Here is a 72,089-nt window from a genome sequence, read left to right as displayed (position 1 = left end):
TTTTTTACACAAAATTATGATTATTCCTCTTAACATCAGCTGTTTAGGATCTCTAGAAAGGAAGTAAGCATGGGATGGAGGGATGTACAGACAAAAGGAAGGAGGGAGGGAGGGACAGAAGTAGGGACAGAAGGACAGATGGACAAAATGGAATTTGGAGTGTCTGCTAGATAAAATGTTAGTACTTACTCAAAAGACAGATATAATAGAAAGGTTCAGTTCAAATATAATTCAGGTTGGGGATAGGTCCTTAGATCTTTTGAACTGTATTTTGTAGAAAACAAATAATTTCTTTCTTTCATCCTTTAAGCATTGAAACTCATCTCAGAAACTTCAGAAAGGAGAACAAGTTCCCATAAGATTTTGTATAAGACATAGAATCAAACCCAACTTTCCCAGTATCGAAATAGAAATGGAACAATAATGCAGAATACCAAGAAGAATTTGCAAACCTTGAAGATGTGCAATTAATTCCAATCTTAAGTGTTTTTGCATGTATGAGGCATTTTCAGGGAATGAAAATCACACTTTTTAATGCAAGTTTTCAGAAAATGCTGAACAGAGATTTGTAGATTAAAAAAAATACTTAAACTCTGGAAGACATAAACAGGAAAACTAAAATTATATTTAGACAATGTGGCTTTTTTGTCTCATGTACATGCAGAAGATTAATTCTGATAGTATTTTGCAAAGATGACGTGTGTGTGTCAGAAATTTGAAGGACAAATTTCACGTATTGTAGTTGAGCAGATAGCCAAAGAGTATAGCTGCTGGAAATTGTTTTAAGAATGAGACTGAAAAAAAACCCAAAACCTAAAAAATCTTTTGAACATGCCTATGCTTTTTCTAGAGATCATGTCACTCAATGTGCCAATCTTTCAGTCAGAATTAGGACATTCTTGAACAAAAATCTTGGGTATAATAATATTTTCTCTATTTTTGCCCTATATGAAGGAAGTAAGTTCTAAGCCATTACCATTTAGAGAAGTCTCCTGAAACTCTCTTGGTGTAAAACTTAAAATTTCATAGCTTTTGCTTTCATCACCTCAGTTGGACTCCTAGCCTGTTCAGCAAGTATTCTCCTCTGATACTCTGCAGAAGTCTTCAGATCGTATTAATGCCTGCGATATTTCCAGTTCCTGACCTGTACATTTTTTCTTGAACATAAAAACATAAGGTCAAAAGTACTGGGTTAGATCAACATCTTCTCTCTGAAGGCAGCCAAATGTCAATCTATCAGAAAGAGCATGAAGAAAAGGAAAAACACATGATGCTCCCCCCTCATAATCTTCAGCTTCCAAGCACTTATAACTCAGCTAATTAAGTGACTATGTAACCCATAATAGTTTTCTTTTCCACGAGCTAATACAGCAGTCCTTTGAATTATATAAACTTTTGTAAAAGAGTTCCCCAGCCTAACTACACATTGTGTGTGTGTGTGAAAAATAATAAAAAAAAAGACTATTGTTTTTCCATCCTCTGTTGTCTTCTGATCTTCCCTGACTATTGTGTTTAAACACAGTGAACAATTCCTGTGAACAAACAATTCCTGTCCACCTTGTTCATTCTGCTGATATGGCCATGAATTGTTTCCTGTGGTCATCTCCAAAAGAGCAAGAGTGTTCATTTCTTGTGGTTTGGTAATAGTCAGAATATGTTAAGGTTAGACCCTCAAAAATCTGTTAGGTGTTTAAGTTCCATTTGAATTGATAAGCCTGACATATGCAAAGACATTTTAGAACAATGAATGTTGTCTACAGATTCATCACAGGACGGATTATCAATTACACTAAAATACTACTATAGAAGCAGAAGAAAATTATGGGGGGGTAAAAGTCTTTATGTCTCAGAGATCCTCTGGCAGACAAGTTTGAAGAAATACCACTAAAAATGGGAATAACATTCTATAACTCTTTACATGCTAGCATTTTTAAGGTTACGCAGGTTATAGTATGTTTCATAGATTCTATACCCATATTATATGATGTGCATTATCAAAGGAGAAAAAGAAAGGAAAGACATTCAATAAGAGCATATGTAAGTGTGCCAAATAACTATACAAATTCAGGTGCCTTTTTTGTTCGGACATCTCTTTAAGAACTGATTTAATCTAATGACAGTGGAATGGCAATGACAACTACTTAGGAGAATACTAAGATAATTTCTTTTTATCGAAACTATTTTTGGTTTGTGCAAAGTTATTAATTGGTGTTTAGCTGTGTGTGAAATAGGGGTAATATAACCTAAAATCTAGTGTTTTACAAAATATGTTGTCAAATAAAAAGATTAAAGGTAATTTTTTCCCACTTCTTTTATTTGATAGTGTTGTACATGAATGGGTTTCAAACCTTTTCTTAGTCACTTAAAATCTTTTTTTTAAAGCAAGAATTTTCTTCAGCAGAAACATTAACTGCCTTTAATTCTTTAGTATTTTTGTTATCACTGTTTTTCTAAAAGCAAGTGGTTTTGGAATGTGAAGGTATAACAGTAGAATGATTCAAAAGTGTTTTGCCATGTGAATGTAGTTTTTGTGATTAAAGTCCAGTATGATACATATATTTATAGAGAATGATCTGATTTTTAAGAAGAATTTAAATGCAACTTTAGGGAGACAGTATTCTCAACTGGTAAGGTAGACAGCATAGGAGTTTGAGGGTTGTTTTGCAACTTCATGTCTGTCCTTATGTAGTAGAAGCACTGTACCACAGCTATCAAGAGGGAGCCCTATACTGCAGTGAAGTCAGGGACTTGGTGATCTGTTATGCTTCTTCGAATTTCTGCATATTAAATCCTCAGTTCTTTACCACTTTTACATACCTTAAGTTAGTAAGCCTTATACAGATTATTTATGTGGACATAAATGGAGTATCATTTGTCTGCCTAACGAAGCCATTAGAGATAAAATTTATCTCAGCTAACTTGTTACCTGCATAAAACTAAATTATGTATGTTCTCTTTTAAACTGTAGAAACAAAATAGATACTTGAAAAATTCATCTAACTCATCTTTAGGAAGAGTTGAACTGTACATTCTAAGGCGCTGCTATTTGCATGAAATACAAAGTGAGATGGAGGTGACCAGTTGAAATGGAAAAAACATAGGCTCTTGATATTAAAATTATGTGAGAATTCTCACCCTAAGAGCCTCTAAATTGCTATAAATGGGTATTGGGTGAAGTATCCTTCATTTAACCTTAAATAAGCTCAATTTTACTGATCCAAATCCCTGGCTCAGACTGAACATAACACAGTCCCAACCAACACCCCAAAACCAACATGTCGCTTTGAATATGTCAGACGTAAGACTGATATATTTGACTCTTCCCTGCCTTTTCTTTTCCCTGTCTACACCTGCATCTCATACAAATATAATACACTGCACCGTGTCCTCTTGCTTTTTGGTCCTCTGAATTAGATGTAGCAGTTTAGGATGACCTACTTTTCTGCTAATCAGGTATGCCTGGAGGTATGGATTCTGCATAAGAGGCTGAAAATGCCATGCTTCTGGTTTGTGGCATCTCTCACAACAAGGGAACTTACAACCAAAGAAGTCCCTGTTCTTTCCTGGAATCTTATTTAGCAATGAGCTGAGTACCCACTGTTTGACCAGTCGAATACTAGAACTCCAGAAAAAATGTGAATTCTGAAAAGTATATTTAAGATTCTAATTCCTTGTCTTTAACGGGTATTCAAAGCACACGTATGTTAAACAGCCCAAATGCTTTTTTTTTAGAATTCACTACTGTTGAGGTCTTTACATGCTCTGAAAACTTATTGAATCTGTGCCAGTCTTTCATTCATCAGTAGCAGATAATTTTGATGAGATTTTTGAAGTCCAAAATAAGCAAATGCAATATACTTCTTTGAAAATTCACCCTAAAATGTTATATTTTATTTTTGTCATTATTGCAGTGAGCTGCTTACCTGGCTTACTTTTTATGCATTTAAACAGTCTTGAACATAACACATAATTGTTCAGAAAATTATCCAGCTATAATGTTCTACAAATGTTATGCATAACATACTGCTGGATTAACAGTTCCTATTCAAATGAAAGAGATCTGCACTTTACAATTCATTTTGATAGAAATAGAAGTACCAGTGCTAAGCATTTGAAGATTCAGAAATCAATAAACTATTACATTTGGCTGTAGGTGTATATGGTTGTAATACCTTGTGACTACCTGTTGAACTGCCGTTCTGATGTGGCATTAAAGTTGGATATAGACAATCCACATTCTGTAAGTCTGTGTCTAACCATATAGATACATATATTTGTATGTATATATATATATAAACAGAGGGTCCTATGGTTGTCTTCAGTAAGGATTAGTTTATTTTTGTATTAAAATTTCAGATGAAATAATCAACAGATATCAAGTTATTTGTGAAAGAAAGTTTTACATAGTGATTGAAAATGAGAGAAAATTGCTTTTGCATTTTTTGCGATTAAAAAAAGTCTGATCTTAAATGAAGAAAAGAAAATTACAAGAAGAAATTCTTCTCCCCCAAGGTATGTAGGAACAAGAGAAGATAACAAAAGTCCTTGTTTCACCTCAGTTTGATAATAATATATCAAATATTTCTAAAGCATTTAAGTAGATACTGCATGACATTTTGATAAAGAAACTGGAATAATGTAAATGTGAATTAAGAACTGATCAAAAGACAGAAAGTATTGTTAATAGAAGAAAAAACAAACAAACCAACCCACAAACAAACAAAAAAACCCCAACCAAACAAAACCTTTACTGAACAGATGTATTTCTAATTTGGTCACTAAGGATCAGGATTTTTCCCTATGTTACATTAGCATGGAATGGAATATTGAAGAGGAGAGGAGAGGAGAGGAGAGGAGAGGAGAGGAGAGGAGAGGAGAGGAGAGGAGAGGAAGAGAAGAGAGAGAAGAGAAGAGAAGAGAAGAGAAGAGAAGAGAAGAGAAGAGAAGAGAAGAGAAGAGAAGAGAAAGAAGAGAAGAGAAGAGAAGAGAAGAGAAGAGAAGAGAAGAGAAGAGAAGAGAAGAGAGAGAAGAGAAGAGAAGAGAAGAGAGAGAAGAGAGAGAAGAGAAGAGAAGAGAGAGAGAGAAGAGAAGAGAAGAGAAGAGGAGAGAAGAGGAGAGGAGAGGAGAGGAGAAGAGAAAAGATTCCTGTTTGAGCTAATTAAGTGTCATTCATCTGCAAACCAAGAAGACAGAACATATTATAAAACAAAAATTTAAGAAAAGATCCAAACACAGAATTAATCCTTTTCCAAGCAAAAAATTCATTGAGTTAAAAAAAAAGCAAAATGAGTCAAACATTCTAGTGGACCATATCCACTAGAATATTATAGTACTATAAAAAGATGACTGAGAAGCTAAATAATCAGCAGAAGCAATGCGTGGAGTTCCATAACTGACAGCTGAGATGAGCTGATATAATGCTGGTCACATAAGATAAAAGAAACAAACTGAAATGGACTCCATCACCTTGTGAGAATCTGAATGTGGACCATAGACATTCTGCAGATTATGGACACCTATTTTAGATTTACAGTATCAACAAATAGGTATACAGTAGAATATAAATGATATATAGGACCTTAAGAAAATGCTAAAACACTTGAGGAAATGGTGATGGTAAATTTTTTTCTATTCATAATGTATCAGCAAAATCCTAGAGAATGGAGCAAAATCTTATGCCAATGTAATATCCCTTGCTGCTTTTGTCCAGCACCTCAATTTAAAAAAAACCAAACAAAACAACCTTAGCTTTGGTACACAGGATATTAAGAGGATACTTGGACTGGGAAAAACAGTAGAAGGCCATTGCCAGCCTCTTTAAGTAGTTTTGGAAAGAACCAGAGCTGCTGAGGTAGAATGAAAACATAAGTATCTATAATTCTGAGTAAAAGTATACAATTCAGAGAAAATATAATATAGCAAGGTACGATGCAGATCATGCGACAGCTGAAGCCATACTTTCATGACAAAAGTACAATTGTGTAAGTACGACACACTCCTGTCATATTGAAACCCTCTGTGGCAGAATGAGTCATATCTTCTCTAAGGAATAGGAGAGAGGAAAGAAGTGCAGAGAACCTGATTTGGAGGTGCAATAAGTAGACAAGCAGAATTTGCTGTTTCTTCAGAACAGAAATGATATTTTTGCAGATAAGCCTATAATTGCACAGACTTCAGGGTATTTCACAGGTTAACTAAACAAAATATAAAAATTAAGTTCTGTTTTAATTTTGCACTATATTTCTATATAAATATAAACATATATGTGGGAAGTATTGCTGTGTTTTAGCTTAGGAGGGATTGTGTGTAGATGGGAGGAGGAAGAAGAGGAAAGTAGGGTTAGAAAACAACTGAGCTTTCCCAATCAGAGTTTAAGCAAAAAAATCTGTGAAGCTCTTGTTTATGTCATGCACAATCAGTTAGAACCAGCAGCAAAGCAAAGCTTGTCTCTTGCATAGATGTTAAGCAAGAATGACCGCTGAACAATATGTTCTTACTGGAAGAAGCAAACTGGTTGAGAGTTCTCGGCAGAGAGTTTAGACACTGAAGAAGAAAATAAAATGAAAATGAGGGAAATTTCTTTTTGTTTTTCAAGTGAGAATGATTGGCCATATAAAGAATCCACCAAGGTCTATAATGCATCTGACATCATGGCCATTTAAAAAAAAAAAAAGTATTTTTTTCCTAAAATATAATGCTCTAGTATGAACAGGTATCAACGGAATACACTGAGTTGTGCTGCATTGTGGGTCCAACTAGATGATTGCCACAGTGTCCTCTTGCTTCATTGCTTGCGAATCTAAGTAACCTTTATTTTGTGATGTTGTGTAAATGAGAGTAAGAATTTCTTTGAAAGATGATGTGAAAAATGTTCTGATATTAATGAATTAATTGTTAAATCACAAAAAATGTGTCTAAGGTGGCTGGGGGCTGCAAGCTAACAAGTAACAACTCAGAATCAAATTTAGTAGCTATAAAATCCTCTTGGTTCATTTAATGATATAACTATTCTGTCAAACCAAAATAAAAGTCTAGCAGCTTCTTTAAAGAGCTCCAATTCACTTTATAATACAAAAAGAACATTTAGTGCCATGCTGAAATTTAAATGTCCAGACATGAAGGAAGGGTTGAAACCTTTTAAAAAAAAGCAAATTTAATTTGGTACATTACTCTAATCCCTGAAGACTTGACTGACTGAGTGATTTTTTATAGACAGAGGATTCTTAAACTTTTGTAGAGCCAGATCACAGTTATGGTCTGGCTGCAATTCTTCCCACTTCCCAGTCTTTCTGATTATACTCCTCAAATGTCAGTCTTTTTGCCTTTATCTCTTCTCAGGATGAATTGTACAATTCTCCCACTGTTAGACTGAACTCTTAATAGTGCCCTGTATATCAGCTGCACTAGCAAGCTACGTCCTGAGGGCTTTATTACCTGTGGGATTTGACTTCTGGGCACTATGGACAATGATGAATATGCTCAAATACTTTTCTTATTTTTAAAAAGTAAAAAAGCATCTTTTATGAAAAGATTTTAAAAATTTTAAAGTCTATACATTTCTCACCTAAACCTTTCTGTCCTTCATAATAAGTTATGTGAAGTTAATATTCTAATGGCAATCTTGATAAAAGAAGCCCAGACACTGTCACCCACTAAATCAGATTTTTTTTTTCCCATTTATTAGTAAAGGCTACAGGCTTTACACTACAGGGTCCCAGGAAATGTCTGGGCTTTCACAGTTTAACCGGGAACCACAGAGAGGTGAGCAGACTGTGATAACTGTGTATAAAAACAAGCCCACATGTATCTAAGAGTAAGGGACGGGGACCTTCACCTGCACTACACTTGCCCCGTCAAGCAAACCAGGATGCTGAGGACTCACTGTGACACCCACCAGCTCCCTTCCCTGCTTGACAAAGACTGTCACCATTAGATTTAGCACTCAGAATGACCCTGGAAGGAGAAGCATAACACAAAATAAATGGGGTAGATACTTACAAGACTTCTAGTACAACAATTTTGACTGTGATACTAATGAGACTTTTCTCCATTAATCTGTACAGTGAATGTCAGTACCACTGTAACAGGAAAAATGACAACTGTAGAATTTTAGTGAGACTAGTTTACTTAGATTTTACTCAGACTAACAGTAAGTGCTTGTTTCTAGGTATATAGTCTCTTCCCTTTTGCCTGTAACAGAGTTTATATTCTTTCCACTTCCCTGACTTTGACATAATTGTCAACAGTATGCTGACAAAGCTAAGAATACCATTGCTTGTTAATGATTTTGGTAAGCCTTTATTTTTTCAGAGGATGGTTCATATTGTTGTTTCTAATCCAAGTGCTTTTTTGTAGTACATTAAATAAATAACTTCAAAAGACAACCTTCTTAATAACCAGACTGATGTATGATATTTATAAATTGTTGCATAGTAGCTTCATTTCCTTTGCAAACTGCATCAGGTTCTGGCAGTAAGACTGTACCTAATACATTTGTGCCATTTTTTACAATTTCATAGACCTATTCTCATCACAGAGCTGACTTCCTAACTCCTTGCCTGACTAAGCCTCACACTTTATCACCACGGTCTAACTTAGTTTCATACTAAATCCTAATTCTGACTATCATCTAAAGGCATGACCTCTCCATTTTGAGCCTGCGCATGTAAGCTGCTAGTGAATTCACAGTCAGACTAGCTGACAAGTAGGACAAGATGCTCGAGTGTGGCCAAGGAGCTTGAAGGTTTGCGTGCCAGCTACTGGAGGAGAGTGAGTGTCTAGATCTAGCTACTGGAAAGAATGAATGACAGGGGCCAGCTACAGCAAGGGCTGTAGTTCATGTGTGCATGTAACCATTAGTGAACTTCAAGCTGCATTACCTGGTGAGAAATCCAGCACCTGGAAAACCCAGGCTGGAGCTGGTGTTTGGATCCAGGCATGAATATTAGATGAAGTTAAAGTCCACACTAATATTTTTTTCTTAAAGAAGAAAGTATCTCTCTTTTTCAAAGGTAAATCGAGGCCTGCAGAACCATAAGTATAATGTGTTGTAGTTTTAGGAAAAAACTTGGTTACTGGGGTTCTTATAAGACTCACAGTCTCTGGATGCAGGAAACAATACACTAGAAGTCTACTTTCTTTGAGCAGACAAAAGATAGCTGCTTAAGAATTTCTAAGGCTTATTATCCTAAGTCTTTAATAGTTCAAGTTAATAAGCTCCTGTCTGCCTTTTATACCCTATGCACAACAAGCACTTTCATTTTAATTAACAGCAGTTACTGAATTGGAAACCATGTGCATAAAAAAATAGATCTTGTACTGTAGTTGGGGCTAATATTGATTTTATTCTTAGAATAAAGAACAGAAGATAAACCTGCAGCCACCTATATTCTCTTCACTAAGTTTCAAGCTATATCTACTTTGCAGTTCTAAAAATGCAGTCTTATTTTAAGAAAATCTTGAACACCAGCATTAGGACACAGAATTAGGTACATTATGATAGCTCAGTGATTTTCAACCATTTCAGGTAGTTTGGTCTGCATGGCTAATCTAGTAACAGATGTAGTAGAGTATGTCTATGAAAGCAATATCATAAAATCAATTACATCTCATGACTAAGAACAGTATTCCACAGTTTTGTTTAAAAAAAAAAAGGAAAAGAAAAAAAAGATAAAAGTAGGAAAGTAATAATTTCTATCTTTCTCCAGGGAAAGGTAATGGAGTCATAAAACTCCTTTACTACATTGTATAAATCAGTGATGATTATCGGATGACTTGTTAACAGATACTACGGGAAATCCTAAAATAAGCATCATAGTTACCATACCAATAAAATTTTCATAATTAACTTCTGTGGACATAAAAGAACCAGAAAAAGATGTGTTTTATTGCTCATCTGCCAAGATGAGGAGGAATCTGTCTATAATGATGAAAAAAACCTATTTAAGAAGCCTTAAATTAATGCCATAAAAATGTATTAGACTAGGCAACAAAATATTGACTCATTCAGTCCTTAATGATATAATGAAATAGCTAATAACATACCTATCAATAATGTTACATTTATTGCTATGGAGTAAGTGAATATGGAGAAAAGTAGAAAGAAGAAGTAACACCTGTATAGTCAACATTAATATACTACTACTTCATGCAAATATTGCTTAAGCTATTGAAATATTACCTTAAATTTATGTTTTTGGAGCTAATCCAAAATATACAGTACAAGAACTATCTGAAAGAAACAGATGAGAACCATATGTTAGAGTCCAACAGATTAAGGATGCAATTCATCTTCATCTCTTTCAGGCATACAAATGCAACCATTTAGTCACAACTAGACCCACTCTCCAGTCAGGGGAGAGAGTTGTACCTGCAGAAGGTATTTTATCCTATTCTAAGATGGCTGAATAAAAACATTAGTGAGAAGCATCCTTTTAAGGACCTAATTCTTCACTGCCTATGGAAGAAGTCTAGATTTTTATTTTAGCCTACATGCCTAAATATTTAGATAGCTAAATTAGTAAAGATGAAATGTGACTGAAATCAGCATTTATCTTCCACACATTAAGAGAAGAAAAAGTCTGAAAACATTCCATACCCTACTTATAGATTCCATGTCTCACTCTATACCCAAATCCCATTTGTAGGTGATTTGGAACTATTGTAAAGGAATGAAAAGAAGTGGATACTCTGATATGAGATAGAATACTTAATCTTGAAAAACTTGTATTCTGGAGGATATACCTAAATAGCCAAAGTTAGTGACATATTCTGGTTCATAAGGAATAAATGCTAGGGACCATGAAACTATGTCAGCACTTCAGAGTACTTATTCATACTTATCAGCCAAAGTCATTTGATATCTTATTGGCTTAATTTTTCTTTTATTAGAAACTGAACAGAAGTATTAATATCTATAAACTGCATACTTCTTTTTGCATTGTACAGTTCATATACTGTACTTGATAAAGCTCATGTCTTTTAAATCATATCAACACTGTCCTGATTACATGAGGCTAAGAACATAACTTCCTAAAAAAACAGTAACAACAACAATAAAAAAAATCTTTGGACTTCCTCTTTTTCTTCTATTACTTCTATTTCTTCTAACTACTTTCTATAAGCTGATTAAATTAAGAAAAAATAGAATTAAAGACAGAAGTTAAGAATATCATATCCCATAGCTCGCTTCCTTATATTGAAATTCTAATGAAGAAAAGCTATAGCTGAAGAATCTGATATTATATTCCACAGATACTTGACATAAGTACTTATTCCAAAACAGTGAGTTAAAGCTATTAATCTATTTTTTAATATTCTCTTCAGTAATTCCAAATGTGCAAATACTCAGCTAAACAATCCACATAGCTTTAAGGGTTTTCACTTTGTTCAGGAACCCTTCTCACAAGTCTGTCCCCCTGTCCCCTTCCTCAAGAACAAAAGATGTCAAAATGAAGTAGTGCTTTATTTTCATGATATGTAACAACGGGGAAGAGAGAGATTTAGAATGTTACTTTTTTGGAAGTTATTTTACACGTATTTCTTGCTCCTTGAGTATTACATATTTCTAAAGCAGTCTCCTGTAGAGATAATTTAATATTTCCCAACCAAATCTTATTTTCATAGCATTTATAATTTCCTGCTTTATTTTATTCTTTGAGATATAGCAGTGTATCAGTTGTAAATGTATATCTATGTATATACATCTATATCCGTATACACAAAGACATATTTATGCTTCTGTTACATACCAAAATATTTCATTTTTGTAGATGTTCCTTAAGAGATAACTTAAAGTTTTGAGCTTATTTGTATTTCATTGAAGGCCATATTTTTCATTTGGGGCTTAGTGTTTTTTCTTCTCCAAATTCCTTGGTGAATAATTCCTTCATAATCTAATATAATTTTAAAAGATCAAAGTTTTTCTTTACAGAACAGTGGGACAAAGTGTTATGTGCCCAGTGATGTCCACTGTCACTCATGAGATGGGCCAGGTGATTGAGGGAATACCCTGTCTGCTTATCAAATGGTATTTACAGGATTTGAGTAAGGTGACCAACACAGTGAAGGGAAACTCTTATGCCAGCCCACCATGATTCCAAAAAACTCAATTAGAGTGCACTTACCTACAGTATGTCTTTATTATCAACCTCTTTATTATCTTTATTATTCAACATCTACAGCAAATAAAAAAAGTCACAGTGAAGTAAGACTTGATCAGATCTTACTTTTCACCATGAAGAAGTCCATGTCCATGTGTTGTTCTGTGATGTTATAAGCCCTGTCCATCAACCTCTCTGCAGACTCCCAGCTGATATGCAGAGCTAATTTCTTCCATCCATCTTCCATACCTGACATTCCCAGTCAACACTCAATATTTCTTCCTATTGGCTGCAAACTTAAAACTGCCTGAATAATTTGTATTAACAAGCAGTTAGATTAAACACAAGTAACACATTCTTTATTAAAAAGTCACCTTTTTGCTAGTTCCATGCCTGGCAATTATCTAACCAGGTGTTTAGGTCTACAGTATGGTTACAGTTGTCCTGGTTTCAGCTAGGACAGAGTTAATTTTCTTCCTAGTAGCTGGTATAGTGCTGTGGTTTGGATTTAGTGTGAGAATACTGTTGATAACACACTGATGTTTTTAGTTGTTGCTAAGTGGTGTTTATACTAAGTCAAGGATTTTTCAGCTTCTCATGCCCAGCCAGCAAGAAGGCTGGAGGGGCACAAGAAGCTGGGAGGGGACACCACCAGGACAGCTGACCCAAACTGGCCAAAGAGCTATTCCATACCATATGACATCATGCCCAGCATATAAACTGGGGGAGTTGGCTGGGAGGGGCAGATCACGGCTCGGGAACTAACTGGGCATCGGTCAGTGAGTGGTGAGCAATTGCATTGTGCACCACTCGCTTTGTATAGTTTAATTCTTTTAGTATTACTATTGTCATATTATTATTATCATTATCATTGTTTTTCATTCCTTTCTGCCCTATTAAACTGTCTTTATCTCAACTCATGAGGGTTTTTTTTGTGATTCTCTCCCCCATCCCGGGGATGGGGGGGGAGTGAGCGAGCGGCTGCGTGGTGCTTAGTTGCTGGCGGGGGTTAAACCACGACAACAGTTTATTCAGTATTTGTATAATCGTGTCTTCCACTGGTTATGTAAAGCACATCATTGTAAATTATGTTCTGCTGCAAAGACATTTAGGAATCTCTGACTACACAGGAACTGGTGTTACTCTCTTTACAAGAATCCCTTACTGCTGGAGCATTTTCCTAGGAAATGGGAGGCTGGTAATCAGTACCTACTTCTTGTTCAGAGAGAAAGGTCTAAAGGCATTTGATGTGCCTAACTTTAAATAACTTGCCCATCAATAACATAGACATACACAAGACAGAAGTCATAGCTGGGAAGCCTATATTACCTTAATCTGTTGTATCTAGAGCTCTAGTTATATGACAAGATAAAGGCATCGGAGTGGAGCACCAAATGCATCCATACTACTTCCCAGGGTGATTTAAAGAATTTATTAACTGATTGTTTCAAGTAGCTCATGAAAAGTGTGCATGAATCAGTAAAGGTCAAGCTGTATTTGACTCTTCTGCCCATCTCCCAGGAACAGTTTTAAGATAACAGTAGTGTTGCATATCCCAAAAGTAGAACAATGCAATATATGTCACTGGAAATAGAGCATCTCATATAAATATGATCTCTGTTTTTACCCCTTTGAGATAATTTTTTTAGTAACACAGCCATTGCATCTGTTTTTCACAGTAATCTAGGCAATCTTAGATTCACCTTTTTCAAAAAGCAGCAAAGGACTCATGAAAGACTGCCAAGGAAAACTAATTAGGATTTGATCACAGGTGCTGCCACAAGTTTCATTAACAGACCTTTGGAATACTTAAGATTGATTATTGGGGCTTATCACTAGATGCACTTCTGAATTTGTTAAGTTAACTTGATTTTGTGTTAGCATCATATATTAATCTATATTTTTTCTTTTTAATCCCTCATAGAATATATATTGTATTCATTATAAAGCATTTAATTAAATGAATAATTTCAACATACTGATTTCAATTTATCTCAATGAATCTCAGAAAGCATTTTTTGAGAAGAGTAACAGTGGGCAAGGAAAGATTTGCTGAATATGGGTAACAAACTAGTTATGACAGCTAAAGCATGGTTACACTCAGTGCAAATTTAAATAGATGTTACTTTAATGCAGGAACAATTCATCAACTTTTTATTGTTATCAACATTAATAAGGAGGTTTTCTAGACTTCATGATTTCACAAAACATAAAATATTCAGTTTTTACAACTCTGCAATATTATTATGAAACAATATGCAAAATAAATTACTGCTACTATTTAAAAGATGTTAACAATTGCCTGACTATAAAAACCCATGCTGAATATTGTTGTGCACAAAAAGGGTATTCCAAGTAATGGGAATGTCTGTGACTTTAATATAATATTTGCATTCTAATCCTATTTTTCTTTTGTAGTACCATTCACTCCTGAATTTCTGAAAAGGTATTTCAAGTAATTGTTTGCAAGTTTATTACAAATATGCCCTATTCCAGCAAACTACTGATTAACACAATACATAAGAAGTACTCTAGAGAAATATGAATTTACATTTTCCTATTTGTAAGAAGTTAGCATCTGAGTGAACAGACTTCCACAATGATTGACTAAGGAAATTATTTTATATAATATTTTAATGATCTTGGCACAAAAAAAGTGTTCCTGTGAAATGAGCTGTTGACAAGACAGGAAAAAGTTTGGACAGGGGTCTCAAAGAAGTAAACTGCATAGCTGTGAGCACTGAAGTAACACATACAGATATTTAATTCAACAATACAAAAGTCATAGAATCATAGAATCATAGAATATCTCAAGCTGGAAGGGACCCATAAGGATCATCAAGTCCAACACCCTGCTCCTTGCAGGACTACCAAAAATTAAACCATATGACTAAGAGCATTGTCCAGATGCTCTTTGAACTCTAACAGCCTTGGTGCCATGACCATTTCCCTGGGGAGCCTGTTCCAGTGACCAACCACCCTCTCTGTGAAGAACCTTTTCCTAATGTCCAATCTGAACTTCCCCTGATGCAGCTTCATTCTGTTTCCTTGTGTCCTATTGCTGGTCAACGGAGAGAGGAGAACAGCACCCCCTCCTCCACTTGAGGAAGCTGTAGACCGCAATGAGGTCACTTTTATTCTCCAAGTTGAACAAGCCTTCTCTTCTCCAAGCTGAACAAACCAAGTGACCTCAGCTGCTCCTCGTAAGTCTTGCCCTTGAGACTTTTCACCATCTTGGTCGCCCTCTTCTGGACACACTCTAATTGTTTGATGTTCTTATATTGAGGTACCCAAAACTGCACACAGTACTCGAGGTGGGGCCACACCAGTGCAGTGCAGAGTGGGACAATCGCCTCCCTCGACCGGCTAGCTGTGCTGTGCTTGATGCGCCCCAGGACACAGTTGGCCCTTTTGGCTTCCGGGGCACACTGTTGACTCATATTCAACTTGCTGCCAACACAGACCACCAGATCTCTTTCCATGGGGCTGCTCTCCAGCAATTGTACGTATTGTATTGTACCCCCAATTTGTATGTGTAACCAGGATTACCCTGTGCCAGGTGCAGAATCCAGCACTTGCTCTTGTTAAATTTCATATGGTTGGTGATTGCCCAGTTCTCTAGTCTATACAGATCTCTCTGTAAGGTCTCTCTGCCCTCAAGGGAGTCCACAGCTCCTCCTAGTTTAGCATTGTCAGCAAAATTCCTTAATGTACACTCAATTCCTGTGTCCAGGTCATTTATAAAAACATTGAAGAGCACTGGCCCTATAAATTGAGCCCTGGGGAACCCCACTGGTGACTGGACACCAGCACAATGTAACCCCATTTACTATAATTCTTTGAGCCTCATGCATCAGCCAACTGCTCACCCAATGTATCATGGACTTGTCTAGCTGTATGTTGGACATTTTGTCCAGAAGGATACTGTGAGAGACAGTATCAAAAGCTTTGCTAAAATCCCAAACCACCACATCTACTGGCCTCCCTTGGTCAACTAGATGGGTGACCTTGTCATAAAAGGAAATTAAGTTAGTTAAGCAGGACTTTCCCTTCATGAACTATGGGTATGACCTATATGGCTGGCTATGTGGCCACTAAATGGCTCATGGCTATATGGCTATATGGCTATATGGCTCACTATATGGCTGGCTATGACCAATGACTGCATTGTCTCTCAAGAGTTTTTCAATAATTTTCCAGAATAACCTTCTCCATAATTTTACCAGGCACTGAAGTGAGACTGGCAGGCCTGTAATTACCAGGGTCTTCCTTCTTACTCTTCTTGAAAATTGGGGCAATGAGTCAAGTCATACAATAAAGGATTATTAACAATAACAGGAATGTCTGAGTTAAGTTAGAGTTCACAGGTGGAAATGAAAGAGTTAAAAAATCCAGGTTGTAGTGGTCAGTCATAAACACAAACGGTAAATATGGTTTTAGGATAGATCAAGTTAGTTATGTTCAACAGAGTCAAAAAAGTTTTAATTCCATTGTACAAGGTCAGTGCCTCATTTGAGAGTATTGGTATTAACTCACGACTAACAGGGAGGCATATTCAAATTAATAAGCACAGAAACCAGTCAATATTCTTGAGGGCAGCACTGTCATTCAGAGAGAAACAGAAAAGTTGGGGGAATGGGTTGACAGGAACATCATGAAATTCAACAAGGACAGATGCAAAGTCCTGCCCCTGGGATGTAAGAGCCCCTGGGCAGCAATACAAGTTGAGGACTGATAACTGGGGAGCCGCTATGGAGAAAAGGCACTGGGGGTTCTGGGGGACAGTGAGCTGAACATGAGCCAGCAGTGTGCCTTGACAGCAAAGATGGCCAACAGCATCCTGGGCTGTATTAATGGGGGCACAACCAGGAGATCAAGGGAGGTGATTATCCCCCTCTACTCAGTGCTCATTAAACCTCATCTAGATGTTGCATTCAGTTTGGGGCCCGTAATACAAGACAGACATCAAAAAACGGGAAAGTTCAGCAAATGATCACCAAGATGGTATGGGCACTGAAAGGTGTGTCTGAGACTGAAACCAGAGAGGTTCAGACTGGTTTTGTGGAGAAAAGCCTTTTCCCCATGAGGACAGGAAGGCAGAAGAGCAGGTTGCGCAGAGAGTTTGTGTAGTCTTCATCTTTGGATATTCAGAGGTTTTCAAGACCAAGGTGGACAAAGCCCTGAGCATCCTGGTCTGACCTCACAGGTGGCCCTGCTTTGGAGCAGGTGGTTGGATTCAGATGTCCTGAGGTCCCAACCTGAATTATCCTATGATCTTAATATGAACAAACAAGGAAGTAATTATTATTGGAAAAGGACTTTTTTCATACACATAAAACAAACAGAATGTATATAAACACCTTTAATTGTTACAGCAGTGAAATTCTGGAACAGCCTATTCATTAGACAAGCACCATCAAAAAGGTGGATTTGGGGGGGGGGGGATGTTGGGTTTTGGGGTGGGTTTTTTTTTTAATTTAATCAGTTAATGAAAGGGTTTGTGTAACTTGTTTGACTGAAATATTAAGAAACAATATTATATCTATATTAATTTGCCTTTTTCAACACAGTCAGAGATCTACCTCTAAATTTTCTGCAAGTTGTTTGAAAATATTTTCTCTCAGAACAGCCATTAATATATTCAGGGGTGAAGCCTACCCAAAAGAACCACTCAGGTACATAAGATCTTGACTACATCTGCTCAACTCTAACTCATTAGATGAATTTGGTATGCCCTGGGAAAACAACCCAAGCACAGGTAATTCTTATGGGGGAGGCTTACTGAAAGCTCAGACAAAGCAAAGAAATGACTTCTTTCTGGCAAAGAAAAAACTTCTTTCTGGCAAAGAAACAGAGAAACAGAGGTGAACTCTTAAGAGCTTTATATCCTTATAAGGAATTTAGGGCAAGATGCCAGAAGGTGATAGTGACCCAGGCAATGATCACTAATTGGCTTTAGATGTAGAGAAAGTCAGACAGTTTGGCCTCGGCTCAACTGATTGAAGAGGCCCACGGCAGCTTATGCAGAGCATCTAAGTTTGAAAGCAATAAATGGAAATAGAAAATTGAAATAGAAAACAATAATCCCACACAGGGTGAGGGAAACATATAACTGAACTTCCAACACTGTACCAAAGGCTGAAGGCTGAGCCCAAGTTAGAATCATTACACATGAAGCCAATCTGCCAGCTAGGACCTGGACACCTGGACCAGTTGGATGAAGGAGTTTCCTATTCTGCCAGCTAGGACTTGGACACCTGGACCAGTTGGATGAAGGAGTGTCCTATTCCCCTGAGTCCATGTTGCCAGTCACAGCTGGACTGGAGAACATGACTGGTGTGAGTTTGTTTTGTCTAGAACAGGCATGAGTGTGCATGTGCATCTGTTTTAAACAGAACTTGCTATCCATCCCCAACAGCCATCCTGCTCACTAAATGAATGTTTGATTTTACGTCACTGAGTGATGCGGTTGTGTTATTGTCAAACACTTGAAGACATGGGAGTTCACCCATGATGTGAACGCATACTATTAAATGTTCCATTCAGTGGTATCTGTTACCAAGAAAACAAACAAGAAAACCAATCCCCTTTAGTGCTATATAGAACCATGGAAAAATTAATGCAGAATCAGAAATTAGTTTACCATAGGTGAACATCAACAAGAAAATGTCCTTATGGTTTAGGTCCATCATGGTCAGCCATTTTTTGAAAGCTTCTGTCCATATTTGGAGAAAGTATTTACTACACCTTTTAGCTTATCAGAGAAATAATTAAATATTCACTATAGTAAATAGTGCAGACATTTCACCAAGGGCTTAGCATAAAAATGATAGCATTGCCAAACATATAGAACAATTTGCAAGGCGTATACATATACTAGGCATATAAAGAAATGAATGCAAATGGAAAACATCAAATAATTTTTTATTGAGTCCGTTGGATGATTTTATTTCCACAGTTTGTTAATTGGATGTGACATACTTTTGACTACAGAAAACACTTCTAGCTTTTTCTAATTACTTAAAATAGGAAATGGTTCATATTTAGAGATATGGTATTGTCCGACTTGTTGATTGTTATTGGTCTCAGAATATGAGAAATTTTCTTTGTTACAGTGAATTTTATTTTCCCTTTCTTTAGCAGTAAGAAGTATAAATCAGATAGAATAGATCTCCTATAATCTAATATTTAATATTTTCTGAGGTTGAAATTGCTGTGAACATCTCATTTTTATCAAACTGCAGAAAGGCATCAAACATCAGAATTAGTCATAGAGGTAGAATTTCTCAAAAATGTGTTTCTATTCTTTAGGAAGCTGATTCTGACTCTCCAGTGGGAGCACTGTCATTGACTTGAATAGGTATGAAATGAAGCACGTTGAGGGAAATTTAGGTAGCTGAAATGCTCTGTTAACAGATAATACAATTAGAGATCAAAAAAACTTAGACCTTAATCCCTGGCTATTCTTCAGAACTCCAGTAAGTTACCTACTGGTGAGTCTTTGTTCATTCTCTGAGATATCTGTTCAAAGTTTTTTTAGAAAAACTTCATTCACAGCTACCAAAAAATTGGAATCTGTGGCTTGGCAAGATATCATAATACCATGAACACAGAAACCAATTCCATTCTCAGCGGTTTAAATTATGTCCTCCTTCCTTCCTCTTTATACCTAATCTAACCATTTGTAAGCATAGAATTAAACACTGAATTAATAACATTAAACTTAGAATTATTTGGATGGAAGAAACAACATCATAATTTTGGAATAAGTACTGTTAGCACTATATCATGTATTCCTCTAGTTTTTGGTCAGAAGAACATTCAGTCAGTATTTAGTCCACTTTTCAAATGGAAGCTATGAAAGTCAGGTGAAAAGTAGGCACGTTAATTCCCTCTTGGTCTCTTCTGCACATTATTGAAGTTGCTTAAAATGACATTACACCTGTGGTATCTAATGGGTCCCAACTGACCCATTTACCCCAAACCATGGTTTGGCTGACATCAATTGCATTCACATTAGCATGTTAGCTCAGATCGGCAGTGCATTTTTTAAATGAATCTCCTATTTGTGCCCTCCCACTATGCTTTGGTTCACATTATGGAAAAGCCTCAGAGTGAAGCTGACAAAATATCTCTCAGATGAAACTGAAGTGGAAGATGTGCTACAGGGGTAAAAATTAGAGCTCTCCAACCAGTAACAGCACTTAGCCTATGGGGCCTGACTAGAGCCAGTTCTAAGGAACTCTTCCCCTCTCCTCCAGAAGGCAGACAAGGTGGGTATTGGGTGCCCAACTGACATCTACTTCTACTGAGCAACACTATTTGATAATGTAAACATAGCCTTTCCTTTGACAGTCAGAGGAGACAGTCAAAAACACCAAAGAGGAGTACAGGTAAGTGATATTCACTTTCCATACATGAATGCTGGGAGGGTTAATTCCTTATAACATGGTATTCTAGTAGTGAAGGCTGATCAAGTTCATAAAAAGAAATTACACTGACACTGGATCCACAGAGCCAAACTGAGAATATACCCTATTACAGCCTAGAAGCTGCCTTTGTAAGTGATTCTACTTACTTCATTAGAGCCATTCACAGGATCTGAGGCATGCATTTGCTTGCGAGTTTGTTGTGTGCAAGAGATCCGAAGAGCAGACACACCATTTCAGTAAAATAGAAGGCAACACATTTCTGAAGCTATACAAATACTAGAGTTGTAGTGATAACAAGCAACACCATTCCTTCCCAAAGTTCATCCAGACTTTTTCTGCCTTCCAGTAATGTTTCACTCCACCTTTTGCATTTTCTAGCTACTGAACTTGCCACCTGCTCTGAGTGGCAAGGTCATCAGCTTTCTAGGGATGGCAGCAGCAGAAAGGGTCAGATGGAAACATTTGCCTATTCTTTCAGTTCATCCTGCCTAGAGCATTTCTAACAAAAGTCCTTTGATATTTGTGTCTGAGGGGTTAGCATATACAACTCATGAACTAGTCTGAAAAAGCATTATACATTTTGGAAAAAATAGAAAATAAAAAGGCAAATTAAGAGGACCTTGAAATTTCAGTCATTCATATAAAGGAAAAGAGAAATAGCAGTTTCTTCTTCCAAGGTTTAGAAATCAATGCCTTCAGTACTTTAAGTTACAAAACCGAGAGGCGGGGGGTGTTTGTATACATATGTATCTGCAGTTAGACAATCAACTTTTGGTAAAGAGATTTTCTTCCAATCATATATTATGTTAAGCTACAATTCTGTCTCTTCTCAGTTCATGGGAGGTATGAAGTGGAGAGAAACCAGGAAGGTTTAGTTTCTGCCTTTTTCCACTTAATGAACAAATATATTGGTAGAGTGCTCCTTCCTTTTGCTTGTTTGCAGTTGAGATTCGTATTGTGAGTTACAGAGTATAGAATTCGATTTCCAGAAACATGCAGTTTGTCTTAAACTATTTTCTTATATATTTTTGTATTTTGAAACAATATTGCACTTGTTAGAAAGCAGAAAATACTGTTTGTAAAATGTGTGATGAAGACGCATTTTCTAATGATTATACCATCAACTTAATAAAATTTCCACTAAAAAACCACCCTAGCTTCACTGAGAAGAATTTTGTGATTTTAGAAATATGTTTAGGTCCCTGTAAAAGAGACAAAATAGACCTCTTGAATAGTTTTGTTGCCTGTGTGTTCCGTTACCGTAATTTTTTAAAGGCTTCTAATGTATTCAAGTTGAGCATTTTCTGCATTTTTCTCTAGTATTTAAAGTGCAGAGATTTTGGCATCAGGACAGATTCTAAGAAATGCACTATGAGATTAGGAAAAATATTTAGAATGTTCCACTGGATCTCTTTTATCATTCATTTCTGTTATTTGTATGAGCGCCAAAGAAAATAAAGTCAGTGCTCCATTAAAAACCCTGGCTAGCATAGAATCATAGAATCATTTAGGTTGGAAAAGGCCTTTAAGATCATCGAGTCCAACCATTAACCTAACTACCAAGTCCACCACTAAACCATGTCCCTAAACGCTATGTCTACATGTCTTTTAAATACCTCCAGGGGTGGTGACTCAACCACTTCCCTGGGCAGCCTGTTCCAGTGCTTGACAACCCTTTTGGTGAAGAAATTTTTCCTAATATCCAATCTAAAACTCCCCGGGCGCAACTTGAGGCCATTTCCTCTCGTCCTATCACTTGTTACTTGGGAAAAGAGACTGACACCCACCTCCTTAGAACCTCCTTTCAGGTAGTAGTAGAGAGTGATAAGGTCTCCTCTAAGCCTCCTTTTCTCCAGGCAAAACAACCCCAGTTCTCTCAGCCACTCCTCATAAGGCTTGTTCTCTAGATCCTTCACCAGCTTTGTTGCTGTTCTTTGAACACGCTCCAGCGCCTCAATGTCTTTCTTGTAGTGAGGGGCCCAAAACTGCACACAGTATTCGAGGTGTGGCCTCACCAGTGCCAAGTACAGCAGGACGATCACTTCCCTAGTCCTGCTGGCCACACTATTTCTGGTACACAAGAAGCTCCATTTTGTATATGCTAAACAAGTGACCTCTTCTAAGGGTTAAATATCATATTACATTTTTAATAATTCACCAGTATAAAGACTTGATATCTCAGTGAAGGAATATCACCAGAAAAGCTATCTGAGCTATGGATAAGGATTCCCATCTCTCATGTACTATTGGCGTTTTCTGCAGGAAGAGTCATAGGATGAGGACAGAAAGACATGAAATTGTAATTGAGGTTTCCTTAGAGGAAATGGTAAACAGAAAAAACACCAAAAAAACCCCAACAACAACCCATTTTGTAAGGGTGGTCTTCTGCGTGTTAGGTTACCAGGACATGTAGAAGAGACGGGAAAGACAGAATCTTCCCATACTGAAGGCTCTATCCAGATAAAACAACCCAATATTGGATTTTGGGCTTTCCTCAATTAAATATTGGGGTTTTTTTTCCAAGTATGTGTGAAACCTAATAACACACTTGTGAATTAAAGAAGGAAATGGTAAGAAAGGCTCTCCAGCTTGATAGCAAAAATGTAGCAAATGTGTCAAGCAACAGTACCAACAACTACTGCCCTGTTATAGTGACCTACAAATTAGTCCCTCCTGGTTTGAATTAATAACTTTAAAATTGTATATATATAAAAATTTTATTTATATGTATACATTTAATATGCAAAATATATAATACATAACTCATATTTTCATACATAAATATATATTATATATATTTTTAAATGGCAAATAGGAAATAATTTAATAAACACATTTCTAAATTAAAAAAATAAATATGAATCAGAAAGAGGAGAAAAAAATTATTCCTATTCTTATTTACTTAGTGTGTCTTAGTGAACCATCACATATTTTAAAGCCTTTGTATCCCATATCAGTTTGAAAAAAAACCACAAACAAACAACAACCCCCCCCAAACCCAAACACCACCATTAAAGAACTAAGGAAATTAATACATTCCTCTTAAGTAGTGTGGCTGTAAAATAATCCCTAAGTATCAAACTATTTATCAAGAGGTATATGAAGTAGGACTTCAGTGGTCAAGCTTCAAATACATTCAGAAGGTCTCTATTTCCAAGCTGCAGAGGTTAAAAAGCAGAGGAAAAAGATTTAAAAAAGACAATTTTCCAGGGATTTACCCTGAGCAAAATGCTAGAGTCTAATACTCTCTGACTACATTCTATTAGAAATTCTACATATGGAGGGTGTAATATTTAATATCAAATTTACTTATTTGAAGATATTTGGATTTTTGATTTAGCAGAGTGATACAAAGTGTACTGAAATCACAATACAAGTGTAAGTTGCGCTTTGCAAAATAGAACAATTGCAATCCACAGTTCAGTCACAATCCTAATGTGATCCCCATTACTGGTCTTTAGAATACGTTCACCTACACGACACAACAGTGTTCCCAGTTGCCGAGAAGGAATACCTGTGTTGAAGCCAGCTCAAGCCCATTGCTCTCTTGAAATTATTTTGTTAGTTGCTCAGTTTTTATACTCTGTGTTGGGCTGTGACATGTATTTGCTCCCCTCCATGCTGCTCTGTCTAACTCAGGTGGATATTTACACTCTTTCAGTAAACTGAGGGAGAAACATTTACACCATCAATTGATCAACTATACTGTGATGTAGTCAGTTGATCCACTCAACTGACATAACTGTTTATCTCAAACAAAGGCCACTCTCTGGACCCCTTTGTGTTGAGATAAAGTCAGCTTTCTTTGCAACAGCTGTGGTCAGTCACACCCTACATTATTCCCTGAGCTTCATGGGCACATCATCCTTGCCCATCTCCTCTGAGCCTTCTTCCATCGTGGAGGTTTATTGGTCAGTCACTCAAATGCATCATTTGTATACCAGTTATAGCTTAGCTTGTCTTAGTTTAGCTCAGTTTGGCTTGGCTTGGGCTTCCCCAGCGGCCATTACAGGAATGTTTTCTAATATCTACAACACACATCTGACATGGAAAAGTAATGATCGCCTTTAGTAAGAATAGTAGTAAGATCAGCAGTAATATGAGACCAACAATATATAGCTGGAAATAATACCTCAGCATACAATTTTATTCTGCTGGATATTGTGTAAATGTAATGTTGAGGAAAGACTAATTATAAAGACTAATTATAAACACTAGTTAGTAACAGCTATGAAAATGCAAGTATGTTGAAGCGTTATTTTCACGTAGATTAAGTGGTATCTCAAGCAATTTCTTCATAATAGTTACTACCTCTAAGTAACAAACTGATGCAAACTATCTAAGGAACAATGATATAACAGAAAGGGAATGTGAATCTCAGTTAAGCAAGTTAAAGTCAGAAATGGTTTGATCAACCTTGGTTCTCCTCCTGAGTGCAGAGGATAATACCTTGCCCTATGAATGGGGAAGAGAAAAAGGCCGACACCCCCATTTCTTTTTGCTGTAAATGACTGAAAGCTAGGAAGGGGAAAAGGAGAAACTTATTGTTTGCCCTTTTTACTTCATATTCTTTGAAGTGTTTTTTAAGAACAGGTACTAACCGTACTGCAGTTGTACCTTACCTGGTGAGTAAACTGAATGTTGACTGAATTATAGTTCTAAAATGCAATGGTTTTGAGTGATTGCTAGTTTGGGAATCAGAGTAGAATCTTTCCTTTGGCAAAAAGCAATATGGTGCTTATTTGTTTGCTTTTCCTTTTCATCTCCACATCCACTTCAGAAAAATCCATATTTTTCACAGTATATAGCTCTGGGTTTTGCACAGATTTGATGGGAGTGAGACAATTAAACAGTTAAATAAATGCATAGTTCCTAAAGAGGTGAGTTGAGGTGCATTTAATCTAACTTAACATGCCTCACAGAAACTACAAATTGGATTAATATTGCTTGTTCATGCTTGAAGCACAGAAAATTGCTCAAAGGCAGATGTAGGGAGAGCAAAAAAATCTAAAAATAAAATTCCCAGTGGAAATAAGGATTTTCACAGTTCAATTTGGTTTCTTCTAAGTCTCAAGCCACTGAAGTGAATAACTCACATGAAGGAAATTTAAGAGTATTATGTAGCTTGACTGTAGTACTAGGTTTTCTAGAAAAAACAGAAATATGAAATCAAGAATTGTATAATCATAAAATTTATCTTCTTTTGCAACTAATGAAATACCTGAAAATTGAAAATAAAAAGGAGACATAGAATACAGCTACATAATACCAATTATCTATATTCCAGTTGGCTATTATTCATAGTTTTATGATTCAACTTGTCTATGAGAGACAAGAATATTTATCATTTCAGGAGGAATGGAACACAAACATGTTTGCAGCATTTTTCAGTTTAACAAGAAATACTCTGTGGACTTCTGAAGTGAATAACATTCTGCTATCTATGGTTTTTGTGTACCAACTGGTGAAAAGATAAATCCCTGGCTACTGGAATCACACTGCCTATAAATAGTTCAATTCTTCTGTCTCCATTGTAACAGGAGATCACAGTAATTATAAGTATACTGAACAACTCATAAAGATAATGCTTGCTATACATTTTACTGAAGTTCAATAGCATAAATTAGTGCATACTAAGATTACTTATCACTGAATTATTGAATGCTATACTGCTTTCATTTTCTGGCATTTTTTCTTCTGTCCTTGTAGTGCTACATAGCTGCAGCACTAATAGTCTAAGGAAGTGAATAATCTAGTTTAACATTAGGTGTCCAAAGGTTGTGTGTTTAAATCTGAAATGGTCACCTCAGTTGGTTTTAATACAAGAGCATTTCCAAAGGGTGATTTACTTAACCTTACTTGCCTATCTTAGAGTGAACAAAAATTATCCTATGATTACATCTTTCAAGTGACTATTAAGTGTCTAGAACACAAACTTTGAGGTAATAATTTTATTTCTAAATGTCTTAAGTTAGGATTGATTAACCTAAGCCTTTGCATACAAACAATAAGCTGTCAGCAGTTTTTTTCTGAAGGATATGTAGACTGTGAAGTAAAATATTTGTTCTCAAATCCCAAAACAAAACAAGTTTGTATATCTGTGTTCAGAGCTTTGCCTGATCTTGCATTTTTTCTTAATTATGATTTATGTATAGTGGGGAAGTGATAAAGTCACCATATTTAGCCTTGTTCATTGTTAGAAACCACAATCTGCAGGTTTCTGAAGTCTCGTCAGATACTTTCAAGGAAAAGTAAGCACAGAAGATACTATGAACATCCAATTTGAGGTGCAGTAGTATACTATTGTGAGTCTAAGCAGGTAAACTGTAGATGAGCCAATAAGGTAGCTTTTTATTATAATTTTTTTTCTATTCTGTAACTATCAAACAGTTATTGTTGTGTTCAGGCATGAGGCAATTGAGGAATTTCTCCCTTTTTGCCTACCATGAAAAGCACCATGCAATTATTTTAGTTTTGTGCCAGAAAACAGGATGATAAAAATAAGTCATGAGTTTTACACTAAAAGCAATACAACAAAAAATTGTTAGCTTCTAGTATTGGTTTTAGTTGAATGATGAACTTATGAATATTTCCCTCTAGAAACAAAGTCAAGGTGTTTTGCATAGCCAAAAAGATCACATGGGATGAGCATGAATCATTAATGAAGAAAAGCATATTTAAGAAAAATGGAAAAGACATTAAAAAATATTCTTTGAAACAACTGATAAGATTTAACAGTCTTGTTACATTTTAATTGGGGCAAAATGAGGCAGAAGAAAACAACATAAATCATAAAATACTAAACCTTGATTGCCTAGAGTGAAGAATGACTTAGGCATAACCTTATTTTAGCAGCTAAATATTACTATGGAGATTAGTTTGTACATTTCCTATTATTTATTTGTCACAAAAGGGGAATTATTTGGGTCAGATCTCATTTATAAGGAAGATCTAGCTGTTTAAATCAGTAAGAGTAAAGTCTGTTTGCCTTCTCCAACATCTTAAAACTAGACCTATGAATTAATTATATCCAGGGGCAGCTCTTACCTTGGGAATAGTGAGATCTGTTGTCAGCAGAATTTAATATCCTTTGATTAAAGCAATATGACCCCCAGCATCTTTCTGTGACTTGTTTTCCTCTTGCACTACTCATGAACACCATGCATGCTATCACCAAGCCCAGCTCCAAAACAAACTGGAACAGGAAATGTTTAATTCTTTTGTAGAATCAGTGAGAATAAGTAGCTGTCTTTGAAGACCTCAGGAGCAATAGCATGTCTGACTAATTGGGGTGCCCTAATTTCTTAACCATAATTGACTGTTTGATAGCCCGTAACAAAGTTTTTAGTCCTACCTCAGGTTGCAGGCTTTTCAAAACTGGTATGTATTTAAAGTCAGCAAAACCTGTACTATACATGTGGTGATTACCTTGCCAGCATGAGCGTAAATGAGGAAAATACTGATCCTCACATTATTTCTTCTGGTGAGTATAATGAGTATGGAAGGAAGGAAAAAAGGTAATTCAGATAAAATTTCAAGAGTAATTTCAGAATAACTCCATTACTGATCAATGTCTAAAATTGGGGCGAAAAAAACCCCATAAAATTCCTCGCTCGATTTTTGTTAATTCTGGATTTTCTAAACTGCAGCTCATTTTCTGTAAAAGAGGGCTAAAAATATAAATACCTTAAACATTTGTTAAGAAGATAAGTAATTATTTTTATCAATGACAAAATCTTTTCTGAAGGCATCATAGACTTAGTTCTTCACCACTTTGGTCAATAAGAACTTAACATTGACTTTCAAAATTTGTATTCATAAGTAATCAAGAAGGTTCCTAAGCTTTCAACCCAATGAGGCCTTATTCTGGCTCTGTCATTGGCTGATTTTGTTCTTTAAGGCTGTGCACAGGTCTGCTGAACTTTTACCACGTTTGTGAAGTCTTTTTCCTCTTTGGATTCTCTGATTTCTAAGAACACATGACCTCATTCTGAAGCTTTTCACTTGATCAGTCGTTTTATGTGCACTCACAGGTCTTTCTCCTCATTTTTAACTCCTTTCTCATTTTCACAAAGAATGTAACTGAAAAGCCTTCCTTTAGTCAAGCTTGCTAATGGATACTACAGTTAACGGCAGGCAGATTGTATGCAAGATGATGGTATCAGCTTCATCTCTTTAGGAAAATGGGATAAAAATAGTTATTTTCATCCTCTATAGAATGCCTGCCAGTTCACAGAAGACTGTTTAAACTCCAAGCTAGATGCACATTTCCATGCACTCTGATTCACTCTATTTTGGTTTTGTAATAGTCCATGTTTAAAAGAATAAAGAAAAAAAAAATTTCAACACATAAGTAGAAGCTCTAGGGAAACCTTTCACTTCAGGTTCTAATATATATTCTAGTTGACTCTGATGCTGTCCCTGCAAGTTTGCTCATATATGCCAGCTATACTTATATAATTTATATCTTCATGCTCTTGAGTCAGATTGCAGATTCTTTCCTAAAGAAACACCGCAAATTAAAACACAGGATCTATCCGAGCTTCCATCTTGAGAGATTTCAGCTGAAATTCTGTGAGATTTGAATTTCTTCTATTTACCTACCTTTTTTTAAGTTTTAAAGTGTTATATATGACAGCACGGATAATAAAGGTTTTATTTTAGGAGTTACCTGTGCCTTCTGGTTTACAAAATCTGATAGACTTTAATTTCTATACACAATGAGTTTGCAAGCCAAGACAGATCAATCAATTTTCCAGAAACAGGTGGCAAAAACTGTTACTGATAGTTTCATGTGCAGTGTGCATGTAGAAAATACTGTAAGAAAAAACAACAAAAATATCGGAAAAAAATGGACAAGCTTTTTTTTTTTAAATCCTTCTAGTATGTTAAAAACACAGGATATTGGCAACTATATGTAGCATAAGAGCAGGCTTTTTTTCCAATTAAATTTACATATCCTTATGGACACCATGCCAGATGGCTGTTCAACACTTTTTCTTTCAAATTTCATGTGGGAGAAAGGAAAAATTTGCAGAACTTTAAGATTTTTTTGCTTGAGTTGTAGTTTTGTTGTCTTAAAGCAACACAGGTTTTTCTGACATTGAGGGCAACACATCCCACAGGGTAGTTTTTCGCCAGAGAGATGTTTTTAAAAGATGTTTAAGAGATGTTTTTAAAATGTCAACAAAGAGAAAACAAGCTCTTAGTATTTCATAAGCATTTTTACTGGTCTTTCAACATATGGCACTATAAACAAATGCAGTTTTCTGACTTACTTTAGTGAAGGGACTACTGAACAGTACTTTTAAATTGTCTGAGTTAAAATGGTCAGTTTAACATTTGTTTCTCTTTAGTTCAGAAACACAATAGTGACATGGAAAGAAAGAAGCCCTATCATTTCCACATCAGGGAAGTATCTTTTTTTTTCTTGAAGTATGCAGCAGTCCTGTCTAAGTTCAAGTGAGGGATGGGTGCTGCATTTGGAACATTGCATTCTGTAGTGATGGAGGAATGTGTCGGATCACGTAACAGGTGAAGAACATTAATAATTCTCATGATCCAGATGAGAAGTGGGGCTCATATCTAGCTCTTCTAAATGTAAGACACCAGACACTTTGCTTTGGCACAGCACCGTAGCTTGTCTTTAGCTCTAAGATCGTGTTCACAAATTGCAGCTGATTCCCCAATCAAAGATCAAATTAGGTTGACCAAGCTGGCTTTGATATGTGACTGTGCCTTAAATGAACGAAACATGAGAGCAGAAGAGGAGTAATCTGCATGAACATTAACGTGCTTGCTTTTCCAGCTGTACTACTATTTCTGTTTGATAAATATATAGCTATATCTTGTTAATGGACCTTCTTGAGTCATTTCATGAAAAGCATGCTGAGACATGCCGAGACATCTTCTCAGATATCAAGAGTATGTAAAGTAAGACTAAACATTTGGATTTAATCTAGGTATTTTGTATTAAAAAATCAGCAACATTTGTACAGTTGTGAATGCACCTGAGTTATGCTGAAGGGATGACAGGATATTTCCACTATGTAGATGTATCAAATACTAACTGTTGGACACTTGTAAGTGAGAAGGTCTCATTGGAAAATACATGAGTAACTTACAAAAGTCTGAACTCCTCCAGCAGTTTAAAATCTACCATTGCATGATGTTTTCCTAAAATGTCACCAAGGCTGCTTGATTTGTGTTGTCAATAGCTTAGTTTGAGGATCTTCTCTGAACAGCTCTGCATCCCATGACTCCTTTTCTATTGCCTTTTTCTTCTCAAGCTATGCAATAAATAAAAATGCTTTATTCTCCAGCCACCTTATGTATATCTCCTGTGCTGTCTGCGTGAAGTTCATCTACTTTTTAAAGCTATTTCTGGTAAAAACCACAACAAACAAACAAACAAACACCCCATTATATTTTAACTTGAAACAATATATTTTTTTGCCTTGGATCTTCCTCTCAGAGGTCCTGGGAAAAGATTGATTAATATAAGACTTTCAGTTATTACCATGTCCTGGTTTCGGCTGGGATACAGTTAATTTTCTTCTTAGTAGCTGGTACAGTGCTGTGTTTTGGATTTAGTGTGAGAATAATGTTGATAACATACTGATGTTCTAGTTGTTGCTAAGTAGAGCTTATCCCAAGTCAGGGACTTTTCAGCTTCCCATGCTCTGCCAGTGAGGAGGTGCACAAGAAACTGGGAGGGAGCATATCCGGGACAGCTGACCTGAACTAGCCAAAGGGATATTCCATACCATAGGGCGTCATGCTCAGTATATAAAGTGGGGGGAGTTGGCGGGGGGGGGCCTATTGCTGCTCGGGGACTGGCTGGGCATCAGTCAGCAGGTGGTGAGCAATTGCATTGTGCATCACTTGTCTTTCTTGGGATTTATTTATCTCTTTTTTTTTATCTCCTTTTTCATCATCATCATCATTATTATTTTTATTATAATATTTTATTTTATTTCAATTAGTAAACTGTTCTTATCTCAACCCACGAGTTTTACTTTTTTTTTTTCCGATTCTCCTCCCCATCCCACTGCGGGGGGAGAGGGAGGAGTGAGCAAGCAGCTGCGTGGTGCTTAGTTGCTGGCTGGGGTTAAATCACGACATACCATAGAGGCACAACAGACCATCATATAAATCATTGAAACAGACATTACTAAGCAGAAGTCTCAGTATCTGTTTCTGTCATTAATATTCTTTCTACATACATGAGTGAGTTATTTGGTTTTGGTGGTGGTGGGTTTTTTTTTTTCCTCCCCCCTATAACAGTATCTCTTTTCACTCTATATCAAGTATTAAGATTCTGTGACTCCTTCTAATTATATGAACTACAAAAAGAACATTAAAAAAATCTGTCTTTTCCTGGAATTTGGTAAAAGTGTCCATTCATGCAATGAGACTGTAAAATACAAATTCACCTACTTGCTTAAAGGAAGTATGAGCACAATTATCACACACTCTCCTGGATGCCTCTGACGAAAGATGCAAACCCCACTCTATTGTTATTTTACTTTGTGTCTGAATTCTGTCTTGGCATTGCCATTCAGCATGAAAACAGAAGTTCCCCTCTTTATTCATTTCTGCTTCTGTTCCTGGACTCTTCAGAAAATAAATTATGCAAAATAACATCCTAAGTGGCAATTAATAAGAAATTGTCTGCTTGGAGGAAACAAAAACATCTACATGCACTTTGTTTTGTTTGCAGTTATCTTTTTTCCATGGGGAAATTACAACAGCTAAATCACAGCACATAAGGATACATTCATCTGTGAAGTATGTTCACAGTGTTGCTTTTCACATCCTTTTTAGTGACAAGTGGCACAAGTGGCCATTTGAAGGCAACATGGGAATAATTTTGCGTAACTGATATGTGTTCCTTAAAATATTCATGTCACACAGTCCTGTCTTGACAAGATGTTATTCAATCTCCATGTCCATGAAACAGTCCCTACAGCAGGAAAACCAGGAGTTGCAGGGGTTTACTTTTTGATGATTGCTTTATCTTTTTTTTTAAATTATGTAGCAAGTCATCAGGCTGACATTGTTATTATATTTTGGGGGCTAAAAGAGATGCATCACAAACACCAGTTTTAAAAATGCTTTGCATTTACTCAGTTAATCATTATTTGTAACACTGCATAGAGGCAATCTGTTTATCTTTTAAAAAGAGTGCTTATATAGCAACAGTAACACCATTTTTTAGTGGTTTTTTTCAGTATGTACTTACTTCTTAGGCAGACTTGAAACGTTTCGATATTATTGTCATTTAACACGAAAGGAAGTGGTTTATAAAACTGGATCTCAGGAGTGTTCAAATTCTTTACTTCAGCAAGACGGCTTATTCCACAGAAAATGAAAATTATACATTCCATTGTGTCATTTCTAACTTTAGGAGTCTATAGGTTGAACAACTATGTCTTGAGTTAAATCTTTTAGAATCCATCTTCTTACAAAGAAGAAAAATAGATAGCTTTTTGTCTCAGCCATGGTAATCATCATCTTAAGTGGAGGCAAATAATGTAATACCAAAGGAAGAGGATACTAATGCAGCATTTCTTCATGTTCTCTGGAATTTGCAGTAGTTAATTATGACTATCATCAAAAGCATTTAATAACATGTTATAAATGGATATGAAGTCTGAGAAAAGGGGGATATAGGATATGCTGGAGCTGTATTACTAGTTTGTTGGAACATTCCCTACAAAACTGAAGTTTATCGAAAAATTCAAGCTTAATTAGGCCTTCCAGAGACTCTGGACTCCATTTCTTTCCAAACTTTTTTACTTTATGTGAACTCACTCCTCAGTATAAATTCCATGACTAATTCTGGGAGCAAAGACTAGAGCTCTGGACCACTCTACTTTTAACGTAAAGGCGACATGGTCGAACCACTGAGCCAATGACTTTTTTTCTACTCTTCTTCAAATAACCAATTTTGCATTCTTCCTGTCCATAGTTTTTACATTATGTGCTGGTTTAGGTAACCTTCATGCTGGGTTTGTGAATATTGTTTGAGAGGAACTAAATTCTCCTCCTGAATTGTGCAAAGAATGAATGTAACTGGGCTGGTATTGAGAATTCTAGTCAGACTAAAGTTGACCATAGTCAACAAGGACAAGACATGCAAAAATTCCTTTGGCGACTGAAGAACCTTTATTTGTGGTGCTTCTCTTTCTCATCTGGAAAATAAAGAGAAGGGTGCCTTTTAGTGGTGCTCATAGGAAAAATACATTAGGAAATTTAATGGGCTGAATGAGAGCTTTTATCTCCTAGGCAGTCAGGTTTTAAGGTTTTGGGGTTGGATTTTTGCTGATTCTTGACCAACAGACCAGCTGGTCTGGTTAACCAGACTCTGATTAGTCTATACAAAGATAGACTTAATGAACTTTTAACTGCATACTTTTAATTAGGTATGCTGTGAGTGGAAATGCTTATCTTAAATAAACACTTTTATGAAAAATTATGTTTTGTTGTCTTAGTATTTTCCAGTAGATTCCTGAAATGTGTTATTGAGGTTTTTTTTTTTTTAATTGGAGGTATAACTTTCGTTGTTCGTATGAATTAGTTGCAAAATATATGTAGTTCTTAGCCTCAGAAAGTCTAGAGAGAAGTTTGAGATTCTATTTTGAAGGTTTCGGTTTCAGTTTCAGTTAAAACCACTTGGAGAAGCTAGCGTTTTATTGTCCCATTGCAACAGCACACTTGGGATCACACAATCTCATATTAGGTGTTCATGTGACCATCTATATAGGCACATTATGAACTAGTCTTTTAATTAAGTTATCAATATTTTTCCCTAGTGGACCTTTGCCTTAGTCAATATAAAAGATGTTGTATTTTCCTTCATAAGCAGCTATTCAATATTTATGTTTTGTCTTCTTTGCGTAGCCCATATTAGTCTAGCTCTGTTCTGAACAGCCAATTCCTCATGTTCTCACAGGACTTATCTGTGGTCCTCATCACCATATCTATGCTATTTGAATGCTTTAAAAATATTGATGAATTCATATGTGTTAAAGTTCCTATAAGGAGAAGAGACATTATGAGTAGTATTTTAGAGATACTGAAAAAGTGAAATTAATAGTTTCCACTGGAATTTAATGGCAAATAGTCATAGTCATTTAGTTTCATGAAGGATTTTGACATCTGACTTCTCCCTAAACTTGCCTCCCTTCAATTTCTTTCCTCTTCTAAATCAAAACCATAAATAGGTGAATGCTCTGTGGAAAAGTGTATATGCATCTCCCCAGTTCCACCAAAAGTGTTCCTACAACTCTTTAGAACACATACTAATGAGGAGCTATGAACATTACAGCCAGGGCTCCTGTGATTCTAAGAGATGGCCTACCAAAGAGAAATCTATTGTTACTAAACAGGAAGGGTTCTGCTGGACTCTCACTAATTATCGGAGGAATCTTACCAGGACTGGATTGTCTCCTTGAAGATATTCCATTTGAATTTTAATGAACAGTCTATCCAACAAATAGGTTTAATTTCCACTAATCTGAGCATTCAGTTTTTCAAGATGTGGATCTGATTTTTCAGATTAATTGGTACTCAATTTATTGTTCAAAGTGAAGATCTCCTAGAGTTCTGTTACAGTTCTTAATTGCAAATTAGACTAGACTCAGGTAAGCCTTCTTGTGGGTGACTAGTGGGAAAGATTAGTTCCACTGACCTTTTCAGCATTGCATAGGACCCCTGCAGAGAAAGGGGTAAAATCAAGTTCTCAGCAGGCACCACTCCATATTTTAGTCATGAGAATGACCCTTCTTTTTGTGGTTGCCAGACTCACCTTCAATATTCTCTACTGCACAAAACTTTTGTGCTCTCCATGTGTACAAAATATTTCCTTTTCAAAAGACTTCCCTTGTAACTATGTACAGTCTTTACTGTAAAATGAATATGGGAATCAGGTTGCCATAAAAATGGGGATGAAAAACTATTTAATTATATATTACATATTTTGAATACAAGCAGACTTTACAAATGCACTGTTCTGGCACATAATGATACATCTGCCAGAAAATCAAGGAGTGTGTCTTTTCAGTTGCACAGTATTTAGGAAGAATTCTCCGTTTCTGTATCTACATCTGTATCTATCTATAAGTTTAAGTCAACACTGACAATAGCAGCACTGACATTGCTGGGAGAGTAAACACTTATATGGTGGCAGGAGGCCTTCATTACCTTGTTGGAATGATCAGATGGTGTGCAGAGGGACACCAATCACTATTTTTCCTAACAAAAAAAGGAGGTAAAACTCACAGATCTTTCTGAAAAAAATCCTCAAAACATTCTCAGAAACTTTTTACTTTCTCTGAAGGCATAACATCCTTTTTTTAAACTCAAATTACAAGCAGTCAGGACATATGTATGACTCACTTGCCAAATTTCACTTTTAAAAATCAAAACCACTTAGTGCTAAGCAGTAAAAGTGTTAAAAATCAGCATATTTCTTACAGGTTTAAAATAGAACTAACTTACTTAAGAAATTTCAGGGAAGAAAAATGTCTTTTCCTAAGATCATCTTGTAGCCTGAGGCAATTTCCTGTAAGCACACTGACTGGAAAAAAAAAAGTAGATAATGAAACACCAGTCTTGGTTTATCAGAGCTTTGGTCATCCATTCCTATGTTAATTCCTGTGCTTTATCTGTAGAAAGTCTGGAATTATTTTGCCATGCTATCTTTAACACTGACTAAGATAATATTTTATGTGTTTAACAGAATAAAAGGCATGACAATGCAGAAGAAAGTTGTTTGTCATCATCTTCAGGAACAAACTATTCAAGGTAATTATTTTGAGAGGAAAACCATGGAACTTGCAGATATCTTGTAACAGTAGTATACACATTTCATCTTCTGACTCAGGCAGTAAATCCTGATTAGTGAGCATAATGTACCTGATGAAATGATATATGATAGTTAAAGCATGTTTTGTTGTCCCTTGGTTTTGAAATCCTGAACTGTATAAGCATTCCTTGGATATATACCATACAGGTATATTTTATGATCCAGAATCTGTCTTCATTCTTAGTTGCCTTGAAAGGGAAGAATGTTATATTACAGTCCCATAAAAATCCTGACAAAAGGAAAAAGTAAGCGATATCACTTTTCTAATGCTATCTTACTCATGTAAGGTTTTAGGTTGACAATGTCGCTTATCTTCATCTGTTCTGTTCAATCCAAAAAGAGAAAGACTGCTTAAAAACACAGATTAAAGAGAATAGCAACTTAGGGGCAGAGATAGATAAAGAGTATTTGTGGGAAAAGTTCTAAGAACTGATATAGCTGGGATGAAAATTAGACTAGGATTTATGCTTTTTATTTTGTTTAAAACAGCAGAGATAAAACGAAGGATTATTGAATGTGTTTCATGTATGTACAGACAGTTCCTATTACATATATAAGAAGTTTATCTAATGCCTAATGATGTCGTAAAACAACAAACAAAATGTCAACTGACCTAAAAAAAATTCATAGGAGTAATAAAGCACTATGCAAGGGCCTATATCTTGCACTAGCAATTAGGTTTCCATTAAAATATGGTTTGCTTTGAGTTATATTTCCTTCATAGTTTCAATATGTGTCTGCTGCCTCATCCTGATGATTTACTACTTCTTCAACAGTATGTCCATTGCCCCTGATTTACCATCAGAACTACCCTTGTAGTAGGAATTCTTTTATTGTCTTTCATAGTACAGATTAATTCAAAAAGTTAATTTAAAGTCTTCACAATTTCACTGACATCATTGAGGCAGTACTCTCTTTTTAAATGCTTTAAAGGAACTACAGGCAACTCCTTCCATTCACAGTTTGACTTGTTAGGTTATTTTTGTTTTCCAAAAAATAATAATGACCTTGATGATACTCCATCAAAATCTAGGTTGATTCTCAGAATTAAAGCAAGAATCAATTTAGTACTATTTTGGGTCTACTTAATTATTAGATAGTCATTCAGCATATTAATATATCTTGTTTATCCTGGAAATAGAGAAGCTCCTACTCATATAAGTTGTCTTACATAGGTACAAGCACATAGGTACAAGGATCACATATGCGAAGGATATACTGCACGCACTGAAATCACATTTATGTTTGAAAAAAATGCATATAGAGATGAGATCTTAAGTTACTCCGGCTGTACTGAGGGAGAACTGAAGATATTTTGTACTTCTTAGAAAAACTCATAACTGGAATAATCAGTCCTTACAATTTTCTGGGCTACTACAGTGAAGCTACTGGCACATTTTCTATGTGTAACAAGTGTTTATTTACAGGATAACTGAATAGACTTGATTCAATGCCATTAGATGTCTAAGTCTCCCATCTGTTCTTCAGCTGCCTCCCCAAGGCAATACCAGTCTCCTATAGGTTTTGTGCCATATCTGCTAGACCTTCACTAAATATCTCAAACACTGCAGGGTAGCTCAGATGTCACCGAGCCTCTATGTGTAGGCAACAAAATTGATCTCATGGTGTAAAAATAACTAGTCCATTATAGTGGGCCTTTTTTTTTAAAAAACCTTAGCCACTTACGAAAAGGTCAGAAAAGGGATTCCAAATTTTGTTAGAATAAAAGTGACCTGAAAAAATTTCTTTTAATCACAGAAGATTCTGATGGGAACTTATGTGAACTTAGTAATTTTGTCTCTTTGAGATGATTAGATACTAGGTACACAGTTAAAATATAAGAAAAGGTATTAAAATACAAGTAGCATTAGACATTATATACTTGTTAACATTAAAAAAATATTATTCTGATGCCTACATGAAAATACATTAAAAATATATTGGACTCATACATAAAAGCATGCTTCTGTTTTAAACATAGAAGGATTCTGATGGGGATCTTCAAGATGATTATTGACTACATGAATCACCTGAGAAATTTTATTTTTCAGTTCAGTGTGCGCTAAGGAGGGCTTGACTGAGGCAGAGATACAAAGACTTTATTTTATGCAGATGACATTGATTTAATTCTGAAAACAAATTGAAATTGTAAAGTCAGAGACAATGCATTCCTTATCTGTGTCATTTTTCTTTCACCTCTTCCCCTCCCTCTACCTGTAACTAAATCAAAATATTGAATTATTATAATTGCATATACCTTTGATTTCTTTCCCTTTGATATGTAAACTCTCTTCAGTCACATAGGTAACACACTGGAAAAGGTAAAGGCATAAGCAGTTTAGAATGTTAAATCATTACTCAGAAGAATTTTAAAGAGTTAAATACTACAATTAGTACACAAATGAAATGTAGGTTCATGTAAGGACTAGGAAAAAAGGAAAAAAATTCCTTCTACCTAAACCAGAAACTATAGAAGAATCCCTGTGGCATTGTATATCTGTATTGTGCTAGTATCTGATGAATGGTGTCATGTTATTTCATTTGGAGGGATATTCAGACCTTCAAACTTCAAAGAAGTAACTTTGGTATTTTGAATTGACTTCTGAAACCTCCCTGTACAGAGGGAGCTTAAGGTTCCTAAATTCTACTCCTTTAACTGGCTTCTAACTGAGGTGCCATGGAAGCTTAAAGTGGACAGCGGAACTGGCCTGCTCAAATATTTAATGTTTAGCTGTAATGCGTTAATTGGAAAAAACACAGAAAGATGGGTCACCTAGAAAACATGACCAATAAAGGAAGATGGTTAGAGATTGATTTGTTTAGAGAAGGAAAGAAATTATAAACTTCAAATATGCAACTGTTTGCTGCAAAGAGGCAGTGAAAATTGTCTATCCTTAAAATGACAAAAATATCAGCAGGTTTAAATTGTAATTTAAAGGTTTGTTTGGGTATATATATTTATTATTACTTAGTAATAGCTATCCTTTGTATATACTTTGCAATAAAGTCCCATCTTCATGGCATTTTCAGCAATTTGAAGAAATAAATTTGCCTATTCCTGAACAGCTTCCATTCAGAACTGTTTAGTGTAATGTGTTTGCATCTTCTTGTGCAAAACGTTTCTGAGCAGAACAAAAGAATTTAACATAAGTAGTAAGATACAATTTAGTGTCAATATAGTCATAAGAAACTAATTCACAATTAGCATGTCTATGTCTTTCTTTTTTTCCCCTTATTTCCTGTGAAAAATAAAGACAATAAAGACAATGATCATCAATGTAGATAATGCAGAGTCTAAGTAAGAGATAAATCTGCCTTCTCTACCACAACAAAAAGCAGAAAATTAATTAGTATTTCAATATTTAATCACGCAATATAATCACTCAGTACAAAATACTACACCATTTAATTCAGGAAGATTAATTAAGTCCAGCTGTATGCATGTTCCCATTTTTTTAAATGGAAAACTTCAAAGCTGAAGTATTGCACATAATTTTTTGAGCTCTTGAAGGTGCTAAAATATAGCTGAGAGGAGATCTACAAAGCGTGAGATTATCTCAAAACCTCTTATACAGATTAGAGACAACCAGCTTCTGCAGAACTCAGGTGGACAGAATTGCTTAATTTATTTTAGAATGAAGTAGCCCATTTCACAGTTGATCTTTACTACTACTGCTGCTGTTACTTCTACTACTGTTACTACTACTACTATAACTACTTAATTGCTTCTTATGCTTTCATTGCAAGCTAAAGCAGCTTCACATTCTAACACTGTGAATTTGTCCACATCAGTGGTATTCCCACACTTCCTTTTCCTTCCTCCTGTATTCCTTGTAATGATCCTTTTTGTACATAAAAAATGGGCATGTTGTCTCTTGAACAGAACAGACAGAGAAGTTAATGCAATGTAGCAACAGTAACAAGTATGATGTTCTTTGGCCATTCTTCAATTATATCTGCGAGTTATTAATTTTGGTCAGTGTAAAATCCATTAGGTAAAATGTAGGCAATAGGTTACAGGTAATTTTGATGTAGGTTGCTTAGTACTAGAACTTTTCCCTAGAAAAAGTTTAGAGTGTACTGATTTAGCCCGTTACTTACACTTTAGTTTTTGTCTGGGATTTTTTAGTATATTTATTTACTATGCATTAATTCCTCTCATTATTAGGCAATAGTTATTGTACTCAAGCTAAGTTTCTTGTGTTCCCTTTACATAAAGAGAGAATAGTTTGAGCCTAAGAAAAGCTTGACCCAATGTAAAAATATGAGAGCACAGCCTGAAGATGGTATTTCTAATGAATTAATGAAGTGATTCATAAGGCAGGGAAAATAATAATGCGTAAACAGAGAAAACTGATTTAGTGAAATACCCATCAAAAATACTTCTTCCCTAGATAATGACTGTGCCATTTGAAACTTGCAGCACTGTGCAAAACACTTTCAGAAGTACTTGCATTTAGGCTTGGAACCAACATTGAAATACTTCCAAGAACTGAAGATGGTCCATTGTGACAGCTGGTACATACTGAGAAAAGACTTTGTTGAGAATGCTAATCTTCCTTACTAAAAATTCTGAGAGGTCAGGATTTTCACAGACAAGACACTGTGGTCCAAATTAAAAAGGATTATCAGGGAAGAAGACTTAGAAGTTGTGATGTCCAACACTGCAGTATCTGAGTAAATTGATCATTTATAGCTCTTACAGAGTAGGAACGCCCAAACCTAGTGATATGTGAAATCCCTTGTGATTGAAGTCGTCAAACCATGGCACAGATGACCAAACTGGCCATTGATTTGGTCTGAGTATTTGCAACTCAGAGCAGTCTGGACTTTGAGCATTTTGAAAACTTCAGGGGGGTACAGAGGTTATGGTTTCCTTTGAATCTTATGTTAAGTAATGTAAAGGAACTTCCATCTCACATGCATCAAAATAATGGTAACATAAAGATTGGCAACACCATGTCTCCCTGATATCAATGTTCTCATGATTATCTAGTGCACTGAACCATTGGTTCATAAAAACAAACAAACTTTTGAAACGTTAATCTTGGATGATGACCGATATCTTTTCATTATGAGAAGCTTCTCTGTCTTTTTTTCGTAAAATCTGAGACACCATACTTCCAAGAAATGGGTATCCTGGAGACAGATGAGGAAAACCTGATTGGCACACGTCAGATCTTCAGCAGGAGGGGATAAGAAGCCATCTTTGACTTCTGCTTTCCTTGGTGTATTTAACCTTGTAATGTAAACTAAATAACTAAAAGGTTGCTTCAGGGTCTTTGGTCTCAGCTGACTTAAGAATTTATCTCCTTACTTTCTTCTGGACCCATGCAAATGTATTCAGAAGGCACAATGGCCTAGATTCAAAAGAAAGTGTGGAAAAAATTTTGTGGACTACTGTCAACACCTTAGGTGTCTCAGCACTCCATTTCTTGGTAGTACTTTGTCTACTTCTAAATAACTACTTCACTCCCATTATACCTTGAGTAACAGAGAAAATATCTGTAAATTTTTTAATTAGCAATTAAAATTAAATTAAATTAATCTTCCCTAAGTTGAATCTGTTTTGCCCATGACTGTAATTGGTGAGTGATCTCTCTGTCTTTATCTCGACCTCTGAGCTTTTTCATTTTATTTTCTCCCCCTGTTCTGTTGAGGAGATGGAGTGAGAGAGCAGCTGGGTGGGGGGCTCTGGTAGCCAGGTGTCCTGGTTTCAGCTGGGACAGAGTTAACTCTCTTAGTAGCTGGTACAGTGCTGGGTTTTGGATTTAGTGTGAGAATGATGTTGATAACACACTGATGTTTTAGTTGTTGCTAAGTAGCACTTCTCTTAAGCCAAGGACTTTTCAGTTTTCCATGCTCTGCCAGCAAGCAGGTGTGCAAGAAGCTGGGAGGGAGCATAGCCGGGGCAGCTGACCTGAACTAGCCAAAGGGGTATTCCATACCATGGAACGTCATGCCCAGTATATAAACAGGGGGGAGTTGGCCAGGAGGTGCAGATCGCTGCTGGGGCATTGGTCAGCAGGTGGTGAGCAATTGCGTTGTGCATCACTTGTCTTTTCTTGGGTGTTATTTCTTTTTTCTGTTGCATTCCTTTTCATTACAATTATTATTATTAGTTAGTAGTGTATTTTATTTTCACTTTAGTTATTAAACTGTTCTTATCTCAACCCACGAGTTTTACTTTTTTTCCTTTCCTCCTCCCCACCCCACTGGGAGGGGGAGGAGGAAGCAGCTGCCTGGTGCTTAGTTGCTGACTGGGGTTAAACCATGACACCAGCCAAGGTCAAACCTATCACTAGTAGGTATTCATAGAGATTGACTTTAAGCATAGAAATTAGGCACTTGAAATTTTCCACATCCGAACACTGAGCATGTACATGCATCACAGAAATCTTTAAAGAATAAAAGCATTAATCTGGAAAACATACCAGCAACAAGTGATAAAGAAACCAGTTTCCACAGAGAAATTTTTCAATAATACCAGTAATTTGCTACTGAGGGGACACCAATCATATTATAGTTTTAGGCTAACATTGCCAATTTCAAATGCCTTGAGAAGTACTGCATGGTCTCATGGTAGAGATCTCTTGAAGTTATAGTATGAAACTCAAATATAATACTGCCAGTTCAATGAGAAGACAATTATTAACAACTATATGTAATATACACAACTTTGCTGCCCTCACTGAAGACTCTGCGATAAGTTCTTTACATGTAAATTCCCACCAGTATTTGTCTCAAATATTTCCACAAATTTGGTTTTCTCAATAGAGAACATTATTATCAGTCATAGTTCTGTAGAAAAAAACATTACTACAAAAAGAAAAAAAATAAAAAATAGGAAAAGAAAGAAAAAGAGCCAAGCAAATTGATTATTGGTAACATTACTTCTTCAGTAACTTGTATGAGCAACACCTAGCAAAAGCTGAAGTTTGCAGGACGTAACTTGAAATAATCCCAAGTACTAAATAGTAAGTAGTTTAACAGCTATTTAGAAGTAACTAGCTTTACGAAGGGATTTTTATTTTTTTTGAAACAGTATGATTTAATATGCAGTAACTTTCCTTCAGTGAAGTACAGTGTTTTATCCAGTGTTAGTTTCCTCAATTTGAAAACTGTAGGGTGATCTCACTTTCATATATATTCCAGAATCATTCTTTCATGGTGCAATATTTTTTCTCTTCATTTCAGTTATTCTAATGTGATTTAAAGAACAGGAATTTTCTAGAAGCTCATGCACTGTTTTCCCCAGGACTCAGTTCAAATGGAAGGCAATTGCAATATTTCACACAACGTGCAAACTTTACCTACATTTAACTTACCTCTCTTATTTACGCTCCTAGTCTCTTCTAGTAAAGCAACTAAGACACCAGTTGATATTCAGTGAGCCATGGAGCATAACTATTTTGTTGAGTATTATTTCCTCTGTACATTTTCTTTTAAAAGCTGACGTACTTGACTTCTATTGAAAAGTGATCTCTGTCAGAGACTTAGAGGGAGGCATATTAGAAATGACATCCAGAAAGACCCTTCTTTTATAAAATTTTCCACTTCCTATTGTAATATAGTATACTTCTTCTAAAAAGACATATGGAGTATAGCTGAAATAAACCCAAATATCTTTATGACAAAAGCAAGGCAAAAAAAGAAGACTTAAACTAGCACAGCATGTGCTTCCGCCAAGATTCTGCATTTGAAAATCTTTGAAGATTTGAAATGCAAGAGAAGCCTGTCATTTCTCCACCATTGGTACAAAGCCACTAGAAAAAAAGAAAAATAAAAGAAGAAAAAAAAGACTAGTGCATAACTTTAGTGTATGTGTGCTATTTTGCCATGATGATAACATGCTCCCTTGGCAATGACAATGAAACCATTATTTTCAGCAGACCTAAGGAAATATAATCCCATTAACAGAAAAAAGACTATAGCATATTTAAATAACTTTTCTCCTCTTGATTTTCTTTTTTTAACGAAGGACTAATTTACAAATCGAATAGCAGCAGACAAGAAAATACCAATATATATTCCTACTGCTCTTCAAATAGTGGGTATAAACCATTATTATACTTGCTCTATATTTCTGATTCAGAGTTAAGTGATTACAAATTTGTCAAAACTTTCAATTAAGACTGTTGTCCCTGCGTTAAAGAAAAAAAGTTGGAGTCCTTTTAGGGTCTGTTTAGTCTATTCAACTTGGCTTCTGTAAGAGCTTGAGATGAGAGACTATGTTTTTCTTAGTGCTGCTTATAGGCTCTCATAGTTCATATGATGTTTTTCTTAGCTCTAAATCACACTATTTTTTTCACACAACTTTCATTTAAAAATAAATTAAAAAACCCAAACAAAGTAGTAGGTAATGTGCCAAAGTAGTTCAAAAAGTAAACTACAATTTAAATTCTATTTTATTGTCAGATTTACTCATACCTTGTAACAGCCTCAGTTTCATACTCTTATGATAACATTCAAGATGCTTGACAGAAACATTTTTACATAATTGCCTGTGCTGATGGCAAAAATTCTACTCATTAGAAAGTAAATTACATATTGGAATGCCGTTTCCCTTATCTATGCAGTTTGGTATACGGGTATCTGGGGAATTTAGAAGTCTGGTGTAACCTTTTGCCTTAATGATGAAAAAAGTGAAAAAAGGGATACTATATTTTGCTTTATACCATTCAACTGGAAAATGTGTCAGTAATCATACTTATTGAAAGAGAATAAACCAGTTCTTGTAAATGAAGATTAAAGTCTGGGTTCATTCCAAAGAATTTTGCAAACTTAATTGAATTTTGTAGCCTTCTCTCAGCTATTATTAAAGTCAAAGGAGAGAAACATATACCATGACAAGATGATTTTGGGAATGCTTATCTCTTTACATTGAGTACAATGTGAACCCTGAGCAATCGTTGTCTAATTGATATCTTGTTAAAATTCCTGAATTTATGTGAGGAAAATCTGAGCTTTTGTATCTGTAATTTAATTCTATTGTTAATTTGTGTGTATTTGTTAAAGACATTTTCTGATTCGATGCTTAAAGGTACAATGGGTGATAAGGGAAATTATGTCCAGCTGCTTATAAAATTTCTTTGATCCACAGCCCCTCTGTGACTCATTTTCCCCATGGCTTTAATTAACATAACCATTTCTATTTATCTGATGATAGTGGTATTGAGATTCTTAGAAAAAATGAGCTATGTAAATGCAGTATATCTGATACAAGTATAATTATTTCAGATTATTTTCAAGAGACCAGTGAGGAATTCTCTGTACATTTAATGTACAGGAGATAAACAGACTATATATACCACTGTTTAATTTTATGAGACAGAAGTGACAGCATAAGAAAAAACGGGGTAAAAGTTTTGTTGTTGGGTGTTTTTTTTGAGCTTGCCATCTTCAGTTTCATTCAATGCCCTTGTTCTAGTACTGAAGAGACAATGAGACAGTTGTTTCTCATTTGTCATCTCTCCAATGCAAATAATTTTATAGTTTTCTATCAGTTCTTAATCTAGACATGATGTCCATTTTCATCAGCTCAGTTTCTTCCTGTCATGAGGCTGCAGATGCTGGTTTATAAATTGAAACATTATGCAATGTCCCTGACAAACTTGTTTGCTTTTCTTTCTATTTCTCAGCAGCACTGAGGCAGCTTTCCTAGTAGTTGAAAGATATCCCCAAAGATGTTGTTCATCAACTTTTCTCTGTCTTGCTGAGTTCCTCCAGAACAGGCCTCATGATCCTGAAATGCAGTCTTTTGTCTCTGAAAGCCTTGTGCACTTTACATAGTATGCACACACATGCCACTACCAAAGGATCAGGTGATAATTCTCACAATACTCAGTGCAGTGAGTTGGAACCTTCCTCACTCCTGTCTCTACCAGGGGGACTTCTGCTTTCATTCTTTTGACTTCAAGATATCAGTTGTTGCTTTAGCTTGCCCAGCATCTGGGTGATCTGCTGCACTTCTGAAACACATCCATTTTAAGAAGCAGCATCTCACGTTGTACTATATTTTCCATTCTGGATAGTATCTTGTATATTTCTTTTAGAAATAATTACAAAATCCTTACAGATTACTGAAACTGTATAATGTCTGTTAGTGAAAGAGAAGTGTAGTTGTTGTCATGCACTATAGAGTGTTAAGCGCTGTGCATTTTCACTTGTCTTTCCAGAGGAAGTAGAATATAGATAACATAGAACTGAATGTATTAAAGCTTAATATACATCATATTTAACATAATACATATTCCACATCTAGCACCATATAGTCAACAACAATATCACGCACTTACTCTGCTTAAACTTTCATTATATGTGTTTCAGGACAGGCAGTAGTAACTGTTCATAGCCGTACTCCATCTGGAAATGGGAGGCAGCAGTACTGCTACAGCCCTATAACACTGCCAAATGATGTGATGGGATGTTAATGTTTTGGTTAAAGAGTAGTAAAGTTAGTTCCCATGGGATTGCTTTTTCAAAAGGAGGCATTATTTTCAGCAAGCATTCCAACTGTAGACCTCTCTAACTCCTGACTGAGTTATTCTGCTACTTCCTAAAACGTCCTGCTGGTAAAGACCCTAAACAGTATTCATCTATAGTAGTGAATGCAGGATTTGGAATCATTAGTATGTAGCACTATACTCTGCTACCTAATAATGAACTAGCTGAATTTTGAGAGAAACTGTGTTTGTTCTGAGCTCCTCCAGCACAAATTTTTATCACAATACTGTTAGGAAACATGGAAAACTATGCTTGAATATAAGATATATGGTTTTTTTCTTAGAGCTGCTGACTTCTTTTAGATATACAAAAAAAAAGCCTAATATCAATTAGAATAGACAAGAGTATAAAATGGGTCTACGTAATAAAATATCTGAGGTGGGTATTCTTGTTATTAAGGACCTCATAAATTCATTATGTTAACCATTGTGAAGTCAGATAGGAAAAAGCCTCAGGAGACCCATCTACAGGATCCCATTATCACTGAGAGGGCTGTAGTAAACAGGTTTAAACAATAGTATTTCATACATTACTGTTAGCACAATTCATATGTCTTATCTTGCCAGTAAAGATATTAAAACAAAGATTGAATTGTCTCACCTTCTCTGGCTACTTTTTAGTGGTAGAGTCATAGTATCAAATTGTGAGAATTCACATGTTCTGTAACATGGGAACTCCACATGTGAACTCCACATGTTCTATAACAGAAAAGGGAAAAGAAAATCTTATATACCAGGTTACCTGGTTTAAATGGAGATGAGGCCAAATAACTACTTTGAATTTCCTCTAGTCACTGTAGCTATATTAGTGACACGAAAACCTTGCTCTCTTTAAAGGCCTTAAAAGCTGTGCATATAACAGATGCTATTTATGACAATTGTGTACATTTCTGCTGAATTGTGTGTGTGTGTATATATGTCGCCTATATATATATGTATACATAAAATCATCTCCATTTCCTGAAATACTGCAATCCTGAAAAACTTAAAAATTTCAGAAAAGATACAGCAGCAATAGTTTTGCTTCAACTTGCAAAACGATCCTGTTGAAACTCCCCAAGCATCTATGTTTCTGTGGCCAGACTGCAAAGATACATATATATAAAAAGTTATCATTTTCTCTCTTTTTAATTTACTTGCAGAAAAACGACACATTTGTTTTATATGTAAAATGTGAATTCCTTAAGTTTGTCAATTTTTATTGTGAACCTTGTGCATTTGTGGAAATGTTTTTTGTACTTACAGAAAATTATTAAAATGTTCATTTTCACAACTGGCTGCAATATCCTAGCCTGTGATTCCTGAGAAGGCAGCAACACTAAAATCTAATGTAAGAGTGGTATTCAAAATATCTTTTACAAAGTTTGGAGGTATTAAATTTACTCTTTTGGTTTTAATCAATCACAAAAATACTAAATCAGTCAAAGATTTTGAGGATAAATCAATTATTAGAAATCAAGGCATTAGCATAAGTTGCTTGAGGCAAAATATATTTTCAGAACTTTTAAATTTCCACATACAACTTTCAAAGACAGAAAAAGGCACTAGCTAGACAAGTCATAGTAAAGTCCACAGGCACATAGTAAAGTCACTGTAAATTCCACTGTGCCATTAGCAGCTCTATGTTTGGCCTTCTAAAATAATGAGAATGCATACAGAATCTATGGCAGTCACCAAATTCTTGCAAAGCATGGACTAAAATTCCCTTTCCTTGGTGTATGTTTTTAAAGACAACCCACTGGTTATAGGCTTGTCAGGGCATGGGCATTGATACCTGCTCAATACTCTTCATTGCCTTACAGAATTTACGTGCTGGAGAGCATCCTAAACACAAATACATTGTAATCAAACATGAAAGTAGTAATAATGGGAATGGCATAGTTTTATCTTCTTAAATTCTTTACACTAAGGAGAAATTTTCCAAGATTCCCTGGAGAGTAGGAGGAAATAAGGCTTTCTAGAGCTTTCTCAGTTGCAAATGACTAAGAATATTTTAGGTTCCATTTCCTGATCCTATATATAAGTATATATATATATATAAAAATGTATACTCACAGACACACACATACACACAAACATATACAAGCACTGAGTATTTAACTGGTATCCTGGAAACTGAAATGATATCTTATTTGGCCAAATAGATTTAAACTGAATATTCCAACATTTTCGTACATACTACCTGCACCTCAGTTCACATAGGTTCCTTCAAAAGTAATAATACTTGGGCTGTAAGTGCAGGCAGAGAGGCATAAGACTAAAAGAGAGCAAGAGCAGGGGAATTACTGGGAAAGAAGTAGTAGCCTAACGTCATGGTTTAATGCCAGCTGGCAGCTAAGCCCCACCCAGTTGCTCACTCACTCCCCACCCCAGTGCGATGGGGGAGGGAATCAGAAGAGTAAAAGTGAGAAAACTTGTGGGTTGAGATAAAGGCAGTTTAATAGGTAAAGCAAAAGCTGCACACACAAACAAAGCAAAATAAGGAATTCATTCACTACTTCCCATCTGCAGGCAGGTGTTCGGCCATCTCCAGGGAAGCAGGGCTCCATCATGCATAACGGTTACTTGGGAAGACAAATGCAATCACTCCAAACATCCCCCCTTCCTTCTTCTTCCCCCAGCTTCATATGCTGAGCATGACATCATATGGTATGGGACATCCCTTTGGTCAGTTGGGGTCAGCCGCCCCTGCTGTGTCCCCTCCCAACTTCTTGTGCACCCCCAGCCTGCTCGCTGGTGGGGTGGTGTGAGAAGCAGCAAAGCCCTTGGCTCTGTGTAAGCACTGCTCAGCGATAAGGAAAACATCCCTGTATTATCAACACTGTTTCCAGCACAAATCCAAAACATAGCCCCATACTAGCTACTATGAAGAAAATTAACTCTACCCCAGCCAGAACCAGCACACCTAAATAATGTTTGTAACAAAGGAATGTCTTGCTAGAGAGGAACCCTCTTATAAACTTCCCTTGATAACATCTGTGTAACTTTCAGAACTAGCAAAAAAAGGGCTTGCTTGTTCATTTGCTTGTCCTGCAGATAACAAAGGCAAATATGAATGAAAATATTTTAGTTCATTGTATGCATGCAAAGTCATTTATGTATTTTTATATATATGTATGTATATGTTGACATACATTTGGAATTTAGTGCCTTAAAACTCTGTATCTTAGATTCAGAGAAAATTAGTTATGACAAAATAATTAGATTTTCCTATTACAGTTATGTATAGCAGATATAACATTTACTTTAAGATCTATAGCATTAACTTCTTTATACATCAGTCACGTAGTCATATTTTATTCGATGCGTCATTGATATATTTTGCTATATATTTTGTGTTCCACTTGGTGGTTTCCACATTTTAAAAACAATTAATTAGAGCAATTTTTATAGGAAATTAATTATTGGCTAAATTAAGAAAACTATAAGACTATTTGTAATTATGCTAAAAGACCTATTATGAATATTAACAAACTACAAGAAACATTTTTACATGAAAAATTCCAAATCAGTCTTGTTTAGCTGACATAAAGATGATTTTTCTCAGCAGGACAAATATTACCATACTGAGATATCCTTTTTCTTGATTTCAGTAGGAAATCCATATTTCAAGGACACAGCAGAAGTCTACTTTATAAAAAGATAAGACTGAGATTTTAAAACCACCAGAGTCAAGAAACATGTAAATCGTCTTCTCATTGTAACTGCTTTAATGTATCCAATTTGCACATAATTCTATATTCAAGGGTCAGCATCTTATTACATATTCACCTCCAGAATATTACCAAAGGAAAGGTCAAACTGATCAACTTTCTATATACATTATTTGCTGTCAACCTCTACCTCAGAAACTGCACAAAATCTGTTCCTGCGTTTATAAAATGCTCAAAGCACATCAGATCATACAAGTCTACAGGTAACATCATGTTTGTAATTACAAACCAATTCACTTTCCACTTTTACAATCTTTTCCTCACAAGGGATTGACAGAAGCTCAAATTACAAAGAAAAAAAATCCATATTTTTCCCAGATAGGACATGATCTAATTATAGGGTCTTGGGGTCCACTCTTACTTCATTATTAAGTAAAACTTAACAAAACACAGAAAAACTACATCTGACCTATATATTCCTCCATTCTTATTTTTATTTTTGCGTTATTATCGTAAGCTTCTGTCAAAAAATTACTTTTTTATAAGTGTGAAATGTGAAAAAATATACTTAATGAAGGAAGATCACAGTTTAGATTTTTAAGAAAGTATATAAACAATAATTAAATGAAGTGGAATGTAAAAAGTGGTCTACCATAAACCATCATCACTGACACCCTTTTGGCATTGCTAGAATACTTGCTATTGCCCCAGTATTGTACAGAGGGTGAAATAAATGCCTATTAGGTGTGGCTTCTAATGAAACCTGGGCTATATTTTTGGATCTTTGTGTTGGCTACACATTAAAAGGGCAAAGAGGGAAATAAAATGTAACTATAACCAAAATAATGTTATTCTTGGTCATGTAAATTTCTGCATGAAGTTACTGACTTAGCCAAATGCAAACAATTTAAATTCTTTTGATTTCATGAGCATCAACTCTTGTCCAGGAATGATTCAGTTGTCTGTTAATGTGCAGAATTTTGACAGCTCAGCGATGTGTACCCTCTGTACAAAAAAAAAAAAAAACAAACCAAAAAAACCCCCCAAAACCCAACAAAACAAAACAAAACAGGATAGGAATTTTATCTTACACTTTGCTGTGAGTTAACCTTGGTAGGCAGCTAAGCGCCCACCCAGTTGCTCACTCACTCCCCACCCCAGTGCGATGGGGGAGAGAATCAGAAGGGTAAAAGTGAGACAACTTGTGGGTTGAGATAAAGACAGTTTAACAGGGAAAGCAAAAGCTGCACACACAAACAAAGCAAAATAAGGAATTCATTCACTACTTCCCATCTGCAGGCAGGTGTTCAGCCATCTCCAGGAAAGCAGGGCTCCATCACATGTAAAGGTTACTTGGGAAGACAAATGCCATCACTCCGAACATCCCCCCTTCCTTCTTCTTCCCCCAGCTTTTATTGCTGAGCACCCTGTCATATGGTATGGGATATCCCTTTGGTCAGTTGGGGTCAGCTGTCCCAGCTGTGTCCCCTCCCAACTTCTTATGCATCCCCAGTCAACCACTGGCAGAGCAGTGTGGGAAGAAGAGAAAACTGTGACACTGTGTAAGCACTGTTCAACAATAGCAAAAACATCCCTGTGTTATCAATACTGTATTAGTCACAAATCCAAAACAAAACACCATACAAGCTTACACAGAGTCAAACACCATACAAGCTACACCATACAAGCTTCTTTACTATGAAGAAAACTACCTCTATCCCAACCAAAATCAGCATATACTTCTATAAGACTATATATTCTTATGGAAATATCCTTACATTCCTATCCCTCTTATATAAGACATCCACAATATAATTAAAGTTAAATTAAACATAAATATTACTCATTTGTTTGAATTAATTGTATGAAAGGTTAACTACCCATATATTAGTGCTGGGGCATCAAATCAGAAATTGATTCAGACTTAATTAAATATTGCAATTAATTTATACAAAGGAAAGTATAATGAAATTCTTTAGGTGGTATCTTTTTTATCTGACGGTTACTCTAATCACCAAACCAAAATGGTATCAAATGTCTCAAACAGATTTTTTTTTTCATTAGTTGCCATCTGTTTGCAGAATTTTATTTCTGTATCTAACAGAGGTATCTGAAAGATATATATTAGCAAGAATAAAGAGAGGAATAGAAAATTCAATTGCTTTCAGAGAACTGGTTTTTATTCTAAAATAATTGAAAAACACCTGAGGAGTTCAATGTTGGACACTCAAAGCTGATAATTTCTAGGTCAACAGCATTCTGGATGTGTTTAGAAATGATCCTGTCAGAAAATGCACACCAACTTTCAGATACAGAGCATATATTAGGATAGAAACATATCTACCAAGAGATTAGTACAGAAATTATTTTTTGTGTATGTTTTAATCATGCACTGAGAGAACTGAATAAGAACAACCACAAGAACACATCTAAAAATGTCTTTGATCAGACTTTGTCACCACAGCATTATATATAAAAACAAACTAAAGAGTGATGTGAAGTGTCACATTTCTACTGACAGGAGGGAAGAGAAACAGAGAACTACTATGTTATGGTCATGAGTAATAACTTTGGGAGGTGCTCAAGAAACACAGAGTCTTAGGAAATACCAAAAATATGAAGAAGATAGAAGTCTGATAGATTGCACTGCACACCTTTCTGAAAATTAAGACATTTATTTTTGTGATAGAGTAATTCTAATTTCCCTTTACAGAACACAACATATTTTCCTACTTGAGTGAAAAACTACACACAGGTTTGTGTTTTGGGATAGCATATAGCTTTCTTATGACTTACTTCTGCAGACCTTACTTGAGCAAAATGGCATTTGACTTCCAAAAACTTTTGCCAACAGCAGGGTCAAGCCTTTTACATTAAAAAAGTTGACAAGTTTTATATTGTCTCTTGTAAACCATTTTTTCTATCATGTGATGTTTTAGTACAGTCTGAGGAACGTAGATATTAATGCAGAAGCAGACTCTATTTCCTACTGGAGATTAACCTTGTCCTCCAAGTTTGTAACCACAGTTGCAGTTTCACAGTTCTGGTAAATGCTGTAGTTAAAATTTGAAAAGATAAATGTGTGTTGCTTCCTTAATTTGGTAGTGTTCTTTTAGCTAATCAAATATTTATCTATAGTATGCAATATTCCAGCTACTACAGTTAAGATTGACTTGATCAGAAGGTTCAAAGTATCCAACAAACAAATGCTGACAGCAACTAAACAAATTTAAGCTGACATTAAAATAGGAGCACTGTGTATTAAATTTTCTGTTAAACATTTCAGAGAGCAGTCAACTTCCTTTCAGTCTAAGCTCCACACAATGCAGAAGCCAATACAGAAGGTGTATCAAATACTAAAGGACTCTGTCAGTTGTAGAATGTAGCAAACCTGAGACATCTCTGCTAAGAATCAGTCTGTCTACAAAGGCTGGATGCTGAGTAAAATATGGGTCCTTGAATCAAAGAAAGTGAATCAGAAGGTAAACGCTGTTACAGCCATCTTAACCTGAAGATGCCTAAAACTCACTGCTGTGCAGTAATGCGTAACTAGATTCATATACCTATATTCCTGTTTCCATACCCAGACTACATCTACTATTTCCTATTAGGTGTTGTCAAGAGATTCTTTACATAGAATAATTTAGCAAATCTCACCCTAGGTAATGAACTCTTTTACAACGTTAAATTCAGGGAAATCGTGTTCTGATATTTGGCTAATCCAAAGAGTTTCTCCTTGAGGGCTATCAAACCAGTTGTCTGGCTTCTCTGTCAGACAAATCACTATTGCCTTCTTTATAACAAAATAAAGTAATAACAGCTCATGTGCCTAACTGTCATAAATGATATTTAATTCTTTCCCCAGCAGGATCAACACCTGCTCACAGTCTGAGTCTTTCAGAAATAGTCGTCTTGTTTTACTGGCAAACAAAGATTATGAGCACGGTAGCAAGTCAATAAAGGAGATTGTAAAGATTTATATTGCTAGAAGAGAGGGGAAAAGCTGACCTCCTTTTTTTAGGGTGGGATGGTGTGGGTGGTGGTAAATGAATTTTAAACCTAAGACATTATTTTTAGATAAAAAAAATCAGAAGAAAAACATAAATTTAGTTTTTAATATTTTTGCAGTTTTCAGTTCCTAGAACTTGCAGAGCAAAGTAGGCACAAAATCATAGAAATAGCTGAAGTGTGAAGGGCTCTGGAGTTTTTAACTGAAACCTTTCTGTTTAGTATTGGACTCTATTTTATACTACCATAAGAATTCTGTCTGTAAAGAAATTTTAATTTTAACTTTTATTCATGTTAACTTGTGTCCTGTATAATATCGCTATAGTAACAAGATGATGTTGTTTCCTTGACAACAATTGCATGTTGCCTTGTTAAAACTGCAATATTTTCCTCTTTCTCTTCTCTCCACAGTCTTTTTTTTTGTAGAAGCAAAAGAACACTTCACAACCACTGATTCACTAACTAATGATTTTTAAAATAGTCTGGACTAAGTTAATATGGCTTCCTTTACTGATGTAGTACTTCTACTATGCGAGACATAGCTCAGACTCTCACCATATAATTTGGGTGCCTAAATTTGCAATGTTTGGGTTTCCTTAATGCAAAACTTCTACTTTGAAATTCCGTGTTCATTGGCAGGTCTAACCTTAAAGGCCTCTAAACTCTGTATATACGTACATATGCAATAACAAAGTTCATCAACTTCCAAATTTCCATTTATGGAACTGCTTAAGTCATAATGGTTCTGGCCAACATGAAAATTTACTTACACCAGAGCACGGTCACTACCCATACACTACAAATTCTCTTACTTTATGCCGCTCCTAATATATCTAAACACTTAAAATGTATCTAAACTATCTAAAATGTGTCAGAAACACCACAATACCTGTATGACTTTTGGGATATAATTTGGATTACATCCTAAATACTCTTAAGAATAGGTATTTCCTCACAAATGTGAATTCAAACAGATTTATCCCTGGAAACATCTTTGTGAAAATTTCTCCCATGGAAAAAATCACCAGTATATCAATGGAGTAGCTATCATAATGAATTAAACTTTTTCTTAGTGTTGCTATGTTGTTGAAGTTTCATAATCTTGCATTCTGTGACTTTTCTTCATTTTTTTATTTCATAGTTCACCTAACTGTGCATGATACACGCAAAGTCTATTATGTGCCCCTTAAGATCTTAATCCTCTGCTTATTGGTACAACTTTTTTACCAGTTTTGAAATTCACCATTTGCTGCTAAAAAAATTATTTTTCAATTAGTTCAACTAATAATTTTGTTCTTACCCTCACTTCCATTTCCCCAAGGTAGCAATCACTTATTTTGCTCCCCCCCCCCTTTGGTGAATAACTGTAGTCTCAATATAACTTATGTCATATTAAAAAAACAATAATAATGTGGGATTGGTTCAAGTGATTAATGTTTCAATTAGTTTTATTTTGCAACTTTTCCCATGAAATAAAGAGCCACACATTAAGATCTGGAGAAAGGCATGTGTACAGACAGATGTGTGCTAACATACTGTACATGATTATCACAGCCATTATTCATACAAAGTATTTTCCCTTGCTCTATATTCTAAATGCACAATTCTACTCTGACATATAGACATAGTGTACTGGGTCTGGCTGGGGTGCAGTGAATTTTCTTCATAGTAGCCTGTATGGTGCTGTTTTGGATTTGTGGAAAACCCGTTGAAAACATACCGTTTTAGCCATTGCTGAACAGTGCCTGCACAGTGTCTTTTTCCCATGCTGTCCCACCAGTGAGTAGGCTGGGGGTTCACAAGAAGTCGGTAGAGGACAGCTGATCTCAACAGGCCAAAGGGATATCCCATACCATATGACAGGGTACTCAACAGTAAAAGCTGGGGATAGGAAGGAGGAATCAGGGGGCACTTGTGGCGACGGTGTTTGTCTTCCCAAGTAGCCATTATGCATGTTGATGCCCTACTTCCCAAGAAATGGCTAAACATCTGACTGCTGGTGGGACATAGTGACTGCATTTCTTATTTTGCTTTGCTTGCACAGACGCGGCTTTGCTTTGCCTAGTAAACTGTCTTTATCTCAACCCAAGAGTTTTTTCACTTTTGCCCTTCCAGTTCTCTCCTCCATCCCACTGCAGGGTGAGTGAGTGACTGAGTGGGGACTTAGCTGCCTACCAGGGTTAGCTCACAACACGGAGAAAAAAAATAAAACTGTCAATGGAAAATCAGATCTTCAACTTTAAAACACTGTTCTAAATCAGCTGCTAGTTACAGGTTGTTTTTCTACTGAAAAGCAAAAACAAACCATGAAAGCTCTATGTTATGGAGCAAAACACAGAAATCATTTGTTTGAAATCAACAAATTTTCTTTGAAATGTTCCACATAAAAAAAAAAATAGATTTTTCTTATAAGATATTTTCATAGTCAAATTATTTTTTGTTCAGTCAGTTTAACACTCAAAGTTGAAGCTTTTGGAGTGTCTACAGTGTAGGTAGTATTCCACGCTCATGGTGTGAGTTACCTGAGCTGGTTTTATTTCTATTTACTATGAAACAAATTGTACAGAAGGAATGCCTGATTTTTTTTCACCGACTATAAACAGCCATAGGATACTGTAGAAATGTGTGTATCCACAATGAGATGCCCATAGATCGTTCTCACTCAGTCTATAAAGAATAGTTAATTACATTTCTTTGCAAAAACATGGCTTTCATAACAACATCCTCAGTCCCCACCTGCTGCTTCTAACAGACCTATCTGCTTTTTTATGCATTTATCCTCCAATTGGAGGGTTTAGCCTTTCTCTGAGGAATACACTTGACTAGTTCCCTACTTTTTTCCTCTCCTCAGCCAATTTCCTCAGAGCATTAAAAACCTCCCACATAATGCCCAGTTACCACTATGATGAAATTGTTCTGTAAAGGCATGGTAAGTTCAAACTTATCATGTTTAAACAAGGTGCTCACAATTATTTTTCCCTTATGAATTTTATTATAAGTAGAATAACCTCTTGTTCGAAGATGTTGATTTTCCAACAGAGTAAACTACTCATTTTCAGGTTCTGAAATTATTTTCACAGGTTTAGCTAGGGAAAACTCACAATTATTCCTAATAGAATAGAACTTCTTAACAAATCTAAATGTTCAGAAAGACATAAAAAAGACATTAGAAGAGACATCCTTCACTTATGTTGGTAAATGCAATGTTAACCATTGACATACAGCAAATCTCTTTTAACAGTGGGCTAAAACTACTGTCTCCTCTCAGAGAGCAGTTTAACAGTTACAATGTACAATAGGAAATGTTGGTGGGACCCTGAGTAAAGATGCATATTCATGAGAAAGTCTGAAACATTACGTTAAAGCAAAGAAATACCATTTTCCTGGTAACAGGATAAGGAAGCAATACACTACAGGTTAAAGTAATTGCTAACATGCATCTTTTACGAACAACAATGGTCATTGACAGTAATAACAGTTCTGAACTGCAGCCTGTTGCAAAGGATGTTTAAGATCCATTCTATAGATTTTTTTTACTTCTTGAAGATTACTGCATATTTTGAGGACTATCTTTTAGGACTATCTTCTAATAACGCAAGCCCACTAGAATTGTGACCTTCTGGAGTGAAAATGGAGAAGGTTCTTTGGATGCTGTCCTATCTTTAAAGAGAATCTTAAAGAAATAGCTGTGTTAACTAGTGGCAACTGTCAGCAACAGTGAAATTGGTGACTTTTTTTTGGTTGATGTTTGATGTCATTTAACCCTTTGTGGACCACAGTACTGCCTATATCAGATGTACACATAACTCAGAAACTATATATCATTCAAAGTTTCCCATTATTTGCACAATCAAGCATTATAGCTCATCAAGTAAGAAATCATGAAATTCTCATAAATAAAAAACATGCTTCTCTATGTCTCAGCCTCAAACATTCTAAGGTGATGAATATGAGCTGGAGAAGTGACTTCTTCCCCCTTTCACATTAATTTAACCCTGCCAATGGAGCACTCATACTGCAACAATAATGCTGGAAAACTCATTTCTCATGGCTCCACTGTCACAGTTTGCTGGCCTTCTAAATCTGTGTGGTAGGTTGACCAACCTTGGCTGGCTGCCAGATGCCCACCCGGCCATTCTCTCAATCCCCATCCTCAACAGGACAGGAGGAGAAAATAAGGTGAAAAGCTCATGGGTGGAGATGAAGACAGAGGGATCACTAAGTAATTACCATCATGGGCAAAACAGACTTGACTTGGGGAGTCAAGTTTATATTAATTAGTTTAAGTTCAAGTTAATGAATTACTTAAATTAATAATATAAATTGATTACCCCTGTTCACACTCCTTTTTCCCAGGCTCAGCTTCACTCCTTCATTCTCAGCTCCTCTACCTCCCCACCCCCTGTGCCACTGGGGGAAAGGGGAATGGAGGTTGTGGTCAGTCCATAACACTTTATTTCTGCTGCTCCTTCCTCCTCACACCTTTCCCCTGCTCCAGCATGGGGTCCTTCCCATGGGCTGCAGTCCTTCACAAGCTGTTCCAGCATGGGCTGTCCACAGGCTGCAGCTTCCTTCAGTGCATCTCCACCTCTTGTGTTGCGGGGTCCTTCACAGGCTGCAGTGTGGATATCTGCTTTGCTATAGTCCTTCATGGGCTGCGGGGGGACAGCCTGCCTCACCATGGTCTTCTCCACAGGCTCTAGGGGACTCTCTGCTCTGGCACCTGGAGCACCTCCTCCCCCTCCTTCTTCTCTGACCTTGGTGTCTGCAGGGCTGTTTCTTTCACATTTTTTCCTCGCTCCTCTCCCTCTCAGGCAGTGTTTTGCCCTTTCTTAAATATGTTATCTCATGTGCCACCAACTTGGCTGATGGGCTTAGCTGTGTCCTGTGGTGGGTCCATTGGAGCTGACAGGAACCACTGTGTCTGGCACGAGGCAGTCCCAACTTCTTCCCACAGAGGCCACCCTGCATCCCCCCTGCTGTTAACACCCGGGCACCTGCACCCAATACAAGCTGCAAGACTGGACATATGATATTGCCAGTTTAGCAGGGCCATTAACATTTTTGGAAGTCGTAAAAATACAAGAATCCATTTTTGAAGTTTTGCATATCACTTCAGAAATTAATAAAGTGAATAAATTACGCTCAAGGATAGAAAAGAGGCAATTGCTGATGATGGTGTCTGACATAGAGTTCTGAGGTTTGGCTTTTTTTCAGAGAATTCCATTTTCAGTAGAACCAGAGGGTATTCAAAATTCAGTAACTAGTTACAAAAAAATTAAAAAAAAAAAAAATTCTGTTTTACAAACCGTATCTAATGATATACTAGAATCTAACTATTCTTTTTCTTTTTTAAAAGACATCTAAGATAAATAATAAAAATTAGAAAACCACTGTTGTAATTTTATTTGCTTCAGAGTGTTTTCATTATGCAAAAATCAATACAATCAAAAGTAAAGCATTTGTAATAAATACAACTAAAAATGAGATCTTATTAACACTATTTTTGGAAAAAAAAAATCCTGTTTGCAGCCTACAGAAAACCAAGCAGACTGTGAGATAAACTGAAAATAATCACTTAATGGAAGGGGTGGATAAGAAATGTGGGACACATGAGGAATGGAATTTGGAAACCTAACTTCCAATCCCATATGGAATCATATATGGAAAGTGTAAGATTCAAAAGCTATTTTTCATGCTGTTCGTTATTGTCCTATTTATATTGATGGATATTTTTTCCTAGAGTCAAGAATTACTTGTATCAGATTTGCTTTTTTTAAACCTTCTTCTAAAGAATGTCTCCCCTCCCCACATATGAAATAAAATAAACTGGGTTTTTCTGCAGTGTTTAACAATCCTTTTCAGTGTAATAATCTGACACACACCTGGTAGTGTAAAAAGCAATTAAAACCTTTAGAACTCCAAATAATGTTCTTATGTGTTATGCTGTCTACATACTCTTAAGAAAAAATAAAGATACCTATATTCTGTTTATTAATTTTTTACCGTAAAGAAAACACATTTTGTAGAAGAGGGCCACGTTTATGATATTTTCTCTCTGAAATTCAATATGAATATAATAAGATAGTTGTAATTACAATTTAGCTTTCAGATAGAATAAATTTGAGTCAAGCACTGAAAGGTATTCCCCCTCCCCAAGATGTAAAGTGGACTGTTTATTTTTTTTCATCATTCTCTGAAATACTGGAGACTGTTTGTAGCTGGAAATATGATAGACATGAAGGCAATAAAGTGCTCTCGTGCCTCTAGAAGCACAAAAAATCCTTCAGGTGCCTAGTCAATTTGTCCTGAGGGCCAGCTCAGCTGTAAAATCGAATTTGGGATCAAGATGGAATTTTCATATTTACAAAGACTCCTGGATATTTTTGCTGTCTTCTCTTCTGTGAGGCATAGTTCTTTCCCAAGGATCATCATGTCAGATCACAAACTCTCTGCTTTGGCAAACTTCAGACTTCATTTTGGTCGTGTCTATTCTGTGGAGAATACTAGCTTGTGGTTTTACTCTTTTATACTTCAGACTCTTAGGTTGTTACAGACTGTTGGAAGCATTCTGCAACTAGTGTTAAGTAGGAACATGTGCAACAGCTATTCTGTAGACTTCTTATATATGATCTTTTTGCATTTACCTGTAACTGAGAGAGGCTGGTTTCAGTGCCTGTCTATAGTGGAAAATAGAGCAAACCGTGCTGGCCCCCAGAGCCTCATATCCATACAGTTTATGGCTAGTGTAAAGTTACTTAATTTATGAGAATAATATTGTTCAGATGTTGTTATAGGGTGCAGCTTCTGTTTAACTGAAAAAAGTAAACTAGCAGCATGAGATAGTTTCTGCTAATTAGGCATGAGCTCATTTATATTAACTTTAGAGAAAACAACTGAAAAGTACTCCTGCTATTCTTCACACTACTGAAAACTGAAACATTTCTGAAGTCTTATAAATGAAAAAATAGACGAGTTGGAAACTTATTCTTTAAGTCTAGGGGAATCTGGTTTTTAACCCAAAGAAAAAGTTTAAAAAAGGATGTGGGGACATTAAAAAAATCTTTTCTCTTACTTGAATGGAGATATTCAGTGCAAGAAGCAGTGCAAGACAAGAGGAGGATGAGAACAAAACATTTTACTTACAGCCAATTTTCTTGTACTTTGATGAAGCAACAAATGGAAAATTCAGATCGAATTGACTTTAACTTTGCAGTTTAAGCCATTTGGTTCACCAAGGTAAAATTAATAGAATTTAATATGAATAGGAGAAGAATCCAGTATGATACCAGTGGCAAAGTGTAGACAGAGAAGTGATCAGAATAATTACTATAACTGAGGTAATTCTGTCCATAATTTTTATTTTAGGAAGATGAAATATGAGATTAGGGAGGAAAGAATACAAAAACATAGCTAAAGACCAAGAAAGATGACTGAGATTATGGAGAAGAAATGTATTTTGGAAGCTGTTATGATATCATAAGCATCAAGATAGCAAGGGCTATGCATATGGTACAGGAAGAGAGAGAAAACTAACTGGCTGAGCAGCAGCCTTGCTGAAAAGGACCTAGGGGGGTTACACTAGATAACAGGCTGAATATGAGCTGAAAGAGCACTCTCAATGTCAATAAAGCAAACTGCACACTAGGAGGACACAATGGTGCAGATAATAGGAGTTAATTTACTTTCTTTCATTTCTCAAGATAAGGAGAAAGTAATATACTTGGATACCTAATTTTCATTAAAAAATATCTTTCTGCTCCTGTTTTTTCACCAACACCAGTTATCTTTTCTCATCGGCTGTCTCAATTTGGAATAGACAAATATTTCTTAGACTGTTTCAACAGCATAGCTGTAAAATCACATCAATCCTGTTACATCCACTGCCCTTATGTTATTACTAATATGTCTTTACTCTGATGAAAATATACAGTTTCATCTTTCTTTCTGATATGGAGGGAGAAAAAAACCCAACAAACAAATCAAACAAGCGGTCAGTAATAGATAGCTGTTGTTTTACGTCAGCCAAGCAAACTAGAAGTCTGAGCCAGCAAGTCTCACTATACTTTGACACCAAGGAAATAAGAGATATTTTATCCAGTAATATAATGAAAAGGTATGTGGCTGGACTTTTTCCAAATGTGTCATAAATGCTCTACCAGTAACCTCTCACAGTCTGATTCTTGACACCAGCTTAGCAAGCAAGCTGTTATGATGAGTCAGTGACTTGCAGGACTGAGAGTCTTGACGTCATCTCACCAAACTACAGCTGCTGTGCCACTAATCTCACAAGGGACTTATCCTTTGCAACGGAGCCAGACAAGAACCTCTAACTGAGGTTCTTTTCCCTTTTCTCAACAGCTTCCTGTTCACTTCCTCTGATTATTGTCCATAACTCACAAGTGAGCCCAGTTTGTTTGTTCCCTTTAACGAATCCTTTTAAGCATACCGTAACAAATGGGTAAGCAAGAAAAAGGAAGGTAGCGTGACAACTCCTGTTCACGCCAAGTCATTTCAAAGGCTTTCTTTTTTTAAAGGAAGATGTAAGCCATGGCAGGACTATTAATTACTGGGTCCCTTGCTTAATTTGTTTGACTGAAGCCAAATAATAACATTGTCATCTTGCCAGGATTTTTGATGGGTGAGTATCACACAAACAAATGACTCATTGGTCTCACTTTGTAGAGAGAGAACGAGTCTGTCAGACTACTTTATAGGTAATGGAGAGACAGAGCCTCTTATAGAGCAGAATTAACCCCTTTGCCCTCCAGGGTAAACATTTAAATAAGTCAGACAATCCATGTTCTAAAAATGCCTATTTCTTTGAAACAATATGAAGAGTTAAGTGTGACTACTTCAGATACAGATGTCTACATTGTAGACATCTAAAGCTAGCTGAGATACATATGTGTCAGAGCTTTATACACTACATAATATTGACTTGATTATTCTTGTTCAGATTGAAAAGAATGAAGAATAATGTTGGAATAAATCAAATTTTATACAGTTTGGAATATTGTCCATTGGTTATGTCATTAAGGCCATGTTGGGATTGAAAAAGGAACCTTTGAAACTGGAATGTATAGTTCTCTGTAAATTACTGTGATATCTGAGGGTAGAATCCTGATGCTAGTTGAGCTCATGACATTTTTGCCACTGATTTCTTATGAGATAAGCATTTCAATCTGTAGACAGAGCTACCCCAGGTTCTGTGAACCAAGAAGCAAATAGGTAAAACACTCAATCCTGATTTTCACAGTAGTAACATGTTCCTGAAGCATGTAGCACCACTCCTAGATAAACTACACACATTTGTAGAGAATTTATATGTAAGAAGAAATTAGCAGCTTCCAAAATGGCACAATACACTGAGGCTACTTAAACAAATACTAGGGAAAAAAAGAAGAATGGGATTAACAAGTTACTTTATAATTATTTGAAGTGTAAAAAAGAATTTAGTCCAGTGAAGGGACATAGAACTAAATCAGCTGTGGTGAAATAATCTTTCACATACATAAATATCAGAGTAGCAGTTTTGTATCCACGAAGCTCTGAGGTAAGACTTTTATCTCTTGGCACACATTTGACAGGTCTCAACCATTTATTGAAAATGCCAAGAGAAGAAAATACAAATACAGAACTGGTCACTGTTGAATTGGAGGTTGCCATGGAAATGAGTCAGCATGAACTTATTATAAAGAGAGAAATGACTTACAAGCCTGACATGACAGTCCTCTGTAGTTGTTTGGGATTAAAAGGGAACAGTTTTAATTTCTTGGATGAGATTGTCCTTTTAGTTACATGGATGTAAATCCATGTAAGTGCCACTAAAATAAATTAAGTTATATTATTAAAACTGGAAGCAGAACATTACATTGTTTTTCTCTGGAAATAATCATAAAGGACAAAAGTGACTCTTGTGTAAAACATGCTACTTCTGTAGATCAAAAAAGAGTAATCACGATAGCAGTGCATTGTAGGGAAATGAATATATGGGTTAAACCCAAAGCAGATTACTTCCAAATCTTCTAAATCATGTAGAATTTAAACACATTCTAAAATAAACTTTCTGCCATTATTTTTTATTTTGCAGGGACTTCTGTTCCAATAATACAAGAATCTATCACTCATTTCCTAGTCCATATTTCATGCCTCGGTTTCTATCATGCATGTTCACACTGGTCTCAGTCTTCGTTCTTCCATTTCCTTCTCTAGTGAAAGGTCTCATACATGAATGTAACAGTTCTGTGATAATTTCAGAGCTACTTCTCTACTCTAGATATTCACCCTGTGTCTAAACTAAAATTTCAACTTCTTTCTTGACATTTTCTTATTAAAAAAATCAATTAGTTGAACATATAAACAGTCATACCTGAACTTTCTACCTTTGCCCCCAAAGTCTTCTCCTTTTTATCTTTTGTAATCACTATTTGCCCATGACATTTCTCATTTTTGCTCAAGCTTACATGCTGAACTTCATTTTCCAAGTGAGCCAAAAAAAGTTTTAATTCGATTGCTGCATTTAAGTATTCTACATTCCTTTTTGAAAATATCTCTTGGGTGCACCAAGACAAAACTCCCATTTAGGTTCCCACCATCTTGATTTCTACAATATCTCCTCTACTACTGAAAATGCAGTCTTACCCTGTGTATATATGTATATATATGCATTCAAAACCCTGCTACAAAGTTTTAGTCTGTCACTTCATCTGCATCATCTACTTCTTGCATTGCACTAGCTGTTATTTATTTAAATATATTTCTATGAGCATAGGAGATTTATATGCATATCTCTGGGCAAAAGAAATCACAATAACTCATGTAATAGTGTGTGGAAAAACTAATCTGTGAGTGGAAGCTAAACAATTCCTGCTTACTTATGTTATGAATTTTATAGAATTTGCACTGAAATATCTAGAAAGGATCATATTCTACCATATATTCTTTTGAGATATAATGTATTCATGCTTCAGTAACTCATATTGTGTTTTCTCACTTATGATCTGTCATACCTACCAGAAGACTTTGGTCTTAGATAATTCATTGGGGTTTTTTATTGCAATAGCTAAAAGAAGTCATAGTAACATCAAGAAGTAACAGGGTGCTGTTGAGTGTGAGACATGCCTATGTGTTGATCCAATTAATTTTGTTCATTGTAGATCATTTTTAGATATTCTGAAACATCTATATCTTATATCTTGCATACAGCTAATACAACAGTTTTCCCAGTATTGTAAGTTTTTATGGAAGTAATATTCAAGGAATATCTAAGATTATTTTTCAGGGGGTGACAGAGGGAAATCCATATATGAAGAGATGTAATTTCTTTTTGCACAACTGTTACTGAAATACTTTCTTCACCCATCTATAGCTCATCAGAACAGTGGGTTTATTCTTCAGCTCCTTAATTTTTGTTTCCTCTTCTATACTAATAGGCTACTGCTTTGGAAATATACCTGCACTCCTCTAGAAAGGATATGAACATTCAAATTCTGGGGAAAATTTACATGTATCAGCATGTGAAAATCTCCTGCTGAGTCCTCTAACAGAAGCAGTGAACAACAAGAGGTTCCTGACATGCATAAATGCTCAAGAATTATAACAAGTCTAGCACTGTGGAAATTACTGGATTTTTAGCATCCAAAATGAAATATTGAGGAGGCAAAAAACTATTTTAAAAAAAATTAATAATGATTTTATATTGATTATTAATAAAGATTTTATTTTAATGGAATACAAAGAAGCTGGAAAAACCTTTCTGTTTGCCCAGACCAGCCATCCCAAAATATTAGTGTAGTATCAGACATTTGATTTGATCTCAGGAAAAAATATTCTGATTCAGGAACATATAATATGAAAAAGCAAAAATAGCTACCTGACAAAACTAAGTAGAGAAAGGTTGTCCTTTTTGTCTAGTTGTTCCATGCATTTTCATGGGTGATTTGACTTTCTCTTCAGCCTAAGTAGATTTGAACACACACTTTCCTTTCCTCACAGAGGTTTCTAATGACAACACCACAAGGGAGTCTAAGGCAAAACCATCTGGTTTTCAATTGGTGCCATGATAGTGGAAAAGCTCCAAAAGGCAGTTTACCTCAACATATTTTTGTCAGTTCTTTAGGGTACTCTATATATGGTGAGGCTCACTGCTTTGAGTATTTTCTTTACATCAGAGAGAGACTGGACACAGTTGGAGGGTTCGTACCTCTTCAGTGAATAACTGAGTGCCAGAGAGTCACATTTCTGCTATGCTGTCTCTGCCTCAGGGCAGGTCAGCCGTAAGGGGAGCAATCAGCAACAGCCCAAACTCAGAAACAAGTACTTCCTTGTACCTCTTTGTCTCGGCTAAAGAAGCCCAAACTGATCATAAAGAGGTTTCCTCCCATGCTGCTTGAGAAAGACAAATATTGACCGTAGGACCCAAAGGGACTTTTTAAGGGTGAGCATAACACTAGAGAAAAGGAGGGGATATGAGAAAGGATGTTTTTCAATAAACTTTTTTTTTAATTATTTAATTAAATTGTATGGACTGTTACATTGTTAAAACATTAATTGATGGACTGTAAATTCTTGAGTCTGTGTATATGGTGTGATTCTTTTCACATGTGATGAGATCTTGGGTGTAATGCTAGTTAGTAAATTCACAAACAGTTTTGGAAAAAACAATACTGTACTTTAGGGTGAATTAAATTGCCTTTACAAAATGGAGTGACAGGAAACAATAAAAATACAGTCACACTAGGAAAACTGAGGACAAAGTAGGTCTCAAGTAAAGACACATTCACAAGTCTATACACTGAATTTTTTAGAAATTATGTCTGTTTGGCTAATGGCTATATTTTCACTTACTACTTAATGATTGTCCAACAGAGGTGTACTCAGTGACCAGGTTAGAGTTCCTCATTTGTTTCACTGTCAATCAAGACAATTTAAATTAAATTAGCTTCAATCAAATAAGCAGTAACTGAAAGGGGGAGAACAATCTGAAAGGTGGTATCTTCTTAAGAGGATGACTATAAGCTCAAAGGCACATCTGATTCAACCTTCCTTCACTTCTAACACAATGGATTAATAAAAAACATTAGGGATGACAGAAAACAACTTGGAGAGACTTCTAGCTGCATGGGTGTGTTTTGTTATTATTTGTTGTTATCATATCATACTTTTCTTCAGCTTGCTGCTTCTTCCAGGATGGGTCTCTGCCATTCTGTGGTTATGCGTGATTCTTTTCACCAGTGCCCAGATGATTTCAAGGATCTTGACCCTCTGTTACCACTCCATGACACAGCTGCCTATCTGGTAATTAGTTATTAATCTACACATTTTCATTTTGCAATTGCTTTTTCATAATGTAAACTGTAGAAAACCTTTCAAGACTAAGATAGAATGAGCTGCCTGATTTTGCCTTCCCCTCAGGTGTCACATCGCTCCCATGAAATAGCTAACCACAAAGGACATTAGATTTCAGATAATGTGTGTACCTCCTGCTCATTTATCAGTTATATCATAAATAGATCACATTTGAGATACTTAGATGTGTTTTCCAAGCCACAACAGGAGATAGACCCATTTAAATGGCAGTTTTGACTTTTATATTACTTCTTAGCCTGTTTTTTAGATAGTAATGCTTATTTATTTTTCCATATCTGCTAGAATTACATTGTCAAATGGCTTTACTTTTAATGAAATATTTTGCTACTCCCATTATTATGAAAAAGGAATCAAAGGAAGTTAAACAGCACTGAATTACCTTATATCTTCACCTGTTATGTTACTGTAGCTTCATTGCATAAAATACAGGCTATTTTTTTCCGCATAAGATCTTGCTGGTATACCTCACTTTTCTGTGACCAGAGTTTCTCCAAAGCTAAACTTAATGTCATAAATCTCTGTATCCATTTTAAAAAGAGAGAGGTGATTAAGTCAGTTGTTGCTTGTGGATAGGAGAGTAAGTTCAATATTTAATAAGAGAACTTTCCGATCAACATAATTCTTGTGCATACAATAAAGTATGATTTATGAAACAACTAAACCAAAATAAATAGCATCGTTTTGAATAAGCAATAACTTTATTGTTGGAACATGCTTGTGTTTCATCAGTAAATGTATAGCTTTTTAATGTTACAAGAGTTGTTGTTCTCACTTCTTAATATAAATTACAAAAGTTAGCTGTTCTTTTTGTCCTCACCAAAGATGCTTGTTTTATGATATTTTATAAAAACATCACATTTATTTTAAAAAAGTAGCATTTCACAACAAAATTTAAAATTATGTACTGCTATGATTCTAATATGTCAGTATCTCTCCCTAAAGGAAACTCAGCATGGAATTTATAAAGAAAACAGAACTCCCACATGTCGACATTCTAGTACAGATATAATTTTTGATTGTGACACCTGAGTTTTTCTGCTACTTTCAATTATTTTTATTCTTTTTTTTAATAAAATGGCTTTCAAAACAAACACATATATGATTAGTTAAAGGTCCATTTATTATATTTTACAGTATGTTTCTTACAATTTATGTCTGCAGATCAGGACTAGATAGCAAAGACTGAAAATCTACAGAAAACCCAAAGTTTGCTCAGCATTATTTGTCTTGAGGTACATTGTCATTATGGTTTGAGGGATTTTGTTTTTTTTTGGCCTACTCAGTTAGTGAAAACTGGAACAACTGTTCTCTAAAACAGGTTGGCTGTTGTTCCAATTCTTGCAGTGTGGGCAAAGACCTAAGAAGAGAAACCATTAGGCAGAGTACCATAAGAACTATAGTTTTAGCATTTATTGGCTTTATTTTAGGGCTAATTAGTAGGATCCATTAATGTCTGTTTGGGAACTCAAGGTAGAATATTATTTCCACATTCAGACTTAAACTAGAGAAGGACTTTCAGAGTTGTAATATATTTATATTCATATTTACATGAATCACAAGATTTTTTAAGTCACTGCTTTTTTAAGAGGTTCAAGTCCTAAACCCCTGTGATTACACTAGGCTGCATTTCCTTTTTAAGTCAATTACCAGCTTTGTATGAGAATACAGATATAAAAACATGACTTCTTGATTAAAAAGACAAGTATGAAAACACAATACTCATTATTATTTTAAATCTCATGACTGTTCTGTCATGACTTAAAAGCTTGCTTTTGGCATTATTGGTAATAAAACATCATTTTTGTCACACTTCAGAGTGAGGTTTTCAGAGGTTTTGAATGCATGAAGATCCAAACACAAAGAGACATACCTCTCTATTGAATATTGCCACTGTGTATCCCTTTAGGAGACCTCTCAGTATTATTGCTCGAGATGAGAAACTTCACAATCAGCAATACAAGACTGCTGGATCTAAAAGCAGTAATGGACATGCCACTGAACAATAGGGTATCAGTTCCTGTTCCCTCTGATATTTATGAATATTATTCAACGATTATAATAAAAGCATAATTAATAATAAAGAGTCAGATTTCCTTTTGTTTGTTTTTTCCAGTCTCTGAAAGCTTTTTGGATATATGTCAGCGCAACTGTACAGTAGGCTTAGCAAAGGCAAGATGTGGTTTTAAACTTATCCTCTGGATGGATATATCTCCTTCTTTTGATCACGGAGGAAGCCTTCATGATTAGTTTAGATTGGGAACTTTTTTAGAAAGCTTAAGTATAAACATAACAGCAGCATATGGGTATGTCCTATAATTTGAATCAAAAGATGAATTTAAAACCCTATTCAAGGTCATATGTTTGGCTTTAACACAGTCTAGAAACACGGTCAGTGACAGTTATGAAATGTTTAGGAAGATAATCCTTTTTGACCCTCAGGTGTTAGTTTCCAGTTTACAACTAAGACCCAGAGAGTAACTTAGTTTTTTCTAGCTTACTGACTTGTTTCACTTGAAAAAATGCTTACATGGTCAGTTTCAAATCTCAGTTACTGATCACTGAATAACAGATGAAAAGATACACCTCTCAGCTAAATTAACTTCGGTGTACACCTCTGCTTCAGTCTCTTCATATCCACATAGCAAGAGTAGTCCATTCAGTACGAGGGCCACCACCTTTCCTCCAAAGCGCTTGAACTCAGAGTTATCTCATTCAAGAGTGTTTTCTGTGGGAGTGCTCAGAGCATAATGCCTTGGGCATTTCAATATTGTATTTCAAGACACGCCTCTTGTTTTCAGTACTGAATTCCGACTGTGTTACAGCAAAAATCATTTTTACTCATATAGAAAAGTTGTAAAGATAAAAATGCTGAACAGAGTAGTGGAAATTAAAGTTTTGTTCCTGCATGTGAGAACAGTTGATTGATATTTTAAGTGTAAAATTCTCTTTGTAAATCCTTCATTTTAAAAAATATCCTGCTGGAGTAACATAAAGCTCTTTAATATTTTGCTGCCTTCAGCTTAAATAATTGAGTATGGGAATTTCTTTGTTGTTCAAATGTATTTGTGGTTTTTTATCAGATTTTAGTTATGCCTCCCTTGGTTTTGAGAAATCTTTGCAAAATAATAGTTTTAGATGTTGTTAAAATACTTTAAAATGACATAGATGTTGGCTCAGGAAATAGCTTTAAAGATGTGTTTTATAAAGTCTTAATTCATGTGGCTTTATTTATTCAAAATTAGAACTTACTATACAAGCCAAGTCCTAGGAAAAGCTACTGATTTTACAAGTAAAGCATTGAAAGTTTGTTCCGGGCCCTGTCTGAAGTATGTGCAATAGGTACGGAACATCCTAAGAATCAAAGAAAAAACATTCTGTCATCAATACAATATAATGGAAAATTACTCTAGCCTAGTCTAGTCTGCTTAGTACCCATATGAAGAGGGTTAGGGTTAGGTCAAATTTTAGGTACTTCCAGCAGGGGATTTAATCATACCTTTTTTATTCAACTATTTCTGATGGAATGAAAAAATAGTAAATTGCTAGGAACTATACTGGATAGTGACAGATCTGCTTTCACTGACTATTTTTTCTGCTTGTAAAAGTTTTATTCAGCTGCTAGGAATGTTAGCAAGTGTTGCATGTTGAGCTGACACTTCTGTTTGTGCTTGTGAGTAGCTATATATGGAAATGTGCAAGTGGTATTCTATGGCCAGGGTCCTGTGAGAAATATGGCATAATGACACCCTCCCTAAAAGTTTTTAAGAAAACCCAAAAACCCAAAACCTCCTGCTTTAAAAAATGCATTGGGAAACAAATGGCTTTTCAGTGGAGGTTATTTCTCCTCCTCTGCCCTCATTACTGATCCAGGACAGGTTGAGGGAAGGAAATTAGTTCTCCAGCAGATCCTGTAGATGAAGACTAGCAGTATGTTTTATCCATTTAGGCTTCATTCCTGCATAGCCAAAAAAACCTCACCACTAAGAAAACCCAAACCTGACTGCACTCTGGTCTTAAAATTCTGATAGTCTTTGCTTATACAGTTAGAAAATATATTCTACTTATTACTTTGTGTATCTTTAGAGTGCCTGTGAGTAGTGTGTTGAGATTACTCTAGGAAAATCTATTAGTTTTGGAAACAGCTTTAT

The sequence above is a fragment of the Gymnogyps californianus genome, chromosome 1 (genome assembly GCF_018139145.2).
Source record: "Gymnogyps californianus isolate 813 chromosome 1, ASM1813914v2, whole genome shotgun sequence".
Taxonomy (NCBI): Eukaryota; Metazoa; Chordata; class Aves; order Accipitriformes; family Cathartidae; genus Gymnogyps; species Gymnogyps californianus.
The sequence above is the reverse complement of the archived record's forward strand: the minus strand, read 5'-3'. Positions refer to the sequence as shown.